The following is a 72,089-nucleotide window of genomic DNA, read 5'->3' as shown; positions in this document are numbered from 1 at the left end:
ATTAGACAACGGCCTACAGCAGGTGGTTAGAACACGAGGGTCCTGTGTCTCTTCCAGCCCTGTTTTGCTTCCCATTCTGCCCAAAAATTATGAACCAGATCACCATTGTCCAGTGTATGTCGTGTTGCTCAAGAACTGTGAATAGTCAGGTTTGTGAGGAAGACCCAGATTCAGATGGCTCCCCTGCGCTGCCTGCCCTGAGAACCAACATCATTACAAACAACGCAGGAGGTATCCTGAAAATCACTGCACTTTCTGAGACACCTAAGAGCATGCAATTTTTTATCTGTGTTATTTAGCAGATATCTGAGGAGTGCATGCTGAAGTGGACTGAACACTCAACACTAACACAAGCTCTTTGTCTGAACACTTGTCCTAATTTAGTTGAAAGAGATGTCAGAATAGGATTGAAAAATCTTGTGCTGCATAGAATTGGTCTTCTGTGAGACTCCATAGTCACAGATTATCACCTGGTCCAAATGCAGAAAGAAATGAAACCATGGCATTTTTTCATTTTGCTGCCTGGAAGTCATCTGACTCTTCATGCAAAGCAGAGGTTTCACACCCTTCTGTTCATACAACACCTTACACCAAATACCCAAAGATGCCCTTGCAAAGTCATGTCAGATTTCACTATGACCCCTGATTACAGCTTTTTCCCTTTCATTTTTTTCTTTTATGCATACTCTTCAGTGTGCTGAGTGGTTTAGTGAGCAAGTGCCCATGCCAGTTCAGCAGATCTCTGCCTTTCATTACACTAAAACACGGTGGCTTTCTCTATTGTCACTGCCCCAGGAAAGCAGCCCATGGTTGGAAAACCCTCTCTGAGCTGTCGTTCTGACCTTCTATCACACTTCACCTCTCAGCCTCCTTTTCTTACAAAGCAGCAGAAAAAATTCCTTTGTTTCCTCCTTCACAGTGCTGGGGCGGTGAAGTGGGGGTTGTCACACTTGAGGGTGTTAAGTGATTAAACTTTGCCTACACATTGTACCAGCGCTATGTAATTACTAAACATTGTTATTCATGTTGCTATGATCTGCAACGTAGCTTTCTTGATAATCAGGCTTCATGACTAAGGAGGACTTAAGGGAACTTAAAAGAAACAGGGAGAGGGACTTTTTACAAGGGCATGTAGTGATAGGACAGGGGGAATGGCTTCAGACTGTCAGAGGGAAGGGGATTATTCAGCATTAGGAATAAATTCTGTACTGTGAAGGTGGTGAGACAATGGAACATCACACAGAGATGTTGTGGGTTCCCTGTTCCTGGAAGCATTCAAGGCCAGGTTGGATGGGGCTCTGAGCAACCTGGTCTAGTGGAAGGTTCCCTGCCCATGCAGTTTGAACTACATGAACTTTAAAGTCTCTTCCAACCCAAACCTTCCTATGATCCTACAAATTTGCAACTGACCCTTACAAACATATTGTAACGCTGTCATTTTCCCTACTAAAAAAAAACCAAAACCAAAACCAAAACCAAACAAACAAAAAATAAATAAAAACAACCCCCCCAAAACCTCCCAAACCAATAAACAAAATAACAATCAAACCAAATAAAAATCAAAACTAAAAATCAAATCAAATAAAAAGAACTGACCCACCACTCTCCTACAGATAAGGGTATGCCTATACATCATGGAGGATTTAAGTAGCTACTCTTTCTGACCACTGGATCTCTGTGATTTAGAGGATGTTTCCAGTGATCAGTAAGGATAATGTTGTTGATACTTTGTTTTTGTTGATACTTTGTTTTATATGATGCCTTGAGAGGCTACCTATAGCAGAGGCTAGACAAGTTAAAGGAATCAAGTAGGTATTTATTAAAAGGCCTTCAAAGGATACACCTTGGGCAGTACAAGAGCCTGGCCATGGCTACACCCAAGATGGACAACGGGTCATGAGTTTTTACACTTTTATAAGTTTTGGTCCATTTACGTACTGGGGTTAATTGTCCAATTACAGCTTCAGGTTATGAAGTCCCATCCTCCCAGATTGCTCTCCTCAATTCGCTGTCGTTTACACTTTTTGGGCCTGAGGCTGCAACGGTGTCCTTGGTTCTCACGCTCGAAAAGGATTATTTTGTCTAACTAAACTGTGAAGAAACCTTGCTAACACTGTGTATGAAGTTCAGACTTATATATTAATGCAGTACAGAATCTGGAAAATATGAAAGCTAAAACTTAAGGCATCAATAAGACAAAATTTCTGGGTAGAGGGAAGTTCTGAAATGCTCAAAATTAACTGTTTTTAAATTTTCTAAACAAAATTTCAGCCCATTCCAGGGATGGGGTAAGTACATTTCTTTCTCTCTTAGGATTTTTTTATAGAGCAGCACAGAGGAAAGAAAGAGAAAACAATTTCTATTTCTGCTCCTTGTTTTTCCCATGTGGAATGTGTTTGGAGAATTGTTTACCTGGGGTGATTGCTTGATTAGATTCTGGTGAGGACTGTTTGAGCCTGATAGCCAATAAGTTCCACCTGTGTCTGGACTCTCGAGAAGAGGGTCACGAGTTGGGAGTTAGTTAGATATAGTAGTTAGAACAAGTAAGTTTGTAGTTTAAGTATCTCCTTTAAATAGTATATTAATGTTTTATAGTATAGTTTTAATAAAGAAATCATTCAACCTTCTAAACTAGAATCAAATATCATCATTTCTTCCCACTGAGTTTGCCTGCGTTACAATACAGGGACACTTTGGAGTGCTGGAAGAGAGAGTTGGAAAACTAGTTTGTACAATCTGAAATATGACAAAAGGAAGGTCTTTGGCCTCCATTACATACTCCTGTATGCATGCAAATGCAGACAGGAAAAAGCATATTATTGATCCCTCTTTCCTCTCAAAAATTTCTCACACACATCAGCTGTTGAATCTTCTGAAGAAAGGAAAGGAAGAAGAAACTAACACTTGATGGTGTTAGACATCTAGAGAGACAGACATCTAAATAGATAATGAGCTGATGGATACAATTCAGATTAGAGCGTAAGTTCAAAATCATTAAAATCTTGGTATGTTGACTCACACAAGACACGTGTTTCATACTTTCCTTCACTTTTTAATTTGGTAAACCCATGCAGGAATTCCCCACCAAACACTAATGATTCCTTTCTGAATTAGCAACAGGAAATAACTACCCCTCATGGTGTGAGTACTCATCTATCCTGTAAGTAAGAGTTTAAGCTTTTGCTTTGACCAAGAAGAAGAGGATAGCCAGGAATAGCTGTGCTGGGCTGGCCTTTCTCACACAATATGGTGGACTTTATGGAAATTCTTAACTGTATCACTATTGGCTCTGTATTGTCTAAGCACTCCAGTAATATAAATATTCAGGACACGTGTTAAAATAATTTTCTGGAGATGATAACAAATATTTTTCTGAGAACATCTGTCCTCGTTGATAGCTGTTCATGTCCCTGTTTCTAAAATCAGCATAATTCTGTCTTTTCGTTTTCTTTTCCTTTAAAGACTGTTGAACTGACATATATGAGGAATTCTGAGCCTGGAAGGAGAGACCTAAAATGCACGTTTTCTCATTGCTAATTCTGCATGGACTGCAATATGCAGTGGCGATCAGAGTTTTCTTCTTGTTTCTTGCACAATATTTCAAGTTGGTATAAACTGGTATTCCAGCTTTCCAAAAAAACACAGTCTGAATATATGAATGATTTAGGAACTATAAGGTACTCATGAGAGCTAACCATGAGAAAGTCAGGTGAAATTCCAAAGTACTCTTTTTCTTGTATTAAAATATGGAAAGAATTGTGGCAATGTAGCAGACAGCGATGGACAAACGTGGTGTACATTTTTACTCTGTATTCCTACTGTCTGGGATTTTTCCACATATCCAAATTCTGATTGAAATACATTGCCTATAAAATAGAATCAAATTCTAAATCTCATTCAATTTTCGTTTCAGTCCATATCAATGGAAAAGCAGCAAAACTGGTGGCACAGCAGCAGTCTAAATGGTGGCTTGTGTAAAACCTCCTGTGCTACAACCATGGAGTGTCTACAGATTTTTCTATATGAAATCTTCTGTTTTCACCCTCTCTTCTTCATTCTTCCAAGAGGAATAAAACATTTGAAAGTTTTCTGTTTTCAGCACCATAATATCCTTTGGAGATACTTCCCATTATGAGCATTATATCATGTGTATTACAGGATTTCTTTCCACTTTAAAGCACCAGCTTCCTGTTTTACATGATTTCATGAATCTTGGGATATATTTTAGAGTTTTGGGGTTGGGATTTTTTTTTCCAATCACTTTTTAGTCAGTATGGTTGCAGGGAAAGGACAGAAAACATGAACTTCTAAAAGCAGAATAAAGCAAATAGGAAAATATATTATTTAAAGACAATTCTTTCAAAGTCTTTTCCTAATATTTTTTAAATACTTTTGCCTAGGCCTTTTAGACACTAGCACCAACATTCACATAGTTGATTTTTAATGTTAGGCAGGCAATGGTGTCTATCCCATGCTAACAGTGCAACATACTGATTTCAGATAAGGCATTTTGTGCCTTGGTGGATGTGAAGCATTCTACAAAATAAAGATATATTTTATTAAATTAGTTCTCCCCAAAGTGATTTTCCAAGGTTTTTTAATTCTTCTGCTCCTTCCAGCTTGGGATATTCTATGATTCTGTGATGCTCTAATAGCCCTGCTCTTCATAAGACCAGCATGCTAATATTATGATAACATTCTCCACAAGTACTTCCATTAGTTTCAAGGTAATATTTTAATTCACTTTGAGAGAGCTAATTCATGGAGAAAACAATTCCACCATAATTTGGCCTGTGTTCTGTGGTTCTGACTTTCTGATATTTCCTGTAAATATAAATGTATACATCTACTGTTGCTGTACGGTACTGACAGAAAAAATATTATGTTTTGCTCACAGTGTCTTTCCCCAATTCCCAGTAAATGGATTCATGTTTTTCTCTATACTTCAACCCTCCATACAGAGACCTCTGCTATTTTCTGTCCGTTATTCAGTTTCATTTTCATAGGATCAGATCCACCTTCAAAAGAAGCAAAAAATCTACCAGAACTTCTACATCAAAGTGTCTGTGATAATAGCCTAAGGGTCTTTTTCAGAAGGACAATGTCATTTTTAAAGATAGAAGACCAAAGGATGCTAGTCTGGAACCAGTTGTTGGTTTCTGTATGTGCTATGTCAATCCATTCAGGGATCTCCATTAAAAACCATTTTGTGAAACCTCACAAAATAGCATGGACTAGACTGAAAATTCATTGCAGATTGATAACAACCTAATATTTTTCATACATTCTTAATACCATATCAAAATGGGACTTTTCAGACTATCAACCTGTCAGTGAGCCAGTCCTGCTCGTCTACCTCTCATTATACTTATAGAATTTTCTCCACATATTAGGGTTTTTTCCTTCTCCTTACACTGATTTTCTCTGCTGCTTACTTTTATTTGCATTGGAGCTTTTTCATCTAATTTTTAATGAGGAATTCAAGTCCATGTGAGTTTTCATTGTACAGTTGCATTTGTTTCCATAGTGTAAGTACTTTATCTTACAGATATATTTACTGTTAGTAATTAATACATATAAATTTGGAAGTACACGGTGGTGAAAGACATCCTGCTTTGATTTCTTATTGAATATTCTAAGCTGAAATGTCAGCATTTGGGGGGAAAAAATCTGGTCATTTTCTCATTATCGCTTACACAATAATTGCTAATTATCACGTATGTGCATGGAAACACAAGTGTGTAGGTGTGGGCACATGTTGGAGATTAAGTCAATGATCTGTTTTAAACATCAGTAAGAAAATATCCATTAAATGTTTCAAACCAGCCTCGAGAGTGGACATTTTCTGTCATAATCATTTGGAAACCTCCACAGGACGTTTCTTAGAAGAAATCTACTACGTGGTGCAATCTTTTCCTCTAAAACAATCCAGGAGACAGTTTGGTGGGGATTCCCCTCACCTGACAATCTCTTTAGTGCCATTCATAATTGTGTGACTAAGCAAGCTAGTCATCTTTACTTACAGAGAAAAAGCAAATCAGTACACAGATTTGGTCCTACCTGTTTCTGTCCAGCCTCCAGGACACATATGAGAATGCCAAAGTCAAACTTACAAGAAATTCATCCACAGATAACATTTTACTTAGAATTGGACTTCTTGAGAGGAGTTTACTTGCAATCATTTTTCAGTTAGATTCAGAATTTAAAGTGAAAGGAGAAATATTCAAGACCTTTGCTTTTTAGTAGTTAAAAAATGAAGAAGGTGCTTCACACCCTAAGTACATTTCCTCTTCATCTCCACAGGAAGTAAGGCTGCCTATAGAAGAGCTACTGTGGGTCGAGAGTAGATGCACTTCACTTTAAAGCTGCTCATCTTCCTTTTTCAAAGGCCTGAACTAACAACTATGAACTGCTCTGAATGAACATATTCTAGTCCTCTTTAGTAAATGAAAAGACTGAATTAGTTAGTAATAAATACTTTTTGATAAAAATGAAACACAAGAAACTGAAATCTGTTGTTTTTTTTAAAGAGACTATTAATTTTAAGACCCCAAACTGAAATAAAACAATGTTTTAAAAATACAATAAAATAAACAAATATTGCTCTTTCTTTCCCCACAAATTGCAACAAAAATGTTCTTTTCAAGAAGAACAAAATACAGTTTCAAGTAGCATACTTTTAAGTAATCAAAATGTGGCAGGTTGACTTGTTAATCTTTTCCTAAGGAAATGAAACTTGTACAGTTTTTTAGCTGCTGTCGGTTCCTTCCTTGTCAGTAGCTTTTGAGCAGTAAGCAGTTTAACTTCTGATTTTGAGAGATTCAAAAGCCTCACAGCTAATTTAACTCTTGCCACCAGCTCCTTCACTGAATTTGACAGCTAAACAACAACAAGATTGGTCTACTAATGATGGACCATGTGTTGGTATTTTAAAGTGCCTATATGAGTTAGTTACCATAAGGAGGGAAATACCTTTCCTAGCACTGCTGTTTAGTTATTGTGAAAGAATATTAATTTCACCAATTATGCAAGAGTTATTAATTATTTAGGAAAGTATTCATTTTATTAATATCCCTATTAATATCTAGGAAAGTCTATATGGCAATTATGAAAAACTTCCAAAACCTATGAAAAAGAGTAGTGAAAGGAGCCTTCTCCTGCCACTTAAATTGATCGTTCTGTTTTGTAATATGTCCAGGGCCCTGGGCTCTCATTTTATCCTTTTTCAGTACCTCTGTTTTTGCCACACTAGTCTATTCTCTGCATATCTGTGCAGCAAAATTGAAGGGGAAACTGTAGCATATTGCCACAACAGCAAGGGTGGGTTTATTTTAATCTAGCTAGTGTAGATATCAGTAGCAGAGAAGCTATGTTACTCTAGACTTTAACTGTGGTGCTCTACCCTTGCCTCAGCGCTCACAAGCAAAGTACAACAGTCCTTTCACAGCTTTGCAAAAGTACACAGACAAGTTGAATATTAATTGCAGAGAGCTCAGAATTCAAGCACACCAACTCTGATTTCCATCATCATACTTGAACTGCTCTGCCCTTTCCATAAGAGAATTTTCTTCTGGAAAACCATCAATTCTGGTTCAATAGCTGCAAAAAAAAAAAAAAAAAAAAAGGAAAAAAAAAAAAAAGAAAAAAAAAAGAAAAAAAAAAAGCCCAAAGATGTTTTAGACTGACTTTTTTTTTTTTTTTTTTTTCTGCTCATATAAGGCAAAATGGCATATCAGTGAGATCCTCTGTGTTTGTGTGCCAGTTGTTCTATGTATGGGAACTTAAAACCAATCTCCGGATCACCACTCACTTCACTTTGGCTTGCATTTGGGAGCATTTTGGGAGCCAGTAAAATTTAGTTCCTTTCAGATAAAATAAAACTGGGAAGTGTTTTCAGAAACTCTCTTGATGTTGTCCAGTTGTTAACAGGAGCTCAGGACACAGGACCAGGCTAGAGGTAGTTCAAAATAAGCTCATAACAAGCACAGTGTGGAAGTTGGGTCCTATAGTTTGTAACCTACTAATCTGCTCCTATAATATTGCTCCTTTTGCTACTGAAGACATAAGTTATCTTGCAACAAATTCTGATCTTACCTGAAATGGTTAAGCACTGAAGAGGAATGGTCTAAGCAATGGGAAGCATGACATTAAAATGTTCTTTGTACTAGACCCTGAACCAGAATAATCAGATACAGTAGACAGATAAGTGTATAGCAATAAATATTTGTGGAAGAAGTAATTAAGTATTTCAAAGAAGTAATGGGTCTTCTCAGGTCTTCTCATATATGGATACACATGGAAATGCATTAAAATATCCCTCTATTTTATGGCATTGCAGCTTGAATTGCACTTAAAAGAGCCTGTGGTGGAATGTATCAGTTCCTCGTCTGGTTCCAAGGAAGTTTGTGGGAACTGTGTGTCTAGGAGTCAATGATAATTAAGTGTTGCTCAGTTGAAGGAATGGATTCACTTTGTTTTTTCAGTCATCCCAAACCAGAAGGTTATGCTTTGCTGATATTCACAGATTTAGGATGTGTGGGTCTTTTTGACAGGTTAGTACTACTGCAAAAGGTATCATTACAGTAGATGCTCATTCTCTGGACAAGAATGGATGTTGTCACCTGGGTTGTTACTTTTCAGTTAAACAATTATATTTTCATTTCAAAAATAAACCTTTTGTTCTAACTAACATTTCCAAAAGAAACATTAGTTAAAGGAACTAATCAGTGGGCCAGAAGGTAAACATGAAGCAAGACGCCTTTCTGCAAGTCATAAGTGCAAAATTATTCTGACTCTGCCTCAAAAGTTAACAAAAAAAAAAAAAAAAAAAAAAAAAAAAAAAAAAAAAACAGGACTGTAAGTCTGCTGTTGAGGACCTGGAAGTGCTGGTGGATGGCTGAATTGAAGTGGATTTCACCTTTGCAGCTGCGAAAGCAAACGGTGTCCTGGGCTGCATCAGCAGAACTGCAGAACTGTAGCCAGTGGCCTCCAATCTGAGGAGAGGGTTGAAGATCTCTACTTATGAAGAAAAGCAGAAGGAATTTGATTTTTTTTCAGCCATAAAACAAGAAGGTTCAGGGGTATCTAATTGCAGTTTTCCACTACCCAAAAGACAGTTAAAAAGAAAGTGGAGGTACTCTTTTCACACAGGGCATAGTGAAGGGACACTGTGCAACAGGCTCAAGTTGTTTCAGCATGAGTAACATATGTCAGAGTGAGTTGCCCAAAGAAGGGGTAGAACCTATCTTCAAGTATTCAGTACTGGGCTTGACAGGATCTTAAATAATTAACCTACAGTGGCACTCACAAAAGATGATTGGAGGAGGAGAACAACTCCATGATGCCATTGCTCATCACAGGAACCATCAAGGCAATGCTGCAATGGAAATGGACACTGTGAAGGTTAACTGGGAGAGGTGTTTCCAGAAGACTGAGGGGAGCAATGCCAATGTACATTTGTGGGTTAATCCTGTCCTATATAGATTAGATCAAACTAGAAATGATCCAGAAAACAAACAGAGAGCTGCTGTTTTATAAAAGAAGACTAGAAAAGTTGGTATTGTTCTGCTTTAGAAAAACAAAAGCTGAAAAGACCCAGCTGTTATTTGAACTACATTATAGCAAAACAGCAAATTCAGTTAGTCCTGTAGGCTAACAGAGTAAACTGACTCTAAACACAATGTCTATAAACTGTCCCTGAGTAAACTCAGACCAGAAAATGAAAGACTTCTGGCAATCGGAATGTGAAACTCTGCAACAGCCTTCCTAAAAAAGAAACAGAGATGGGTTCATAGGTTAAAACATTTCAGAGGACTTCATTTCACTCCTGTGCTCAGTATCTGGAGGATGTAAATTATGAGATACTTAGAGATTCCATTTACAGTCTTAAAAGTGGTCATTTATACCAGTTGGCCTGCTCAGTATCTGTCTTACTGCTAGTTCCAGCCTAACTGAATTTCCTGATTTAGCACTGAAGAGTACAACTTTGCTGTGCTTTCTCCCATCTAACTGAGGAAACATGGAGTTTCTTATGAAGTCATTTCTGTAGATGAATTGCAATTGGCTGATTTTTTTTATCTTCCCTCTCGTTGATGGGATCAAAGTAATATCTTTAATGTCTTGTATCAGAGGGCAAATTTTCATATAACTTTTCTTTAAATTCTTTGCAATATTCCAAAGTTTCAAAGAAAGGAAATGCTGGAGCAGACTCAGAAAATCAATAGTGAAAACCACATACAAAAATTAAATCTTTCTGCTTCCTTTCAGTAGTTCTCATGCACGGACAAGTTGAGCACATATATTCACTCTTTTTGCCATGCTACAACACATGCAGTTTGTAACAATTCGTAAATCTTTTTACACTCCTAAGTGAAACCCTCATTCTAGAGTTTAGGCTGAGGAAGTACTCTTTAATAGATTGCCACTAGATTAGTATGGCCTCTTCCCTTCCTTCTATAAAACCTCCCTAATGAGTCGCTTTTCTTTTCTCTATATAGAGGAATATGCACCAGGATCTTGGTTCAAAAGGTCTGATATTAGATTGTGCTGAACTTATCTATCAGCTGAGTGCAGTTCGTATCAGTCAGATATTTGCCACAATCACCCTTTGGTATCAGCAGGCTTTTTTAGGGGCACAGGTCATGTAAGCTCAGTTTGCTGGTCTTGAAGAGGCCAAACCACTGACTCAAATTGAAGCTCTGCATCTGACGCTGCAACCCCTTTTTGTATCCTTCTGCAAGTCTGCAATTTTCTCCAAACTTTAAATTTCTCCTTCTGCACTGCAGTTTTGCTCTTGCATCTTGGGATTCACATCTGTGACCCTCGTGTATTGCTGTACGTGAAGCACTCTTTCCCCTACAGCGGGTAGAAAAACAGGTTGTCTTTTCCACTGACAGCCTGTGGTTTCTCATTCACAAAAAATTTTTTCCTCACATCTAGGAGGCTCACTTGTAAATAGCTTTATCAAGTGACTAATTTAAGGCACCTGCGGTTTATCTCTGCAGGCTTTCTTCATCACTTGGAAATTGCTACTGGTTATTCCTTAGTCACTATACAGGAACAGAGAAAACATTTAGACTGACATGACAAAGTCTGCCTAGGAGACGTCAGTGGGTTCTTCACGCGTGGTTAGGGACAATGAGCTGGGCTGGCACAAACCACTTCGTCTTTCATGCGGGGAGGGAAAAATCAGAAAATAATGGATGATGCTTTATCAATGATCGACATGGGCTACAGGCTTCACCTACAGCAACGAAACCACCAGGGTGTATTCTGCTGTTAACAACTGCTCATTGACTCTTTAGAAGAAACAAGCAAACAAAAGACCCCCCTGCACCATGGCTACTTCAAGGAAGTTACTTCCTTCTCATCAGCTCGTTTGAAAGCACAGCCAAAACAACTTGAATAATCATCAATATCAGAAAGTGGAAGGAAAAGCCTCCATTGGTTAATAATGACAAGTGATGTATGCCATTAACCCCAAACTCTACTATTATGTCAAGAGTGCTAAAGCCTTTTTAAGGTCTTACATAGAAGAAAAATAAGATTTTATTAAATATGAAGAAACATAATTGATCAAAGGGCTGTTTGAAAAGCAAAACCAAACCTGTTCACACCTCAATATCTTAGTATCTATAGTATCTACAATATCTATGTGTGCCTTAATATCTATATATAACCTCATTCATAATTTCTGTTTAAGTTTCATTCTTTTCTCTGCAACTCCATCTGCTAGAAACTTTACATCCAGCTTTCTTTAAGTTGTTGTTTTTTTTTTTATGTGCAAAATACAGCAACATGCTGAAACATATGGATAAGACCCAAACACCCCAGGCTCCTCTGTTCACCCATCATCACTCCTCTTCTACACCCTTCCTCTTCAAGTTGCCTCTACATCTACTACACCCTCTTCCACTAAACAGAATTAAATTTGTATTTTCTCAGGTTTCTATCTCTGACGATTCAAAAATCAGGGAATGGTAATCAGATAGCTGATATTACTTAAATATTCTAGCTTAACATGTTTTTCTGCTCTTTGCCAGTTTGCTGAAGCAGAAAACCTACCAGAAGCCAACAAAACTCTAAAAAGAGCATTATAACCTGGGATGAGAAGGTGAGGCACTCTGGGGATATCCAGAGACAATGGCCAAGGAGCAGGGAGATCTGCACGACCTTTTTATGGGCCACACATTATTAACATCCCTGGCAGTGCCTATGCTGCAAGAAGAGGAGCCAGGAGCCAGGTCAGGAGTCAGCTGGTTTCCATCTCCAATGCTTTCGACCAAAAACCTCAATATAAATTGAGAGGGACCTGCAACCTTCAGAAATAATTTACCAGAAGTGAAACATCTGTGACTTCTCATCTGCCTTAATTCTGTTTCAAAATTCTTTCAACCCTTTCGTCTCCCAGGACTCAACACTTGCCTGCAATTTGTCATTCACCTCACACAAACATTTTGTGACCAGGCAGTTCTCATAGGTTTCCTTTCAACTATGGAAAACTTCTTCAGCTGTGGCTTCATTCAGCTCTGTAATACCTTACCCAACTAGAAATTATGCAATGGCCCTTCAAAGTCAGCCTTCCATCACTTCTATCAGAGATTTTTCAAGATCCAACTGTATAAAGCCCTGAGCAGCCTGGTTTGATCTCCTGGTGTGCCCTGCTTTGAGCAGGAGGTTGGGCCAGAAGTCTCCAGAGTCCTGTGACAGCCTCATTTATCCTGTGGACCCTGTGGCTTTATGATTATTGATGCCTTTCTTCATCCCACTCCATCCAAAGAACTGAAAAAGAACATTATCCATAATATTTTGCAATTCAAACTTTCTTCTGACATATTTCACTTTATTCCACTATAATCTCCACCCTCAATTGATGGTATTACTGTGGCTCCCTTTTCCCTCTGGCAATCAGTGCTCCTTTAGAGCAATAAACCTACCAGCTGCCTTTACGTTTCCAAATCACTCTTCTACTGAAGCCAACAGAATAGGAATGTCAGCCAGTGTTTACACGGATTTTTCAATGAAAACAGATTTGAGTGAGACCATTCTTCACAGCTCAGCAGCTCCTGGCAGTATTTAGGAGGGGGTAGCCCCAGGGCACTCATTATTTGCAACATGAAGAAGACTGTCTAAAGATGGGAGAAGCTGTAAGGTGACCACTGCATCTGTACAGGGGCTGCTGTATCCCTCCCATTCCTGTACAGCACTGCCTGCCCAGGCACCCCTTCTCTTGGCAGCCCTACAACTCCTGAGAGGAAGATGACTTGACTTAAGTATCTGGGCTCATTGGCTACTGGGGGTTATTTGGAGAGCATCTCATTATTCACTAGGCCAAAAGTTCAAACATTTCACCTTTAGCCACATATCTTTGCAGTGAAGAGTCTGCTATTACAGTCCCTAGAAATCAGTGTATGTTGTGGGTACAAAGAAACTGTGACCAAATAGCCAAATCCAACACAGGTTGCATCATTGTCCAAATGTCATCCTTAGTTCCATGTTTCAGGAAACAGTCTTCTAATCTAATCTTCTAATCCTTCTAATACTCTCCAAGGGAAACTGTCCCAGCATTTGCCAGGACTTGTTTAGATTGGAGATTAGGAAATATTCTTCTCTGAAAGCACTGTCAAGTTACAACCAAGAAAGGCTGTCAGGCACTGGAGCAGTCTGCCCAGGGAAGTGGTTGAGTCACCATCCCTGGAGATAGGAAAAAGACCTGTGGATCTGGCACTTGGGGACATGGTTTTATGGTGGACTTGCCAGTACTGAGTTAATGGCTGGATGATTTGAATGATCTTTTCCAACCTGAACAATTCTATGATGTTATAATTCCATGATTCTGTGACTACATTATAGCACCAGGGCTGCAGCTGAGATCAGGAATTTGCTGTAGATGGTTGGGCCTACAGCAGAAATTATTTATTAAGTGAAAACCTCTGCTCTGAAGATTTTGTACTTCAGAGACAAAAAAAAACCACTTCAGGGAAACCAGAAAATTGTACATGATTTTGTATGTGATGGAAATTGTCTTCGCTGACTGTTGCTGTACTATTTACATAACACCAAAACTGCATGTGTAGCTGCTACTTTCCACTAGATCAGTGTTTTTCAAGGAGTTTTGATCTAGTGACAGTTTTAATGCACAGCCACATATTTTTCATTCTTGCTTTTGCAGTAACAGTCATAAAATACCTTTTTTTTTCCCACGTAATAAGTCACTGCTACAAAAAGACCAAAACACTGTGATAAGCCATGCTAAGCAACAGTGACATCAATTAACACTACATGGGAAATAATTTCCTTCTGAGGATTTCTGCACGCTAAATTAACTTGAACAAATAATTGACAGACAGTTTTTCCATTTGTGAAAGGAGAACAGTACCTTAATAAAGGAAATTATCCATAGTCACATAAGAATTCTATAGTAAAACTAGAGACTGAATTCATAATCAATCAGTTTGTTGCTATATGCCCATCATTCTTACCCTGCATTTTTCATTTCAATTCTACATTTGTGGCAATTAAATTTAAATAATTCAATCTTTTTAACCCAACTGCATATCTCAGTTTCCACTTAAGAGAACTACTTATTAAATGTGCTCTAACGCTTTTTCCATCAACTGAAGTCAGCAGTTAACTGAGACTAACGTGAGTCTTGTTTTCTAAGAGTGACACCTAGAGTCTCATCTGTAAAATTAAAATGTACTCCTTGACTTGTCTGGTTTTAAAAGGTAATAAGCTTTTGTCCATACTTATTACTTTGAATTGACAGTTGAATATATTTAATACCAATTATTTTGCTATGTTTCTGTGAAGACTTAAAGCAATATTTGTTCTTAGGTAGCCTGCATATGGCATGTATCACTTACCATAACACTTCTTGATTAGGTAATGTTCTTTATTTTGCAGATGCTGTATTTTGGCTTTCATCCAGGAGTGTTTAATTGGTTTGCAAATGTGATTTTCACTACTGTATGAAGGGATGCATCATTCCCAGAGGTACTTTCATTTTATAGACAAGGCAACTAAGAATCCGCAAAGTGTCCCAAGCCATATGGAAAATGAGGGTTGAAATACACAAATCTTAAATTTTTATGCCATAAAATAGCTTGATTTCCTTGTCAGGTGAACGGAGGCTGAGCTTTGCTGCAGTCTGACCTCAAACCCTGCTGTGAGATGTCTGCTGGCTGCCCATACCCACTGCAGAGCTGACCCCAGGAATGCAGTATGGCAGGGAATGTGTTACTTGCCCTTTCTAGAGGTCATGTGTCTCTTCATGCATCACCCACTGACTGGATGTGCAAAATTTCCACAAGAGAAGTCTTTGGCAACATGAATCACCTGAAACCATTGCCCATGGATCTTCGCAGCTAAAGGTGGCAGTTTTTCTGTTTGCAGCTGTCACTGGCTCCCTTCTGAGGCAGAGAAGCAGCAGTCCCTCTAACTCCCACAGACATAGGGCTCCCAGATCCCAGCTCCCTACCAGTGGCAAGTACTAGACACTTATGTCTGACGAAGGAGAGGCCATGCCCATGGTCAATTTTCTATTCCATACACCAGAGTTTGGACAAAAAACACTGAAACTGAAAGCAAACTTGAATTTCAAAAATTAATGGGTGTGAAAAAATCCATGAAAAGGGATATTGTGTTAATTAAAAGTTAAATTACATACTCAAAAAAGACCATGACATCAAATTTTCCACTGTCCCTCTAATTAACCATTTTGTCTTCAACTGGAAAAAAAAATGCATTTTTCATACCAACTCCCTTCCATTAGACATTTGCCAGAAGAGAAACTAGCTCAGGCTCATCAGTGTCATCACACTAATGGTTTCAAATGCTCCTGACATAGTAGAACTATGAGATTGGAAGATTTGCAGAATCTCAGCCCCATGGAACTGCCAAACATACAGATTGGGAATATGTTCATTGCTTAAATATTTTCTCCTGGTTAATATTTAAAAATGTGAGAAAACTAGAACTGCATCTTCATTCTGTGCTATATGAAAGACATATTGGAAACCACTACCATCAACTTCCATAAACTTCTCACAAGTCATTTTGCAATTCCAGTGAAAGCAATCCATTTATTGTGTTTTCTGAGTGTCTGATCTCATGTTGATCATGTGATATCTAAAGCTCATGCATGAGTCTGAAAAAAAGCTTTTACATTAATTGTGTATTTTTATTAGGGATCAATTTTTACCTTAAATTAATAATAAAGATGAGCAGTACATAATTATTTTTCTTATTTACATGTAGAATGGCTTGTGTATACAGTTATATATCTACAAACACAAGCCCCAAAAGAAATATAGCTTAGGGGAAGGATTTTCCAAGGTGATCCTCGTTTCTTTGAACTGTATTCACACAGGGTGGCATAAGCCATGGCAAGATCATGCCCACAGCACGTGGGACGTTGTGTCTGATCCACAGGGTAGCAGATTCCTGGTGGTGCGGCGCCTTTGGGGGCTGCCTGCAAGGCAGCAGGCAGGCAGGATGGGAAGCACAACAGGGTGCTCTAGCTGCTCCAGAGGCAGAACAGGCAAAGCTGCTGTGCCAGGTTAACCATGAAAGCTTATGAAAACCCCTCTTTATGCCGCTTGTGTTACAGAGGGTCTCTTTCCATGGGAGGGAGTTACTGCCAGTCACATTGATCATCCAGCTCTCAGTTCATTTTCAGGCCTTTTGCTTACAGAAGCAGCACACTTCTGTCTGTCTGTCACCTCCTCATTCTTCATATGATGGTTTGTATGTAGGCCTGAATCCAGGGAAGGAGAATGTCCAGTTCATGGATGGCCTTGTAGATTCCCCGATCTCCAAGCTGTTGAGAAGATAAAAGCATTAGAAAAGAAACTAGCTACAGCCCTTGAACAGTGCAGTGGGGAGCCAGCACCTCCTGTTCTTACCTTAAGAAACATTTTCTTTAACTTTTTGACAGCAGAAGTTAACCTTGTGGATGGAGAACATGGAAGCTGAAGGATGAAAAAAACCCAAATGCTGATATAAAGACACAGTGATGAGGAAGAGTCCAGCCCACAGTGTGGCACTGTAGGGCTACCAGTAAAATGATCTCAGCAACACTTCAATATCTCCCAATACTTCAAATGTGTTCTTTTACCTGCATTCTTCCTGCCAATTTGAGTTCACAACACCCAAAATTGGCACTATGAGTAGCTCTATGTTTTCCTATTAAACGTTTTCCATTTATCTCAGGAATCTTTACATAAATTGCAGTTACAGCTTTTGTACATTGTACCCTAGCTCTAAGATTCAAGGTCCTTTAGCTCTGAACCCTCAGAATCTCTGAATCTGAGAGAAGGCAAGGGTAAGGGCCAAAGACCATTGCAAAGTACAGGGAGCAAATTTGCACATTTCTGCAAGCCCTCCAAATATGTCTATAAAGCTAATTTATGTTTTTCTCTGTTTCCCTGCCTATTTCTCTACTGTTTGACTAATTAGAGTCTGGAGGGCTTAGTTGTCTATCTCTGGCCACTCAGCATTGGCCACCCAAAGCTGTTCCAGATGGGTTTTTATAGTTGCCAGACTAAGCTTTCCGAGCAACATGGCCTGCTGATCCTCGGCTACCTGGACTGTCAAAAATACATTCTGTCAGAGAAAAAGAAAGGCAACACTTTATGTTTTCCAATCTACAAACAAGGACAACATGTTTGAAAAGAAAAAAAGCAAAGGTCGTCAACTCAACACATGGAAGGAAATAACTCCTCTGAAATGATAGATTAGTCCTTTTCTATCTCACATGCAGTACTTCAAAAAGGAGCACAAACATTTTCAGGTTACCTTTTGTGCTTCCCAAAGTCACCTCATACGATGAAAGTGGGAAAAAAGTAAATCTTTAAAAAACATTAAAAGACAACTTTTTTAAATAAAAGTAAATTTTAAAAAATCTTCCAACCAGGGCAGTTCTTTCTGGAGCTGTTTGTTTGTTTGTTTGTTTGTTTGTTTTTAATTATCTCCATCTTGTACGATACAGATTTCCACAAAATATCATTTGGTAGCAGAACTGACCTTAAATGAGTATCTTTGCTTTAGTGGTGATACACATTAAAAACTTATCTTCCTGTATATACTGCAAGTAATTAAATTAGCTGGCCAGTGAGTTAGAGTATTGAAAACATTTCTCTAACTCAGCTTGAGGTCTACAAACTCTGCCTAAAATGATAGAGAAATACTAAAGGCTCTGCAGGGAATATATTGTCCTTCTGCACTCAATTCAAATATGACAAAACACTTCTGCAATGCACTACTGATGTAGGAACATAAATCCTACCTCAGAAGCAACTTCACACTGTTCTCAGCAATGCTGACCAGGACACTCAAGCAAGTAATGAGGTCAGTGGTGCTGCAGGTCGGTGCTCCAAGTATCCAAGGGAAAATGTCTGCTCCCTTTACCTTGCAGTCATAGTCTAAATGAAGAAGCCTGACTTTATGGCAGAAAATCAGTTTAGAGATTTTCAAACTTACATATTTCTAAAAAACTGAACTTGGGCCTCTATATCATTAAAAAATATTAATGCTTCCCTTGTTTGGACAAAACCAAGAACTGGCAGGGTGAGAATCATAATATTGTAGTATAAGTCTTTGGAAGTGGTTGAGCGGCAAATATTGTTTGCCTCTAGTTGGCTGAATTACAGCCCAAGATTGTGAAAGAATAGAAGGTGAATCTATCTATAAAGGTGTCACTGTTTCCATTGGTTGTACAGAGAATTTCATTCTTGAAAGGCAAAAAATTAATTACATAATACGTTGTCATGGTGAAATCCCTTCTGATAAACATCTTATAGCTCAACTAGGTAATAACAACTAAAGAGCTATGTACATGAATGAATGAGTGCTAATTTATTGAGGAATAATATACGAAAAAATCTCAAGTACACTTTTAGCAAAGGATCCATTACTTTTACTCTATTCATAATTTATTTCACATGGTTTTGTGTTGCTAGGTTTGAACTAATACAAACATTTCAAAAAATATTAGTTTCCAGAAAGGAAGTGTCTCCTAGAAAATCATGGCAAGCCATCATTTCAAAGAGCTGTTGTTTTTCTACTAGCGGGGACAGTCTTATCTTTCTTATCAGTACTTTTTAAGACAGAAAAAGGTAAGTTGTTATGTTTAGACTTCTCTTAGGTAAAACACAAGCACTAATTATGAAAAAGAATGCAGGAACTCTGAGAAACCTGCAGTGTTCTGACCTATAAGTCTGCAAAGAGATCTCTGAAGCTGGGTTTTTTTTGCATTGCAAATGTTTTTGTGCGTGTAGAACCACTGTCCTTTTCTTTCGTGCTACCATGCAGTTCAGACTTTAGCCAAAGTTTCAATTAATTTAATTCATTAATTCATTGACTTGCCATCTTCCTCTCACTTTTAAAATCACAATAGAGATTTGCCTTGATATCCATGGCTATATTTCACCCTAGGTCAGGCTCCACTTTCTGGGACACTGCTATTTGTGAGGACTTCAGGTTTAGGGGAGGAAAAAAAGATATCCATAGGATATTTAATTTCAAGACACACCTAATCACTATTCGTTTGCCCTTAAAAATTATGTGAGAAATGACCAACAAATGACAGCATCATCTTAGTGTCTCCCTGGTATGTTAGTAAGTATATTTGCACAGGAAAATATAAAGGCTCTAACTGCTGTCCAGTTGTTATTTAGGCAGAGTTGGTAAAAGTGCCTCTTCTCTGGGGCACCTGGAGACATTTTGCCAGTGTCAGCATCACTCTCTGACAACCTGCTCTGACTGTGAGCACAGGTAATACATAGGAAGTGCTCCCACGTGTTTCATTATTGTGGTCCCTGCTTACTCATGAGACACCACGAGTTCTTTCAAAGTTCAATATGGAGGAGCAGAGATGACATGTGAGTAAAGATTACACACCTGTGGAGGGTATGTTGTTGAAGAAGGAAAGCATTACCACTGTTACATCACAGAAACTTGAGGAGCCACATTTCCCCCTGTGATCACCCTGTTTCTTTGCAGCTTTACTGATGAGAGGGCAGCACAAGGTGACATCATCAGTAGGGAAGTGGCTTGGCTTCATGGGATCTCCACCACCTTGCACACTCCCCACAAGATCACTCTGGGAGGGAATGAACAGTGTTAAACTTCCCTGGGCCCAGTGGAGACGCCCCTGTGAAGTTGGGTCCCCTGTGGCGTGGGTCACACCATGACTCTGAATCACCCTCTGCCTCTCCATCTGCTGGAAAACTGAGATGGAGCACTTCCCTAACTTTTCAGACAGACAAAGTTAGCTAAGCTCTCAGGAATATACTCACACAGGCATCCATGTTTGCTTGCAGGACCTGGAAGGCACTAATAAAGTACAACTTGTCACTTCCTACCTCAAGACGACTGAAGACATTTTTCACATAGAAGGAGAGGAGCTGATCTCGAACACTGCAGTTTGTCTGAAAACAAATCAAGTAATGATTTGCCAAATGAACATCCTACAAGTCAACTTTGACCTAAAATTTCAGCCTCATAAAACTTACATGTTTAGAAAGTGTGCAATCAATAAAATGATTTTTATGAATTTTAGTATCTGATTTACCTGCTTCCTTTTGTTTTAAACAGCTCAATCTGCCTCTGTGGTTTCTGAAGAAAAGGCAGGAGGGTGCTGTGCTGGCAGGCACAGGAGTATTGGTAAGACCAATCATGGTCTTACAGAAAAGAAGTGACAGCAACCAATGTACTTAACACACAAAGAGTAAATGGAAGATAAACTGGGGAGTTAAGCCAGGCCATTTAGGTCAAATTGTAGGAGTCATTGTATGTGCCATTTTTCCACTCCTCCACATCACTATCCCATGCCATTTGATATTCTGTAGGGCATCCAACCCATCCCCAACTGCTGCTCCAGAAAAGACCAGTCATCTTGTCAACTCTGTGTTGTATCTGCTTGACCTGTGGGTTCTCTTGGACACTTAAAGGTATTTCAAATGACTATATGCCTATTTTTAGGCAATGGAATGAAGTGTCAGGTGAGAGATTCCTGTCAGGAAGCTAATGCAGCTGCAGATGACACCACTCAAATGTGGATATCTGTGTGTAGGTGCCACAGACAAGCGAGGAGCCTTCGCTCCTAAGGTAATTGGTGAAATCCAAGGAGCATCAAAGGCCAATAGGTCTATACTTAAGGATAAACCAGTTAAGTTGGTCTTGCTGACAAGACCTCTGCATGAAGAAAACTAAAATATCTCACGCACTTACAGTCACTTACAATTAGACACCCCAAGGTTTGTTTCTCACTCCCATGCTGAATTGCACTGGGAACTCTGATGGCCCTCTTCCAGTGCACCTGCAGAGGTCTAAACTCAAAGCAGCTCCTTGGGTGTCTCAACTCTTTGCAGCATCCTTGGGCTATCCATGGTACTGCACACCCTCAGCAGAAGGTGCCTCAGCTGCGGGACAGTGGCTGTGGCTCTGGCCTTCCTGTCAGGGCTGCTGCCTGAAAGCATTCCTGGAAGGCTCACATGCAGCCAGGGCTCACAGGAGGAGTGCTACGACAAGCACACTCCTCCCAAAAATCCAAAAAACACCCTCACCCCAACTTCCCTGGCAGAGCATGACTTCAGCTGCCTACAAAGAAGTGCCTCCAGGCAGGCTCTCCAAATTCACCTCTTTCTTCCCATACCATGATCAATTGTCCCTTCATGTCCCAGGGGAATATCCCTTTCTTGAGACAGAAATACCACTCTTCCTCTAAGCAGAGAACTTCATTAAGCATGTGGCTTTCATAAATGTCTTTTTCCCAATTAAACACAAGTGATTTTTGCTTCAGTTGCCATTGCTTTTGATCACATATTCCTGTTTCTATTGACCAAAGGAAAGTCAAAGTAAGAAAATGGAAAACCGGTAATAAAAATCTTACCATAAACAGCATTTTTGTAGTCTTTTTAAGCAGCCTCGTGGTCTTGATAAGGTCCTTCTGTAAAATATAATATGATAGTATTAATTAACCCAAGCAGAGGAAGGGAGACAGTTTCAAGTCTGGTTTGTACAAAACTTAGTAACATAATATTAATCTTCATCATCTTCTTCAGTTGTAGAGTAAATCTGTTTTCCAGTCCTAGCCTAGCTGCAAAGTTCTTTCATGGAAAACTCACCCAGCCTCTGTAGGCATCTTCTATGCATCATTTTTTCCCACCTTTACAAAAGAAGTAGCTGCATTACCCTGTCTCTCAGGACTGTAGAGATCATTCAACTTATTAAAGTTTCCAGCAGCTCAGTAACTAAACGAATAAAGAAGCATCTGTAAATAAAATAAACTTTTTCAATTAGTGGGATCAACTTACAGGAACAGAAGATTTTAAACTAGTTGCCTTGATATACAGGTTCTCTGTCACCTGGGAGAGGAGTCCTTTTCGGCAGGTATGTTTTCCTGTAGGTGACTTTTTGCCTTCCACAGCAAAAAGGCAAAGCAGAAATAAAAAATGCCCAGATCTGAAAATAGAACATCCTTTCATCTTTGCTCCCAAATCTTCGAGCCTCTACAGTCACAGCAGTATGTGTGATGCAGCCAGACTGGTAAGATGACAGAGGTTAACCTAATTTTGTTAACCCTCAAAGTAGCTTCTTCCCCGAGATGCTCATGTAGATAACCTATTGCTCATGTGGTGGCTGATCGGTATTTTTGCTGTGCTTTTTTATAGGTCTTGCTCCACTTTCAACAAATTCGACCACAATCATCTGTGACGTTTTTCTAAACGATATCTCCATATTTACTGGCAACAGGGTCAAGGTTTCCAAGAAAGAAGAATTTCCCTATCATATGAGAAGTCTTCTTTCATTTAAGTGGTGGTCAAGTGAGGAAAAGGTAGTTGAGCGTTAGTTTAGTTTCGCAACAAAGTATGCCAAATGTGTTTTGGGGTTTTTTAAATTTTTCCACAAAACCTTATGGCAGCACTTTTCTGAAAGGTAATGCCCAGAAAGGAAAAAAAAAAAAAAAAAAAAAAAAAAAACCAAAAAACTTTCCTAATTTACCCTGAAAAGGATTAGAAAATCTGTTATCTGTAAGGAAGCTGGACTGCATGGTGTTTAGAACTTCCTTGTTCCGTTTTTGAGAAGGGTATTTTTTCCAGGGTATAGCAGCTACTAGCAAAGGTGTTTGCTGCCTGTTTTAAATTCAGTAGTAACTTTTGCCAGGGCAGACTTTGCCCCAGTAGGAGCAGTAGACTGCTTAGTGTGAAAGGGAGGGCTCTGTGGAAGGACCAGGACATCCTTGGCTATCAAATCACTTTAAAAGCCCACTGAGAGTTGCAGGCACTGGGAAATAATGTGCAATACCCCAGCATATCCATCATGGAGGTGGTAAAACAGTAGAATCAGATGATCACTCTTCCACAAAGGTGGTCAGAGATTGGGCAATCTCTGTCTCTGGCCTGTTTCCAACACAGCCAAATGCTGCAGGTTTCTTAGGTACCACTCCAGACAGGCAAGAACATGATTCCAAGGATAGACTTGGAAATCATGAAGTAACACCAGCCATGTAAGGCTGTTAAGCCAAGAATGGTTTTAAGTCAAATGTCAAAATCCTGGGTGAGACAACTGGCTGAGGTGTGTGCAAGAAGCAGAAGAAAGCAGATTTTGGTCTAGAACAAATTTTCCTTGATACCACTTTTGTTGGATATAAAAGGAAGCCCTTGAAATATTCACAAAGGACAGGCATTTGACTTGTTTAATGTTTCAAAAGCAACATAGAATACTTTAAACAGATCAGAGAAAGTGATTTAAACTGCAGCTCAAATGACTCAAAGGGACCATAATCTCTTAGATCGAGCAGCAGAGCTGTTTGTCCCTCTATGGTGCCACAAGTGTGCCTGTGACCAGGACATGTGTCAGCTATGGGAAGAAGAAAGGTGAGACAAGCTGGGTAATTAATTCATTCCAGCCTCAACCCCACTGACCTTTTACACAGACAAGCATGCATGCAGCCTACAGGCCAAGCAGGGTTCTTCGAGCAACCTACCCATAACAGCTCTGGGAAATGCATTTTTCCACAGAACCATCTACACACCACAGTAGCTTAACCAGCACTGAAGTGCTGATGGGGTGTGGGGACAAAAACAACCAACAAGGGGAGGAGATCTTAGACTTTTGAAAGTGGAGATGATGATGGTCTGAGGCTTTATATGTATTTTAGTGCTCATGTGAACTGTGGTCTGTTTTTAAACACTCTAAATGCTGGTCAGGCTTGCCAGATGAGGTGCACTGAACCTCAGCACACATGACATGTGGACACCAGATTAGCCTCCTATTGCTAGTTTGCTCCTAGAAGACGATCTTGGCTGAAAGCAATACAGTCAGAATGCAAAACTGCCTTGGTATGGTACTCCTTGGTCAACAGTTTCACTCTAAATTGAATAAATGGGTCATGTAGCCAGTCTGTAGTGGCTTTTCATAAGAAAATCAATAATTTTCAACATCTCTGAAACTTCTAATGTTGCTGGAAAACCCTTGAGCCCACAAGTTTCATTTTGTCTCTTCTGTGAACTTCTATCACCGTACTTACAGGGCTGTAAGTGACACCTTTTCATTGGGCTCTAGACACCTCTGGATGGGAATCAGTAAATGTCTTACTGAATTGGCTAACTTTTCAGGTGGGTGGTGTAAAAGGATGCAGGTGGATGCAAGTGCAAGGTAGTCATACTTTAAAAAAAATAAATAAAAATAAAATAGGGCTTTCCTATCACTCCTTTCATAAAAGAATGATATTTGCCATTTAATAACCAATCCTATAAAATCAATTACACTTCCTCAATTTTCTGGGTCTTGTGTAGCACTTTGTACACTGCACTCAGACATAACTATAGTATAAATAATATAGAATACCAAAGAACCAGTATTACTCAATATTTTAAAATTATACAAAGCAGAAGAAAAAACAAATTCAGGCACCAGCCTTTTTAGCAATGAAGTCAGAAAATACTTGCAAAGCTTTGTATGGGCAGTGGAACTGATGTATCCAGAGATAGTCTGAGGACAAAAAAGCACACCACAAAGCAGGTTGGTTTCCATGAGTAGCCTGGAAACCAGAGAAGTTCAAGGACCCTGCCCTAGAGGAAATGGGCTCTCTCTCTAATGGAAAGTTAGATGTACACTATCAGCAAATACTTCAGGAACAATGCAATTCTGATAACACAAGTGAAGTTCATGTGCTACATCTATATAGAATGTATAAAGCTTATGAGCATGACAATGAACAAGAAAGAAAATAACTATTTAAAAAGTGTAAGAAAAACCACCAGAGTAGTCAGCTTATTAGATAAGAAAATCTTGCCTGATTTACTCTGTGTAGGGACTAAGTTTCAAAGCAAGCTATGTATGACCTATGCTCCATGTGAGTGCATGAAAACAACAGCCTGATGAATATCCTTTCTTCTCTGCCTTATTGTGAGCCACAGAATTGTCTTGATCTACATGAGCTTATTAGATATTATTAACATTAAATTCTCTTGATCTGTGGAGAACAAACACATACAGCTAGCACAGCTGCAAAATTCTGTTAGTCCATTTAAGGTATCCATCATATGCACTGGTTGTTTTGCAGCTTGAAGGGCTTTTTGATCTCCATCCACAAAAAGCCTTATCTAGTTTCTTATTTAGGAATCTTACTTACTTAGGAATCTTCTCACTTTTCACAATTTCTGTTTATTTCATTTCCTGTTAGAATTAAATGTCATGTACTTCCTATGAACATTACTCATATTTGCTTAACTGCTGCTAATGTTATGCTTTCTCTTAGGACTATATTTTTTTTTTTTGTTTCCTTATCCTGTTTGATTCACCTTGGTCTTCCGAAAAATAAGAGGTCTTCATGAAGACGTGCAGTTCTTGTCCTCAGAAACATGATTTGATGAACAACAAAGAAGTTTACAGAGATTTTACAAAAACTGAGGGTGACAACACTACTGTTAGGACATAAAAAATTGAGATACCCTAGTATATCCCTTGGAGAGAGTAGTTTGGAGAAGAGAAGCTCCTAGCATTCAATACTGAGTGCAATTTTCTAAAAATGGTTGTAATGAGCACATAGGTAAGCCCTGAATACCCATCAGAGTTAAAGTTTCTTGTGACTTTCTATTAGAATAGTAAACCTTAGAGCTGTTACAGATTTTTCAGAAAAGGTACCTACATTACCCATGCAAACTCAGCACATAGGCACCCAGTGACCCACTACCAGTAGCCTCACTAGTCATAAACACCAGGGGAACAACAGAATAGCACAAACAGATGGTACCAGCAGCTACAGCTTACATATTATACACACTTTAGTTAGGAAAAATAAACCCACATAAATTAAATAAGAACAGTGCAAAGAAAATGAAAATTACTGGATGTCCAGGACTGGATGACAGCCTGGTGTTTTTCCCATCCTTACACACAGAATCCTTACATTTGTTCACCCACTTTTCATGGTGCCTGTCTGGGTGCCCCTCAACTGCCTTTGCCAAAGAGCAACAAAGATTTAGGTCAGAAGTGACCTCAGGAAGTCATCTTGTCCAACACTCCTGTTCAAGAACGGCCACCTACAGCTGCTTGCTTGGGACTGTGTCTAGTCAGGTTTTGAATATCTCTGAAGATAAGACTTCACAACCTCTCTTGTCAACCTGTGTGAATTTTTGGTCACAGTAGAAAACTGTTTTATGTTCAGGTGGAATTCAGGGATTTAAATTTTTTCCTGTCTTGTCCTGTCAGTAGCCACCACTGAGAGGAGCCTGGCTCTCTTTGCTTCCTCTTTTTGGGCATTTGTGCACATTGGTGAGATCTCCTTGATTCTTCCCCAAGCTGAATAGTCCCAACTCTCTCTGCCTCTCCTCAGACAAAAGATGCTTCAGTCCTTAATTATCTCTGTGACACTTCATCACCAGTTCCACAAATCCAATTCTCTCAGTTTTTCACTCCATGCCTTACACAAACCTCATAAAAATTTTAAGGCATTAAGTAAAGCAGAAATCAGATTCAAACCCAGATGAAGAAGATAAACTAAACCAAATCAACCCAAAACAAAACAAAAAATCCCCAAACATAATTACATTTTCCCTGCATTTGCACTCCTTTTCACTTTATGTATAACAACTTCTGAGTAAGCTTCAAATTTAAATTGCTATAAAACATTATGTCAGTCCTCTGTTATTCTCAGGACTGGTTCAAATGGTGGATCTCCCTGTGCTACTGGCCTGCTTTGGTGTTTCAGTTTGGTGACAGATGGCTGACAATTATCTGTCAAACTAGTTTTACTTCAGATATTTGATTGGAAGGTTCAGTACATTCCGTTTTTTCAGAGACAGATTACAGAGTATACTTGGCATCCATTTTGAAACCACCAAGTTACTAGAACTAAAATTTTGCATTTGTGCACAGAAATAGACAACAAATAAAAAAATACTTCTCTAAGCAGCAGCAGCTTTTATGGGCAACTGCTTCAGAAGAATGCTCAGTGCTATCTGAGTAACTCAAGATACCTCTCAAATGTCCAGTTATGTAGTTAAAAATTAGTAATCACTTCCTGGCTGGACAAGGAGTTGAATTTTATATAAAACCTTTATGTATATAGCCTTTACTAGTCACACTCACATAGTCTTGCATTTGAGAATAGAGATTATGAAAAAAAGAGATATGAAAAAATGTTTGAGCATCGTTCCCATCAACCAGTCAAGAGACCCCATTTAGCAACAGTGATTCAATCCCCAAACATTTGTTTGCCACCACAAAACTCACACTAGGAAATCCCTGCACAGCAGTATTTCTGCAGAGTGTAGAGATGTGCTTGGCAATAATACCTCCGTCTTCCCATGTGGGCATGTGGCTATTCCACATTCTTTGTTTCCTCTTGCGACATACAGGAGTGTTCAAAAGTCTGTGACCTGCTTTCTCTTGTAATGTCGTCATGGCATTAATAAAAGGTTGTACTAAAATTACAAAAGTAAAAAGCCAACCTCGTGGAAACTTGGGTCTGATTCTGGGGGAGGAGGATGTCCACTGCTGCTAGGCTGGTACAAGTGTGTCAGTTTGCATGGCACAACTCTTATCCTGGACAGCTTGTCCTCCTTCTACTTTTGTGCACCAATTTTTCAGTTTTCTCTCTCCCCATGATCTTTTTTACCTTCATTTTCACTCCTTTTTTCAATTTTTTTTAAAAGTTCTTTTTCCCCTCTGTTCTCTTAACTCAGGACATTCCTGAGTGTCTTGGCAATGCCAGCACAGGCTCCCATACAGCTCTATGAGTTACACCACCTGGGAGCTGGGCTGGAAGACTGGCAGTGAATCTCTCAGCTTATATGTCCATGATAATGCCAGACAATAAATTGAACCACAATATGAAAAATAACTTTTTTTTTTTGCAAGAATAGTCCTTCATAAAAATAAATTAAAAAAAAAAAAAAAACTTTATATAGGAAATATTTGCTTGCAGTGTGAATATTTGCACTTCAGTAAAGAAGTGAAGTCATCCATTTGGTTTGGAGCTAAAGTTTTTCTGTTTACTGAAAGCTGAATCCTAGCTTTAGCCAGGCAATTTTGAACAAGAAAACCTCCTGCACAGGAAAATGTAAAAAACTTGCCATGTCATCTCTCAGGTCAACTCCCTCACAAGTGAAATTTGTTCCAAAATCCTGGCCACTATTGGGCTCTGTTGGACTCTCCTGCAGGATGTCTGCCACCTTGACTCTCCAGTGTAGGACCAGAGAACAAAACTAGAGAAGCAACAGTGCAACAAGCAACAAAGTGATTTCCCTGAGGGATTTTCTGTTTGGGAGTGCTGTTCTCCCTCCAGTGAACTTAAACCTACTGGCAATAAATGTGCTTCCCTCTGTTGTCTTTCCCTCAGAAGCATCCTTGATGCCTTCAGTCAGAGGATGCTGCTAGGGAACCATCTCCCCAGCACCTTCTTGTCTTCAGACTTTCCACTTCCCACTGTGCATCTTCCTTCTTTGTGAAGTGGTGCTTTCAATTAACCTCATCGTAGAGGCACTTTTGGGGGAAATTTAACTTATTTAATTATCAGATATGGTCACATCTGACACTTTTTTACTAGAAAATATATAGAAGCCAAATGATGATTTATTTATGAGAAGTTCCAAAGCATGTAAAATCCCATAGCACAGGTCATTAGAGAAGTACCTGATGGTGCTGTAAAAGAAGAGTTTATTTTGGCAGGATTTATAAAATAGAGATTGCATTGTAAAGACTCCTAGAAGTTATAGAAAAATAAAATATCTCAAAATATTGAAAGAACGAAAAATGCTACAGATGTCAAAATATCCATTGAAATTTTCACTTTAGATCAGGAAACTTTTGATGATTTTTCCAATTAAAACAACTGAAAAACTTTATTTTAGAAACCTAAGAAAAATGTAGAATACTGGTTATATCTAGCTTTGGATAACTTGCTTGTTTGGAGTTTCACTTTTTTGCCTATTTTCAGGGTCTACTTTTTACTTAATGTGTAGCACAATATGTAAACACATGCACAACGCTTTAAATTACAGAAATGTTTAAACAGATACCTTCTTTAAGAGTTTCTTGAACAAAATAGAAATATTTCATCTCTTAATATTTGTAGATTTAGTAGAGCTTTCAGAGAATCCTTATATGCAATGTTACAGTTACAGACCTCAGCACTGACTTTGCAAACTCCCATACATCCAATTAATATTGTAACTGTGACAGAAGTTTAAATCATCTAATACACTTGCAGGAATGAAGCAAAACTAACCAGTAAGTTCTGAGTGTTCTCCATATGAAAATAGCTCCTTTTAATTTTTAAGCTATGGTTTGCAGAGAACAACAAATGGACACCTTTTTTGTTTTGGTTTTTTTTTTTACAATTTAATATCAGTACTGGACTTACCAATTTTTGAGTTTCCAGGAGAAAATCACTCTTATGTAGAAAAGCAGAAAAACATTTCAAAAATCCAATTAAAAAGATCATGCAAACTTAATAAAATCTTCAAAGCTACTATTTGCTACAAAGAATAAAAACAAAAAAAATCATTTGCCATATTTTTTCTGATAATTTGTATTACTTAGATCATCAGAAAGAGGTTAACTCTATAGCTCACTGTGCAGGTTGGAAAAATGACATGGCAGCCTTGATTTTAATTACTTTTTTTCCATCTCTAAAAATATTCAGTACTTGTACCCACTTGTGAAGAAGCTTTTATCAGTTCCAAATACACATAGGTTGTGAAAGGTTTCCTCACATTTCCAGGTTTAGGTTAGAGTATCTGAAACCAAATTTTTACACATGAGAATTCTTTTTCTTGAAAAAAAAAGGCATTTTTGTACCAGATTTCGCTTTGTTTAGCTCAGCACCTCCATAAAAACCACATTTGTTGCCTTGATCTTCAGACAACATGATTCAAAACTCTCAGACAAGCCTTTCAAAGTATTCTAGGTCTGAAATATTTGCCCAAACTTCTGAACATATAAAAGTTTATTTTTATTAATCTGTCACATTGGAAAAGTAAACATTTTATTTATCACAACATCATAATATTTTATTTATTTGCTATTTATATAGCAAGGAACAGGAGGTAATTTATCAATCTCTCTTATCTCGGTTCTGATAATGAGGTTACGGTATAAGCCTAAGGCTGCCAGCCAAAACTTCATACTGCAGGTCTAAGAAATTCTCTGGTTTACTCTTCAGCAGTGTAGAAAAAAATGAGTTGCTCCTGTCTTCCTATTTTCAGAGAAACCTCACATATTCACCTGCCCTAAAAAACATTCTATCTTATTTATTCATTTTCGTCATCACTCGGTTACCAACAGAAAGTGAAGTCCATAACTGCAAGTACCAATGGAAAACAGTTAGGAACTGAAAACTGAAATCTAACACAGTTATGTTCTTACTGCTAAAAGCTTTCCAAAGTAAAATAGCACAGAAAAAGCTTCTTGATTCTGGTTCCTTCACTTGCCCTAAGCTTTACCCATGAGCAGCATAACACCCTGAAGTCCATTTGTATGGCCCAGCCACAGCCCCGAGGCTGGGTGTCTGCGTCTGTGCCCATCACATGGCGCTGATGGGGGCACCAGGCTCTCCTTGCCTGCCCCCGCTGCTGCTGACAGGGCAAGGCACGGGCTCTGCGAGTGCCCGTGGGCAGCAGCTCAGCTTTGCTAGCTGGTTTTCTGGCACCAAAGTTAGGGCAGATGATTCATATACTACTATCAAAATGAGGAGAATATGTGGTGTTTTAGCAATTTGCAGGATCAGAGTCTTGGTCACTGATTTGTTTTGAGTTCCCAGAAATCCATGTCGTGTAAGAACTGAATCATTGGCAGATATTAAAATGAGGGCGCAATGACCACACTGAGAAGCTCCCTGTTTTGGAGGCCAAGATGCTTTCCTAAACTGAATTGAACCTCTATTACATAGAGGAGAAATTAACACAGTGTTGATGTTCACCTTAATGACTATAAACTAATTTTTTTTTTTTTTTTTTTTTTTTTTTTGCCAAATGCTGTCCATGACAAACAAGCACACTTTCTTTTTGAGCTGTCAGAGTAAAAATAAGCTCCAGAGTTGATAATCCCCAATTCTGGTAATATTTACCTTAAATCTCAGTTACACCATTTATTTATTTGTTGACAACATAAGAAAAAGAGAGAATCTGGAATTTCTTCCCCTATTCAACACTGTCAGGACTCACACTACAAAGGATAACTACTGAAGGAGAAAAGCTGGTCAAACCAGACAGACACTTTACAAATGTTTTTGGTAAGAAGTAAGACATGGTCTGGGTATTTTTAGACCAACAATAAATATAAGGTCACTGCAAACACAAGCAGCATCTAAACTTTATTTTGGAACCTCTGCTTCTGAAACAAGTGTTAATACACTAGATTTTCATGACAAAGCCTTTTATCAGAACAGTCCAATTCATCACTTCCATTATCTGTGTTGAAACCTTTCTTTTTATTTTTTTTTTTTTTTTTTTTTTTGTAATATAATTAACCCTATAAATACACAAACGACAAGTGTGATCTTACACACTTTGAAGTCAATAGGAGCTTACTTTCTACCTTTTCTGGAGCAGGACCAGATACAGGATGAACTGATCTTTGGGGAGCTCTTATATCACAAGGGCTAATCAGAAAGTCAATCATCATGATTGCACAGCTTTTAGACTTTACCACAGATGCATGATTGTTCCATTCTTTTCCCTTCTTAAGGAATATCATCACTATTCTTTAAATGTCCAGTAGAAGTCAGAAATATTTCTTTCGGAAAAAAAATGTAGAATAAATAGAACTTTAAATTGGTGCTATTTTGTAGTGTTTGGAAAACAGCATCACTTTGCATTCAGTCATTTGAAACTAGGGCTACAATTTCCAGGGGAAAAGCCTTACTGGTTCTTGAAGAAATAACCACAAACAGTTTCAAGTAAGCTAGTTAAAGACATATTAATGAGTCTGCTTTTTTCAAAATATTTTTATCCATGCTGCCCATAGCTGAAGAGAAAATATTTTTAGTTTAGAAGATAGCCCTTTTTTTTTTTTTTAATTGAACTTGGATAAGAAAAATGGCCAGATCCTGGAAATATTAAATGCTGTGCTTTAATCCTTCATACTGAAAAAATACTAGAATCCTTCATGTCGCACTACGGCACAAAATAACTCACACACTCACACTAAGATCAAAAGAGCAAAGTAACAAAAGGAAGTAACTTTTATTTCTGACCTCGCAATATATAGAATTCCAAAAGTGACAGTGGATTGGAGGATGAAATCCTCCTCTCCAACCACACTGGTCAAGCTAACAGTCTATTAATTTTCTCCTCCCACAAAGAATGCAGAACAATCATTATTTACATGAAGAGTGTGTGAGAACTCCAGTAGAAATATGTAAACATCAGAAGGCATAGAAAACCTTTAAAGAAACTTTAAAACTTTTAAAAAAACAGGGCAACACCTTCATACTGGAGAAATATTTGCATTTAGGTCCCATGAGCTAGTTTGCTGAGGATAAATGGTTCTCCTCAATATAATTTTTACTTTAATTTCTCCTTAGGGAAGGAAAGATGTAAGAATCTTTTCTTTTCAAACCATTCATCACTGAATTCCAAATTAAACTATAGAAATTGGCATATGTGTATGTGGCTAGGGATTTGTAATATAAAGGTTAACAGAGAGAGTGATTTCCTAGACTTGAGAAGAAATCTTTTCACTTGCATTGCTGTTTAGCACTTTTGTTAGTGGTGAAGTTCATACAGTTAAATCTGATAATGTCTGCAGCTTTGTGTTAACCGTGAAAAAGGTGTCACAAATGGATACATGCTATGAATCATATGTAGCCCCAGAAGTGCTACCAGCCTTAGCATAGTCTGTATTTAGTTACCTCACCCAAATTTGACTTCATTAGAAACATTCTTGAATGGCATAGAATCCTGGTCTGGATCCCCTGAGAAGTTGCATTACTTTCCATCTGAAATATGTTATTTTATGTAACTTTTTTTTTTTTTTTGGGTAGTGGCCTGCCAATAATACTCAGGGTCCCACAGAACTGCATTGTAGGTTTTTCCTTCTTTCTATGGTCATTACCTTGACTGAAACGTTTGTCAGGCATTTACTGCTGCTCACTGCAGTCCATACCTCCTTCAGAGCAGCTAATTGTGTAGCTAACTGTGCTTAAAAGCACAAGTTGACATAATCACATGCCACTGATTTATGAACAGGATAGCTTCAACATTTTGCATTGCCTAGAATATACTTCCAGCAGCAAATTGGAAATATCAACCCTGTATTATTCTAGGTCACTCGGGGAGTATATATTCATACATTGAATATGTAAATCTCTTAAATGAGTAACACTCCAGGCATTGTATTTAAGACATGTTTCTTAAGCTGTCACCAATACTTACTCAGCAGGATGTGGAAACTTCTGTTCATGCTTTGGGTTCTTCTCTTTTCACAATATGACATTTCAGAGGCAGTTTTATAAATGTTTTACAATTATCTGTGTAGGAAAAAAGTGCCTGTTCTGGTCACCTAATGTGTAAGAGAAGGAGAGGAAGAGTCAATGAAACACAAATTTGACAGTAGAGTTGTCTGTGAATTTTTGCCCAGGAAGAGGTCCTGCAGCCCCTATAGTGGAGGTGTCCTCAATGTGGAGCAGGTGCTTTCCCTAAGGTTGCTAGTCGAGGATCTCTGGGAATTGCAAAGAGGCCGTGACTTGGAGGCAGAAAATGGAAAGGAAAATAGGGCAACGGGAATTAGAATTGCATGAATAATGGAGTTTCTCTTTGGTGACCCAACCAGAAAATTAAACCAAAATAATTCATTTTGTGTAGGCCCAATGCACTTGTCCAACTCAAAATGAAACAGCTCATTTTGCTTTCAAATTTCTTTTCAAACTTTGAAAGAAATGCACATAAAACCAAAACACTAACTATTCAGAAAATGTCACAACAAAATATTTCAGCAAGATTTTCCTTTTTTGAGCTGGAACTATTAACTGAATTAAAACCCAGTTTGCCTGACTGAAACTACTTTTTTGTTTTCTTTTGGTCAGTAATTGTTTGTCCGAGATATTTCCTCCTGTTTAAAGGAAACCTCCTTTGACTTCTACTTCCTTTGTTTGTTCAAAACTGACCATCACAACCATCCTTCACACATCCTCAAGTCACACATACCGTGCAAGAAAACCTGAGAAGGAAATTCTACAAAGTTTGCTGTGTGGCATTTCCAGGGCTCCAGCTCATGAGGTTTCTGTGGTTGAGTCTTCCAGCTGATGGTTTTTAGGGTTGGAGAAGTTAATAATAAGTCAACTTCATTTTTACACTTTTGCAGACAAACGGATTTTAATCTGGGTTTAGCCCCAGTGTGGAAAACTTGAGAGACTGATCTGACATTTCTGGGTAGCGCAACTCAGTTAGGACAGTGTAGAAGAGACCTAAAGGAAGTAGAAGAGGGAAATAAGTTATTTATCCATTTGTGAAGCGATTTTATCAACAAGGAACAGCATGTATATGGCTCATGGTCTGGTCTTTATCATTAAGGAACAAAACAGGTACTTTAAGGGTAAAGTAATGTTATCCTGCCAAAAGCCACAATCTTTATAAATTTCTAATGCAGACTGGAGAAATGACACCTGTACAATTCCTCTTATCCTCCACTGACTATAAAGGGAGACAGACGTAGTCCAAGGAAAGACTGTGTATGTCAAAGGTCAGTGAAGTGAACTATTTATTTGGTGTTTAAACTCCCTTCCTTTGCTGTCAGTTCTCACAAGTTTGAGTGATAAGAGAAAGGATGCTGGCCAATAGGTCTTGACAACATAATTCCTTATCCCAGAAGAAAGGAAATATATATCCAACTGAGTATACAATAAAGGTTAAATCCCTGCAAAATCATGGGATCCTGGCTGCCTGTCATTAATGGGTCACTTCTGCCTTGACTGTGAACAGGCATGTAAATCATGTCTTGTAATATGAAAATGAAAGTGTGGGGGAAAGTAAACCATGTTGAATACCTGTCAATACCTGTTGAATACCTGTCAATTAATTTTGACAGGTAACAGGCATCCATCACCCAAATGGATCATATGCCCGTTTAATATGTGATTTCCCACAATAAAGTGTTGCGATTTCAGTTCACATAAACTGTGTTCAAAATAGGCATGGATGGATACTTTTAAATCCATCTTTAATTTGCTCTGGTTCAGGAGGAACATTTTTTAAATGTGGACAGGATACTTGTTGCCCTGATGAATGAATGGTAAGGCCTTGCTCAAGAAGACTTCAGCAATTGCTGGAATCTGCTATTACATATTTCTTCTGGCTTTCTGATTATTGGGATGCTTTTCACCCCTTTGGTCCAGTCACCAATTTCCCTGGTTACACCAGAGCAACTCTTTTGTCTTTCCCAGAGGTTTTGCTGAAGGACATGACATGATAATCACAGATTAAACAGTGCTTCAGGGACTTGGGGGGGTTTTCTGCCTTGGAATTTGTGTTGAGAATAGGCACCAAGCATTCTCTTCTGAAGGACTCTCAGATCCCTGATGCTGCAGAACACCATTTGTGGTCAGTATGCTATGGATGGGCAGTGGGAATGCAGAGTTTTCATTAGCAGCTGCTGCCTGTTTGTCTCCATGTCATCTGACCCATGGGGACATCTTAGGACTTTCCAACAGGAGCTATTCAAGGGGGGATCTTGTCTCTGCGTGTTTCGAGGCAGAACCAGTGAACCAAACCAATGACTTTCAGGAGTGATGCTATTTTTCCCACCACCATAAGAAAGGTTAACTGACATGCTCCCCACTAAGCCCCAGCCTGTGTGAAATTTCAGGCTTATGGTGAAGAAGCATAGCCTCAGGCAGAGCTTGCATCCTTTCTGGGCACAAGAATACAGCTACTAGTCCAGCAGCTTCACAGGTGCTATGTGAGTCATCTCCCTTGTGTTTGGAGAAAAGACAAAAGCTCTGCAAATGGCAATATTTGAGGACCAAAATATTTATTATAATAAATTAAAGTGCAAGCATTTATAAAACATTCCATCTGCATATAAATATCACACAGCAGTGTTAATTTCTGGTAAAGCTTCATAAATACATTTCCTTGGATATTTTTCAATTAATTCATATAAATAAAATTATTGTATAATTATTACCTTAAAATAAGTTACCATTAAATACAAATTCCACAGCATACTGAGCACAAAATTAAATACAAATTACAAAAATTATTTCTGATATAGTCTGAAATACCAACTTTTCAGGCAAAGGTCAGAAGAGGGCAATATATATGCAAGAGAGATTTCCAATTAGGAGGCTCAAAACATCCTGGGTAAAACATCTCATCAAAACATCACTGCCTTAAACAAAGCTGATTCATATGCGTCAAATTTCAGTGTATAAAAGATAGAAATGGCTGCCTCATTCCTGTGGAGATGAGGAGGACAGAACAGTGCTTTTGTAAATAATTAATGCCTGTGTTGCAATTGAGAGGCAATGTCCTGGAGTTTTCATTTTCAAAGAAGGCAGCAATATGCATCCTATCTCTGCCCACTTAGTTTGCTAGTTTTGACACAAGTGAAAAATATACTGCATCTGAGGGGAATGGACATAGTTGCAGCTAATCAATTTGAGTTATTGCAAGAGATCTGCAGAGACATCTCTTCAAGCCTGATCCAGAATTTTTTCAGTTTTTCTTCTTGTTCCCTCCCTTCTTTGGGGCATCAGTACAGGCATTTTCCATGTAGTCAAACAGTAAATCCAGCTCTCCAATGGCTTTAGTCTTTCCATTTTCTCCCAACTAGAAAAGAGCAAAATGCAAATCTTAGCAACTAGTTATTTTTTTGGAAAACGGAAATTAGGATTGTCACAGAAACTGAATCAATAATTTACTTTCCTAATTCTCTTACACAGTTCTATTAGTGTCATATCATAAGATGTAAGCTAGTTCATTCAAATCTAGACTAGCATATAAGTTTCCCAAGACCTAATTTTTGAAGGTTTAAATTTCCATAACATGTGCAGAGAGCAAACAGGACAAGTGAGGGAGGGTTAGAAGGGGAAATATCATTAATCTCCTATTTAAATGCCCTTGTAGGCTTCACATCCTAAATAATCTTGAGTTTGTTTTGTAATTAGGTCAGCTTTAATCTAACTAAAGGACTGGGATTTGAAACTGCTCTTTCTAAATGTTTGGGGAGAATGTACCTGTTCCATTTTGTTCTTCATTTGTTCCAGGTTCTTTTCAATGTGGTCTCTCTTTCCTGAGAATTGCTAAAAGAAAGGAAACATCCAGATGTAAGATGGACAGCTATATGCAACAATGTACTTTTATTTTTCTTTTTCACACCTTTCTATTAACTCTGACTTTCATATCTTTGATTTGAGGTTTCCTTTCATATCACTGCTTTTTGTCACTGCTTGTAGCATTCTGAGATTTAGGAGCGGCAATGAGAGTCAGAGGGAAAGAAAGCCAGTGTTACTCACACAACCGCTCAGCTCTGAGGTCAGAGATGCCAAGAACTGTGCCACCTCCTCAACATAAGGGTACTGGTTCTTGACTTCAGTGAGGAGAACATCTTTTACTATGAGCTCCACAACCCTCTTCATCATGTAGCAGCGGTTGTTTTCCTATGTATGAAAGTAAGAGGTCATGTTAAATCAAGGCAAGATAATAAGTGCTGCAGAGGGATGCAAAGAGCAGATTCCTCATGTGAGGCTTACCCTGATGTTAACAAAGAGCTGCTGCCCAATCAGTCTGTTGTCCGTGTCCTTGTCTGAGGCACTGGCCTGAGAGGAAAAAAGGAAGTGTCAGGTGATGGTAGGAACCTTACTTAAAAATTAATAATAAACCCAAAAGTTTTCATCAGCAATGAAAGTGCAGGTGAAATGAGGGAATGGACACCACAGTCTGTTACAGGTAGATAAGTCTGGACATCATTCCCCTCAGCTGGGTGAGATTCAATGTCAGTATCACAGAAAAATAAATAAGCTGAGGTCTGAATTCGTATTCCCCACTTAAAAGTCAGAATTCGTCGTGGTTATGGTGACTAAACCAGATACTGCAGGTGGCCGACCTCACAGTGGCCCACAGTGCTGCTGGGAGGGGCTCAATGGTCTGCACCCAGGGAGACCCACCCATGGCAAAAGCAGCCAAGAAACCTGCCCTAGCAGAGCACTGTAGGACACCTGATCATCTGCTTGGCTGTGACTGGAGTCATGTACAGGCCCAGCTCCAAACGGCCTGAGCAAACTGAGAAATTTAATGTCATATTTCACAATTTATCCACTTTGGCAACAGCTGCTTGAAAAGAAGCAGCTGTGCTGTTCCAGGGGCTGCCTTTCCCTTGGGGAGTAGCAGGAGGAGAGGCAGCAGCTTTCCCTAGCTACAAAGCCAGCAGGCAATAGATCTGCTCCACACACCCAAACTCTGCCTTAACTGCAAATCCATCTTTTTTTTTTTTTTTTTTTTTTTTTTTTCTGGAGAAAGGCAGGGGAAAGAGGGAGGAATGCCAAAGGCTAGAAGTCACAGCATCAACAGAGGAGAAGGTCCTCAGATCCCACTATGAAGAACACATGGATGACTGTACCGTTTTAGCCAAGGTGTAGGTGCGATTCCTGATGTAGGGCTGCTGGAAGTTGATCTTCCTGAGCCTGCAGGCATGATGAGCAGTGGAAGCCCCTTTCAGAGGCAGAGAGCTGGTGAGAAGAAGGGGGAGACAGCAACAGCAGCAGAAGAAAACCCATCCTGGGAAGCTCTTGGACAAGGTGTGCAGGGAGGCCATGGCTCAGAGTCTGAAACCGTCTGTCCCAGCAGGCTGCAGACGCAGGGCTCAGCACTGATGTGAGAGAAGGCAGCATTAGCACCAAGGAGAGTGGGTGAAGCAAAGTGAGAGCAGCACAAAGGCTGCAAGCCTTACCTTTGCTGTGATTCTTGACGTGCTCTGCAGGAGGTGAGCTGCACCTTATATAGAGCCACCAACATCTCTCTCAGCTTTTTTTTTTGGGGGGTACTGGTGGTGAAATAAAAATGACATCAGCAAGTCTCTTACTTTCCAGTATCCTCTTCTGAGAACTACCTAACCACTTCAAAACCCACAAATACAACTTCAAGGCCATCATAAACTTTAGTTTCCTATAAAAAAAAAACCCAACTATTAATGTGGGGCAAAGCAGGGGCTTTTACCAAGGTAGGAATCCTGAATTCCTTTTGCATAAAAATATTTGAGAATTGTATGAGTTTGTGCCTCCTGTCCTAATTATAATGCACTTACTTGATTGACAATTTGATGGCAGAAAACCATCACATTTTCTGTGGTACAAGACTGGTTTCACTGCTGCTGATTGGTGCACACAAGTGATCAGAGACTGTATCAGAACCAAAGCACTGACCACCTGGGGCTCCTACCCTGAAAATACCCTTTCCCACACCATGGCCCACTGAAGTCACTGGCCATCTGCACATCACTGTGCAATCCTCTCTGAGAGATGAGAAACTGTGTAGGACCAACACTGCATTTATCACATGCCTGATTTCCAAATTCCCTTTTTCAAAAATACTATCTGTATTTAAGTCTGTAATCAGGTATAATGACCAGAGCCGTATCAATCCAGGTGATTTCCATGCTCCTAAGGCTCTTCTGCTAACATGCAGGCAGTGCTGCACCTTCAGTCTGAAATACCATGCAGTGTTCCAAACAGGACACTGAACTCTTTAGATGGTAATTTGCAACCCATCTGTAGACAGTAATGCATGAGAACACAGAACTGGTACAAATGTAAACTCCTGGTTTTCTAACACCCACAAGGTACACAGGTGACAAACAGGAGAAAAGAGATCTGGAAAACCAAGGCTGCAGCTCTTCCTCTACTATCAACCTAACCTCATGGTCTGAAATGCCCAGATCTTTTTCTTACACCTGAAAGGAATCAGTTAAAAGCTGAGTGGAACGAGGTTTATTCTTTAGCCTCCTCCGATGCATCTGCAGCATGAATTTATCCCTCCATGTCTCAGTCCTGCCTCAGTTGCCCGTAGACACCTGCTACATCAGTGCTGCACAGATCTGTGCCCTTGAGGCTGCTCCCTGGAGCCATCATCACCACCTCCTTTTCCATTCCCCTCTCAGGTACCCATTCCCCTGAACAGCCTCCAACAGCATCTTGACTGCAGCAGGCAGCAGAAACTGAGTCTGGACCCAGGATGTCAACAGTCTAGTTCACATCCAAATGTACCACAAGGCTATTAAAGAATATATTTCTAAACTCTTTTCCACATATATTTCAAGGTAACAGTTCCTGTCCCTTGTCCCCTGGGTGTTACCTCTCCACCCCTTTGGTCACTCACTCATCAGACACAGATCCAGCTTGCCTGACCTCTTTTTGTGGCTCCAATCCCATGGAAAGGGTACATGACCTAATCAGGTGCTGTGCCACACCCATCATTGAAAACACTTTGAGGAGCACACCTCATCCCTCGCCCTGATGGATATTTAAACAAAATCAGGTAGATTTATGAGGAATTAGATGCTGAATCTTTCTTCTGTCCCTTCCTATGCAGTAATTACAGGATCTCTTCTGTCTTCCTGCTCTTTTATTTCAAACCATACACTGGGGCATACCTATTTTCATAGAAAACCTTAAGTTAGCGTCCCATCTGTGTTGTTTGCCATCTTAGCCATGCTACTTTTTGGTTTTGCCATCATGTCCTCTTTCTGAGGCGGTTTCAGTTGTTTAGTTTACCTTGCTATTTTCCAGACACTGAGATGCTGAAACGCATATTTCAAGTTCATTAATTCATGTTTTGCAAATTCTGTTTTTATGACATTCCTAAAGCTTTTGCATTATTTATCCTTTTGTTAGCAGCTGTGAGTTACAAATATCTTTCATCCCTCTAGCTTACTCTGAGTATGGTCGAGCCCAAAAGCAAACAGCCAAGATGTTACCGGACACTAACACAGCAGCCTTTACATTTCCCATGTTCATCAGATCATTCCTGGCCTCTTCTCAGGACTATTGGTCCTGGACGTAGCACAGAGCTATGGTGTAGCCACAGTCATGGCTGCAGTGATTCCTTGTAATACGTCAATAGGATTTCTTTGGAAGTGGAGATATGCCTCCCATTCCCAGGGTCTTGGATTTCTATTATGAGATTGCATTGAACAAAGACCTGTCACAGCTCACCACACCCCAGATGGGAGATAAACACCCAGCAATACATCCCACAAAAAGATGGAGCTGAAAACTTGTGCTAGTGCTGGATCTTACTCCAGTCCCCAGCTGAAGTCCAGAAGAGACAGCTGAAGTCCAGAAGATACTTCAGCTCTGTATTTTCTGCTACATTTGAGGAAGGGTTTATTTTTATTCTTGTTTGAGGAGGAAATACAAAGGACTTTTCAAAAACAAGGTCTTCTTGAACCATCACTGAGGGTGAACTTCAGGGAAATTGCTTGTTTAGATCCCCCTTCCCAAATGGGCTACCCTGAACTGCACAGCAGATCAGTGGAAGGAAAGCTGCCTCTCATTTAAAATGTGGTACTCTGAATGAAACCATCACTGGAGGGTCTTTTTTTGTGGAGAAAGAGTAAACCGGACAAAATGCATCTGAAAAATGAGGGGGAAGTAATTTCCCTTTCTTATTTCACAATTTTTAATAGGTTTAATAATATTTAATGCTAGTAGCACTGTTTAAAATATGGAATTCTTACATAAAATATATGCTCTCTGCTTTCATTTTAATTAAAACCTACCAAAGACATTTAATCTTCTATAAAGTACTCTCTGTGTTTTTTTCAAGTATAATTAATAAAGGAAATTATTTCAAAATTGTTCACAGGTCATTTTATCTCCCTGGTACCACCCCAAGAGTTAAGTGTCTATCATTTAACTCAGTTATAACCTTCTGAAGTCTAATTACATGGAACTTCCTTAATTCATTAAGAAACCATAGTGGTAAATATTCTCGACAATGACTTGTTGACCCATTTTGAAGGCAGAGGATTTTTTGAGGAGGACTGGAACTCTGCATCACATCTGCTTCTAAAGCCACAGACATTTCCTTCTGACTTTGAATGAGGTCACAGGTGAGCAACCAACACTGTACTTTGATGTTCAGCTGCTGTGTATCAGCAGCAACATACTATCATGCAGGAATTCTCTTGGGCTTTAGTACATTTTCAACAAGCCAAGATTATACTGCATTATTGGAAATGTCAGGACTGGCCACTGGGCTAGAAATACTGTCAAGAGATGGCATGTGAAAAAGTGAGTATGTGTACTGTGCTCTTGGATCTTTTATTTGGCAATGAGATTCTCCCCCCTTAAACCCTTGTATGAACGGGCCATAGGTCATGTAACACCTAAAACTGAACACTCAATCTCAGGTTTCAGGTGACACTCATCCCCTCATTTTGCTCCAGCTCATTTGTGAAGCAGTCAGTTGTAAGGCCCATTTTATCTCAGTTCTTTTCTGCAATTGTCCAGACTTTCAAACTTCCAAAGATTAAAGTAGACTATAAAATTGTTTCAGCTCAAGCTCCAGTAAACTAATTTTAGTCAGCTCTCTGCCCAGCAATGAAAACCTCAGTAATGGAAATTAATTCTTCCTTACAAAACTTGAAAATAAGCTTTTCTGTAATCCAGTCATTCCTTATGGAAACATCCTAGTACACAGGCAAGTGTCTTCTGGGCACAATCATTAGGAATGGCAGCAGGGATTCAATTTCTACAGAGGAAATGGTACCAATACAGAGACTGGGAGAGGACATGTAGCATTTGACCGTTACATTTTTGCTTGGGTTTTCTGTGGATTTTTCTTGGGGTTTTGTTTGGGTTTTTTTGGTGTGGGTTTTTTTTGGGTTTTTTTTGTTTGTTTGTTTGTTTGTTTTGTTTTTTTTTTTTTTTGGTGATAGGTTTAATGTTACATAACAAATCATGAGTCCTTTGGAAGAAGAGTGAATAGCATTAATAAAATTGCTTATCCTGGGAATATTAGGTGATTGAAAAAGGCTCTGGAGACAGCTCTCAGTACAGCTGACTCAGGGCTTTTGCTGAGGTTGTACGATTTCCTACCTTCCCTGGCTGTAACACCTTTGTAACACAGAGTAACACATTTCCTCTGACAGTAACACTTCAGCTTTTATATCTGATCTTTCATCAAAGATCTTTGTCTCTGACCTTCACTTGGTTTTGTTACATAATTTTTGGGTCTCCTAAGCATAAGATGGTATCAGAAAGCTGATACTTCATATCATAAAGCATCGAAGAGGAAGGGAACTCATTACCTCAATTTTAAATTACATTCTGGAGGGAAAAAAAAACCCAAATAAACAACAAAACCAACAAAACAAAAACCACAGCCATACACACACACACAAAAAAAAACAAAAAACAAACCCAACCAAAACAAACAAACACACAAAAAAACCCTTTCTGTTTTAAATAACTTTATTCTCAAAAACATCCATATAGTGGGAAATACAAGAGGAAGCAAACCAGAGATACGTTGAGACAACACTATATTACTGCTACCAGTGTTCTTAGTGTGTTAATACCATGTTATTACCAGGACCACTGAGGTAGTAACTTCTACAGCAGTCTCAAAATGATTGATTAATTAATACAAAAACAACAAAAAAAAAACCCCACCCTGTGTCAGTGCAACTGCAATAGATGCTAGTCCAGTGATCTTGCTTCTTCAGAAAACTCCTGCCAACATCAGTAAAACATAAAGAAGTTTTAATAAGACTTATCAACAGCAGTCAACACTCCGTTCACAAAGAGGGGAAAAAAGAGAATTGAGACCACGTCAGTGCACACAGCCTCACAGCACCAAAGGCACCACTATTAACCCTTCCACCAGATGGCAACTCTTTTAATACAGCGCGTAAAGTCCCACACGTATTATACAACTATCACTTTATATAGTGACCTACATGTGTCCAACTATGTCTTGTGAACAGTCAGATCAGGTGAACTGAAACTTCTGAGCTTCCTGTTAATGTGTGGTGTGGTTGCACAGCCATGACTCAGTAACATGATGAAGTGGAATTAATGACATAGGGTAGCTCAAAGAAAACCACTCTAAATGGGAACAGAATTTTGCAAACTGGCTTATAATTCAACATCCAGTAATAAACAGTTACTCAGGTTAAGAAATAGTCCCAGCACCTTGGTTGACCAAGTACTAGAAGTTTTATCATGTAACAGAGTAATTATATTAATCCATTTTGAAGGGAAGGAACGCTTTTTAAGGTGAAGTACTTGTGCCCAGACACCAGCACTTCCACTGAGACTCTGAGCCCAGCATCTCCTGAGAGTGAGCCCCTGGCAGCTCAGTTATTCACTATAACAGAGCCATTAGAGAAGGTGATAGCTCTCATGTCACTAACAGCAGCTTTCTAACTTGTGTCCATCCCTAGGAAGCCAACAGCTCCTGCCCCAGCCCTTCCCCAGACCAGGATTATGCTATTGCCCATCTCCCAAGAGAGTTCTGTGAGTCAGTGAGTTTCCTCTTGGAGTAGAACCATTGTCAAGAATGTGAGGCTCATGGGGCCAGAAAAAATAGCTACAGCATAGGAATTATGACGTTGTTTTCCTGAGTTATCTGTTTTTAGCCACGTGTCGTGTAAGCTAACATACTCAAACAGGCTGGAGCCAGCTTCCCACTGGAAACACAAATAATCATTCCTCACGAGAGCACCATTCTGGCAACTCACAGGCCCATTCTAGCTGGGGGAGCACTGAGCCTCAGCAGTTTCCCTAGTGCACACAGACAACCTTGCAAGACCTGGGCACCCAGTTGTCCAGAACAGGGTTCATCTGCAGATTACGTTTATGTGTCACAACAACCCAGTAACCAGAAAGGGGCCTAGAAAGGGAGAAATCCAGAAGTACATGCTTTCTGGATCCTGCCAGCCATTCCTATTCTAATTCACAACCTAAAGTAGTTGCTTTGGAGACATCCCAGCACATGACAGTATGTCATGTCTACAAAGACACCTTGAGTTTTAGAAAAAATGATACATGTATATATACATATGTACACACAATTGTGATTTAATCACAGTCAGAACTAAGCCCCACTCATACACTCACCCACTTCCCACTGGAATGGGATGGGGAAGAGAATCAGAAGAGCAAAAGTAAGAAAACCTGTGGGTTGAGATAAAGACAGTTTAATAGGTAAAGCAAAATCCACACATGAGTAAAGCAAAATGAGGAATTCATTCACCAGTTCCCATGGGCAGGCAGGTGTCCAGCCCCAGGAAAGCAGGGCTCCATCAGGCATAGTGATTACTTGGGAAGGAAAACACCATCACTCGGAATGTCTCCCCACTTCCTTCCTCTTCCGCAGCTTTATATGCTGAGCGTGATACCACATGGTGTGAGATATCCCCTGGGTCAGTTGGTGTCAGCCGTCCAGGTTGTGTCCCCTCCCAATTTCTGGTGCACCCCCAGCTTACATGTTAATGGAGTAGGGTGAGGAGTGGAAAAGGTCTCGATCCTGTGCCCAGCAATAAAGAAAACACTTCTGTATCATCAACATTATCTTCAGCACAATTTCAAAACAGATCCCCATACTAGCTACTACATAAAAAAATAACTCTGTATATGTATACATATACAGACAGTACGTGTATATCAGATTTAAACACAGTTAAAAGGAAAAACTCTGAGGTTCACTTGAAACCTTCACAAGTTTACCTTAGTTACCTTGCCATAAGGTTACCTGACATAAATATAATGTCAGTCACATTTACAAAGCTGATATGCTTTACTAGAAAACATTATCATGACCTCTGAAGAAAGTGGGGAGTAAGAAGCTCAAGTTGTCCTTTGCCCCTTCCACTGAAGAACCATCTACACTAAGCAAGATCTGCTGCCCCAGCTCTACCACCCAACTCTCCCTGCAAAGAGCAAGCTCTTGGCATGTGAATGCTCTTGCTCTTACACTTTTAACAGAGCCCCACGAATGCAACGAGTGATCCAACAGAAGCTGTGAAAGCTGTATATAAACCACGCCTCGCTTGCTTTCCCAAAGGACAGTCTTCACACCAATCTCGTGCAGTTCTCAGTCCTCCACCCTAACACAACACCACACAGAACCAAGTGCCATCCTTCAGCTTCCCAGGCACAGCACATTTGACATGCCAAGTTCAGGCTTCCTCAGTCACTCCACGAGCTTCTCTAGGACACAGCCTGTGAAAAAGAATTCTCACAAGGTCAGCTTACATCCCACACAGATGAAGTGTGGAAATACTAGTAAATTTAGGAAGTTCATTAACATTTTTACATGGAACTCCAGATGTCCTTCAACACAGTAGAAAAATTGAATCAAAAAGCAAACCAAAACTTGGATTTTCATGAAACCAGAGTTCTTCCCTTACCTACCATCCACTGACTGCTCTTCAGGTTTTGCTTTTGGTGTGACGACTGCTATTGTGATTAACACTTTCCCACTGGGTTCCAGTGCACAGAAAACCAAAGAAATTACTGCATACCTAAAAGTTAACTACAGCTCCACCATGCTATTCTCTCTTCCCCAGACTCCAGTCTGGTCTGAATAATTGCTGAATAGAATCAGGACATTAATTTTAGGCCACTGACAATTAAAATAACTGTTCAGCTTGTTTTCTTTATCACACAATTGTGTGCATCTAGGTAAAGAAACCATTTTTCTTCAGGTTACAGTAAAAATTGGTCAACAAGGTCACAGCAAAGCTTCCACTTGCATCAAATAGTGATGGGGCTCTTTGCTGACAAATTTTACCACATGGTTAAGAATTGCTGTGACACCAGATCATTCCGTGTCAGCTCAGCCTTGCAGAACAGGAAGATGGATTAATCAACATGGCATCATGCAAATAAGCACACAGTAAATTGGTCAAAGAAGCTGTGCTTCCTACACCATCTTCAAGTACCACAGATTTGCTCACTGAGTATTACGGATTTGGAAATCCCTTTTTCTTCCACTGTTACCTGCCACAGAGCAATGACACCAGAAATCAGATAAGGAAAATGTATTAGTACCTGGGCTCCAAGAATTTTTGAGGGGAGGAGAAAGCTGGTGGCTGGTAAATAATTTCATTTTCTTTCACCCTACTGCAACACACACTGGGTTTTGGGCTGTGGCCCTTGAGTGCAGAGGGAATTCCAGCTACCTGTAAGACATTGGTGAAACCATACCTGTTTTGGAAGGTTGCTACTCACCACATAGGAATCCATCAGCAATTCAGTAGATGTGGCTCTATTAACCCAAAAAAGGCTGAAAACCCACTACACAACATGCTCATAGTGATTAAAGTAACACTAGAAGACTACTTACTGAGTTTCCCCTCACAATGGTTCACTCCGAGTCACTTACCACAGGAGCTCTTACATGTCAATCTGATTCTTCTTGAAAGTTCTGTAGCAATCATCCCACCTTTGCAATGCTGTTTGTCCCAGAATGCTGTACCCACCTCTGTCATGTTCCCACAGGTTGCTGTGACCCACGTCACTCCCCTGTTGTCTGTCCCTATTGGGCGAGGGGGATTTCCACCCCTGTCCGCCCGCCCCCTATTTAACCCAATGCTTTCATTGTCCATTTGCCATTTTGCCTCGCGCTGACCTGGGGACAGTCGCTCAAGCCATTGCTGCGACCACGCGGGAAATAAAAGTTCTCAGGCCCGCAGAGCAAAGTGTGCCTTCTCTCGTCCCTTTGCTTCCTCTCAGCGTAAGGCTATGAAAGCTGTGTACCCACGCCAGAGCGCTCTGCACTAGCAGGGAGGCAAACGCCTTAGCCCTGGAGCGTCCGTGCATGTGGCAGCTGTGCTCTCACAAAGGGCAGCGCTAGCTGGGCTTCCCAGCCACCTGAGGCCACAGCAAACAAAAGCGGCGTCACTCCATATACCTGAGAGCATTGTCCAAACACTTCTTGGACTCAGACAGGTTTGGTGCTGTGACCACTGCCCTGGGAAGCCTTTTCCAGTGCCCAACCACCTCTGGGTGAAGAACCTTTTACAATATCCAACCTAAACCTCCCCTGATACAACCTTGGGCCATTCCCTTGGGTCCTGTTGCTGGGCACCACATTGAAGAGATCAGTGTCTGCCCCTCCTCTTCACCTCACAAGGAAGTTGCAGACTGCAATGAGGTCTTCCCTCACCTCCCTTGACCAGTTGGTGACAAGTTGGGAACAGCAGCTGAAGACATTCAACACTTACTGACTGGGTCAGTTATTAATGTGCTGGTTTTGTAAATCTTGACCTTAATTTGACAAGCTCAAAAGGTTGTTTATTCCTGAGATACATCTCCTATTGGCAACTGCCTTCCTCCTTATTTTTCTGAAGTTTCCTTGACAGAAAACAATACACATTCAGTGCACAGCACACACTTGTAATTATTAATAAAGGGTGCACTTTTGAACATTTTTCCATGTTCAGCTTGCTTGAAAGAGCAACGGGAAATATGTTTGAAGGCTGGTCTGAAATATTTAGAAAAACCAAAATCCCTCTTGAAGAAGATAAACAATAGCAGAGAACTGGCACAAAGAATTTTACATCTGCTTTGAAGACCACAGAACACACTTCAGAAGCTTTGCACTAGCATAACTCAAAACCATTTCCCTTTGAAAACTTCTGTCCAGAAGTAATTCAATTAGAACATTTCAGGCAAATATTAAGTTGTTTAGATGGGTAATAATGTCCACTGATGTGTGAGACACCATGAGCTTTCATTCTAACACCTAAATTGGTGTGTACCCCTACGCAACAAAAATGTCTCCCTCCTTTACCATACCTACCCTCTCCCTGGCAGAAATCAATACTGCACCATACTGCACACATCTAACAAACTCAGAGCTACCTAAGATGTACCAGACTCACCTGTACCAGTACAGACAACACTATAAGCAAAACTGGCACATATGGTGTTATAGTATCTATGACTTACAGGCCTCAAAATCAGACCTGCAAAAAAAACTCTTGACAGAGCTGTCAGCCAGGAAAAACAGGCAAACATAGAAAAACAAAGAAAGAGAACACAGTTCATAAAAGTCAGTTAACAGGTATCACAGAGAAATAACAGATGATGAGAGGTCTTGGCCAGGAAAACAAGGAGAACACGTTGATATGAATAATGTAGATAGGTACCACAAAATTAATGCACCCACATCACAGTAACATACCACACTGAACAAAAATATTTTAGCCCTTAGGTTTTCCACTACAAAACTATCATTTTAGAGGAAAATCAGAAATTTTCATAAACACTGTTACATATTTTCCCTTTCAGTAGAAATTTTATGACCAATTATAACTTACACATTAAGTGTACACCACAGAACAATCCCAGAAGCCCTTGAGATAAAATAAAATACCTGGATTTGTTTCAAACAAGTCCATTGGTAGGAAGCTACTGTAACATACAATTTCTGGAAGAAGCAAACACCCTTTTCTAACATGATCAGTACTGGACAGCACAAATTCACTCACTCTTTAACAAAATCATTTGTTGGGGACTGACCCTTTGGGCATTGCAGCCTTTCCAGGCTTTCCCAATCTGCTTCAAGTCACCATTTAAAATACCTGTAGCCACTTGTGATTTCTAGTGTCAACACACCTAGCTTCAATAAATTACTCTTTCTGAAGATCAGCTCTGAGTAACATCTTGTCTTTCTTAAGTCCACAGATATTCAAGCTGAACAGGTGAAACAGAGAACTAAACAGAGAAATGCCAATATAATAGGCTCTGCCAACATATCCAGTGTAACTTAAATAGAAACAAAGCAAACAACAGTTTTTATTTTCAGTAATATGCATACATAATTACATACAAAATCAAAATGCAATCAAGTGTGTACGAATTTCAAATTGTTCTTGTACAAAATTTTCAAATTAGGTTGTATTAAAACCTGAAGCCAAACTGAGAACTAAACTGCTTGCTAGCCACCTATTTCCTCTACTTCATTTTAACTTGTCTGCATCACTTGGAAAGATAAAATGAGCTGTCAGCATAAATCACAAACACTTTTCACTGTAACAATCATAATGCTATCAGTCTCTCCAAAACAGGAAACTCAGATAAGAGGTAATTAAAATATAAAAGTCAAGAAAAAAATCATTCGAGTTTACTTAGAAAGATCACTAGTCCTAAATACCTGAGTTTGAAGTGGAGCTGGGGAACACCACTGGTTAAGGTGGCTGAATTCGCTTTTTCTAGAGAAGATGAAATTAACACTAACACGTGTCTTAGTCTACAAGACAAGCATTCATATCAATATAGCTGACAAGCTGCAGTACTGTACACTCTGAACTTTGACAGTCATCCTGGCCAAAAACCTGTGGACAATGAACAAACCATAATGCTTCACTTTTCTTAAACTCCTGTTTGTTCTACAGTTAATGACACTCTATGTTAGTGTCATTAAGACATTCGAATTTTTTGGTAAAAGGTTAAAAGCAGTAAGTAGTAAATGTAGTAACTCTTTGTTACAGCACTGTGTTATGCTAAAAATTCATACAGTAACATAAACACATATACCATAGCTGCCCTTAAGATAACTTGATAAAATAAAGCAACTGAGATATTTGGTGAACAATAGTGTTGCCCCCAAATACTGTTCCAGATCATACTGCACAACTGCAGAATACCTTGAAAAGTCACACACAGGTTCCATAAAAAAAAATATCTCAGTGTCAAAAGGTGGCACAGCACTGTAAAAAAAGTAAAGCCTTACAAGGCTGTTGTAACATAGTGGATTAAGACCTAACTCTCAGACATAAAGAACATTAATTTTCAACATCATCAGTTTCAATACTTGACTTTCAATTGGGATGGCAAGTCCTAAAACTTGGGCCTTATCAATGGTAAGTGAAAAGATGCTGTGTGAAACCTACAATCACAATTTTTTAAAATGTACACTACAAGCTATACAAAATACATCATTTTACAGAATAGTTTCTGTACAACAGGAAGGAGAGACTATGCCTTGCCCCAGAATTCCTTCCTCTTCTGAGCTCGTTCCAGTATCTGAGACGCAAGAGAACTAGATGCTGCCGAGCGAGCAGAAATCTCAGAAAACCTGTCATCTGTGGGGAAAGCAAGAAGGGAAAACGTAAATAGGAAGATTAAACATACATATTCAAATACAGCTGACATTTTTTGAATATTTTTATGCCCTCTTTCACAATGGATGCTAAAACAGTACCACAGTACACTTCGATTCAATTACTTAGCAACTGACATGCTGGAGAAGAACCTCACAAGGAAGCCTCTAGTATGTCAGGTAAGTTTAAGAGAGTTACGTGCCCATCTCTCGCAAAACTCCAGAATGAAACCCCTGTGTTCACCTGGGAAATGCCCAATTCTCCAAGTCACCTTGATCTTTACTCTCCTGTGTCAGAAGACCTCAGGCATTGTTGCTCTGCCACTGAAATCTATATAGATTAGACTCCGGTAAGGACATATTCTTGAAAGCAACCCACTGCTTCAAGCAAAGCAGACAGCCTTAGAATAATATGACTCAGAAACCATGTTGCCAAGAGGAGACCTTCTGTGCCAAATCCAGCTAGTGTGCCAAAAGCGGCTAAAAGGAACGTGTCCTCTGAAGAAAACAGAAGTTTACCACAAAAACAAGAAGAAGCAGGCTTCAGAAATATACTTTTGAAGGGTCTTCCTTTTGAATACAGGGTCCATTTCACACACAGTAAAACTCCTGAAACTAATCAGTCTTGATGTTGCTTGCCTGATAAAGCACATTTTAATTCTTCAACAGCATTATTAAAATGTTGCTACAGGTCTGTCAAGATGCTCTCTATGAAAAATGACCTTAATTACATGCATTCTCCTGCAATGGATTAGAAAGAACTGTATCACTAGCTACCAGAGTCCTCACCAACAAAAAAAAAAAAACAGGAAAAAATTCCTCAATCCAAACAGCACCAGTATTCTGTCAGTGTCTGAATTAACTTTATAGCAGAGCTTCTAAATTCTTAAAATACAGAGTTCCTAATAACCTGTAACAGAATCACACACACTATGTATAATAACTATATCCCCACGTACAAGAAAACTGAACTGCACTTCTGCAAACTGACATGTCACTTGAATAACTCCCAGGTTTGTACCTGAACAAAAATAGGCATAAAAAATATCTGTGAGCTGGCCCATTTCACCTGTTTCTGCAAGTTCATACATTACCATTCAGCTCACAGGGAAAAATAAAAAAGAAACAGCAGCTACAGCATTTAATCTGTGGGCAGCAATCTGTGTGCTGCAAGCTGCAGAGTACTACAGGATTTTGCATGTTTTATGCAGTTGCACAGAAGCTTGGCTGAGCCATCTGCACCACTCACATATTTTGCAGCCAACTGCAATGAGTAAAACAGAGAATCAGCCTGAACCTTGGTTAAAACCCAAGGAGAAAGAAGCGCCAAGGGGTACAAAAATAAGCTTTTGGTGGTATAACTATAAATAAACTGCAATCAGATTCAGATATAAACCTGCTCTGCCATACTCTGAGTTGAACCAAACACAGGTGATTGCAACTAGCACAGCACCACACCAGGCTCAACCTCAGACACCACACTAAGAAGAAGCGTATGACAGATACAGTGCCTTTGGTTGACTCATGCTACTGAAAGAGTTTATTTGTGTCTGCCCACAAAAAGGCCAAGAAGATGCAGCTGTGCAATGGCTGCTCTCGTAGATTAACTTTAAAATAAACATTAAAAAAAAAGCCCAAAACAGTAATCAGAATAGGACCATGCCATAAACACCCCTAACACACTGAGCAGAGGACAAGTGGGAAAATTAAAGTCAGAGGGATCATTTTATGTTGCATATCTGGGGCTAAAGTCTCACATGCAAAACCTTTATCCTGAAGTTTGTGGTACCTTTAAAGTTGCAACCAAAGTTACTCCAGCTGCAATTTGGGCTGTGTTGCAGCTTCCTTTGGTTGCTATCAACACAAAGGCTTAAAAATGTGTGGGCAGGAAACAATTTAAGGTATGGAACCAACCAACCTAGGGTAACCATATTGAGAGCCACAATGGTCTGTTAATTTTCAGCCACATTTAATGGTTTATTCATATTACCCTAAACCTTCATATTCCTACTTCAGATTACTAGGTTGAACATATTCAAATTATTTTGATAAAAATATGCTGTAGCTATTCAGGGAAACACATAAACCAGTATTACTTACTGCATTTAGAAACATCTCACATTCATGCAAAAGTTAAAATTTATTTAGGCTACATACATGATTTACAGTAATACTCTGGGACAAGAAATACCTTCATCATTACAGTTTCTTTTCTGAAGGGGCAATTGGAAAGTTCTCACTTTTGGATTGCCAAGATTCCCTAGGACAAAAAGTCAAAAGGCACAGTTTTGAATAATTTCAAAACAGACCAAGGATAATATTTCATTTTAGAACATCTAAAAATGTTGTAACAAGAGTCTTATAAATAGTACACATGAAAATTCTACCAGACTCTTTTACCCTAAGATGAGGTAAAAGAATCTTGCTCCTCTGCTTTCTTCTCAAGACACCATTCTTTGGTACATGCTACAAGTCACTTTATGAACTGCACTCAAGGTGCAGAACTAGAAACCAGCACAAATTCTAACCTTTCTGAGGAAATTCTCTGCATTTCACCTTCCCGCTTAACTTGACAACTGCTTGTTCTGTTCTAGAATGGAAATACTACTTTTTAGCTAATCTCCTCTAATCAAAGGACCAAGAACTGTGGGACCTGAAGCGGCTATGGAAAATCTTACTGAAATAGAGACTAAGGGGACAGGAAGTCTTTATCAAATTTACATCCCCAGTACCCTTAAACATTGTTGAAAACTTTTGAAATGCTTCGGTACAAAATCCGTCCTCAGCCAAGAAAATGTTTTCCTCAATATCCAATAAACCTTCTAGAGACAGTTTTCTAGTTTCCTTATCCTGCAGAAATAATTTTAAGGAGCTTACCTCTCAGAAATCCACAACTCTTTCAAAATAATACTACATCAAAAAGGTCCCACTTACACACTGTAGTTGTCAACTGCAGCTGGAAGAGTGTCACACCATCCAGGTTGCAGCTTAAATATTAAAATTTAGAGCTGTTCATGCTAAACCAAATTATTCTCATTAGTAGTATTTATTGGAATTAATAAAGCAAAATCAGACAACAAACTGATCACTGTAATACAGTGATATCAGCGGAATCTGAAACTAAGGTGGATGTTGTGCACATTTCCTCAGCAAGACTAACCAGCCATATAGTTTAAAAGCTTTTGTTTATAAACAGCACATTGTTTGTAGATACTGTAAGGCGGCAAGCTCAGCACCTCTTGGCCTGAGCACTGCATAGTAGGTAGTCATTTATACCCCGCATCACTCTAACACAGTAATAAACAAAACCCACCATTATGCTGGAATTCTGGATCCTTAAGAGTCCCTTGAATACGATGAGAGGGACTCCAGCAAGGCATAGAGCGGCTTTCTGATGACTTTGACTGCTCTTGATGGGTGGAAGCAAGAGGAACTTGTTCATCAGCAACCCTGTTAGGAGGCCACTGATCCTGCCTAAGTGGCAGAGGATCCACAGTTCCCAGCCCAGCAGGTGCAGAGTTAAAGAGTGAAGTGGCTTCCATTTTCACATCAGGCTACAAACATAATAGAAAGAAAAAAAGGAAGGATCAAAAAAAGCACAAAACCACAACATCTCATATACAGCCTCCAAGTACAGACCCTCGCATATGCAGCAAATGTTGACTTTACACTGTTATACTTCTCATGCAAGTACTAAAAGAAAAAGTTTTCCAAGCTTGTGAGTGCAAAGAAAATCTGCTCCTAATAAAAAGTATTTAACATGGACTGAAAGTAATCTAATCAGGTCAAACCAAGAGCTTATTTTCTAAAACTGTGATTTTTTAGATTTTATAACAGCATAACCAACTTCTCATGCAACTGTCTGCTTCTGTTACAGAACTTACTACAGAGGATGTATGCAGTTAAATGGAGCTCTCTTTGTAGAACATGGCGCAAGCAGAACTTGACAAGAAACTATCAAAATTTTGAGGATAACAACTCCCAGATGTTTCTATTTTTCTTTTAGTAACTACCAAAGCTGCAAAGTAGAAGCAGCACAAAAGTAAAGGAAAGGAAAAGTTAAACTATTATGGCACATTAACCTACCTTTTAAATAAGCACCCAGCCTCTCCCTCTTGAATTTCTTCCAGCTCAAGCAATCTGGAGTTGTGCCCTATATCAATGGCTACAATAACATTAAGGGGAAATTCTAAAGGCAACCTTTTTATTTTTCTGTAAATGGATCCTGTGCATTTAGCCAAAGAAGCCAAACTGAAACACATCTAATCTCACTCCAGTTGTCTCAACTCCTTTGACACCCCAAAAAAACCTAAGTATTCAGACGTGGCTTTTTTAGTCACAGATACTGACAATTTTAAGACAGCAACTAAAAACTCAAGAAAGAGATTTCTTAAATAAATTGTTCATTATTACTTAAAAAGAACATTCCTAAAATTCATAATGGCAAGTCTGTTTTTTGTTTTTCTTCCTCACCTGGAAGGACCTTTTTTTTGTAGGGTTTGTTGCTAAGTTTTGCTTTCTCTGAGGTGAAGATGAAGACTTGAATTTAGAAGCAGACGCTAGAACAGTACCTCCTATTGTATTGGAAAAAATGAAAAATGCCTTATTACATTAAATAACCTAATAAATTAATTCAATTATGTATTTTTTCTTTAGTTCTTGAAATACTGCTTTGCATTTGCAAGTCTTTTTACCAACAGGTGCAGTAGAGCAATCATGAGTCCTTGGGGTTCCTGCAAGAGATCTCAGCTTCGGAGTAGTGTGCCTGCTGCCTCTCCTTGAGGATACAGAAGAATCTGACACAGCTGCAGAAGTGTTCAATACTAAGGCATTCTCACTGAAAAAAATGAGTAATGTTTAAAGGATTAGCTAAGGATGGACTCAGGAGTCTTGCACTCAAGCTTTGTTTCCAATCCATTCCTACAATGAAGCCTAAGGCAAGATAGTTAAGGCCTTAGCACCTCAACAGCCTGTAGCTAATACATTTGTTTGCCAAGGGGAGTCCTGGATTCCAGCCCTTAAGCCTCAATTTCTGTATTTTGAACAGTCTCAAGCTATAAATCCAGGCTCCCTTTGTCCTGAAAAACCCTGAGCATACTGCTGCACAATACAGAGGCTCAACAAGAGAGCTGGAAAACTCTGAACCCAGAAAAACTTTGAAAGTGGTTGCTGCCTTAGAGGTGGGAGTGTGGGGTTGACATTCTTCAGTCAACGGAGTAGAAACGAAGCCAAATAACCCAAATTTCTGTAACTCTAGTTTATTAAATGTACATCATAATATGATGTAAATATATATATATATATATATCTTACATTATATAGGTATATATAATATACATCAGCACTACCACTACAGTCCTCTGCCTCAAGGTGCATTTCAAAAGGAGGTGGCAGCATATCCACAATGTGGAGAAATCTGATTCTATCAGTTCGTGAAAGACACATCTAGGCAAAGAATTCCTCATTTCTAGCTCTCAAGAAGGTGTAACATGTAAGCATTAAGCTGCTCTGCATGGCTGAGTCCAGTGCACATCCCAGAACACAGAGAAACCCACTGCAAGATGACAGAAAATTGACAATGTCTATCAGAGACATCTCTGGAACTAGACTACCTCTAGAATTAAACAGAAACTTAGAAAGGTTTCTAGATGACGGTTTTGAAAGCCAGCATTTAATATCTGTTCAAGTCTAACATCTCAGTATTTTTCTTTTGTTTGAATACATGGTACTATTCCATATGGAGACAATTACAATTTCTTACTTTTCATTAGTGTTGCAACACCAAAGATAAGATGCAATAAGGAATATAAAATGTATAGCTGACATGGTTACAAGGGTCAAAGCTATTCAGAATTAAATGTCTATCAAACTAAAAAATCATTCTACAAAAAAAGGTAGGCAAAACTTACACAGTAAAAAGCCAGAGACTTCTGAAACTAGATACAATTTGGATCTCTTAAATGTCAAATACTATACTATGCACATACTGAGCTGATCTCCCAAAATTTGTATACCCCTCCACATTCTTCCCACCTGTGCTTAGTAACATAATCACCGGTGGATATTAGTTATTTTTTTCCTCTAAGTCCTTAATCTTTGTCCAGGATTTTTTTTAAAGAAAAATAGATGCCTAAGTATAATATTAGCATGTATCCTGTCCTATCAAATTCTACACTGTCAACTTGAAGTAAATCATGAGCTTTAATTTTCACTAAACTTGGCAGCTGTTCTAAGAGGCCCATACTGCATATTTCATCATTCTGGAGAAAAACATTAGAATCATTCACGAGTCTACAAACTTCTGTCTTGCAAGTTAGAAATCTAGTATTTTTAATGATAGGTCCACCTCTGTTAACCAGCTCAGTGTCTTAAACCTTCTCATACTGTTCAAAATAGAAGTACTACCATATCAATTTACACTTTCTTAAATACAAAAACTATTTAACCTACAAACATGTATATATATATATATATATATATATATATATATATATATATACATCAAAAAAACATTCCGTTTTACCCTTCAGTTTTCTTATCTTCTTTAGCATCCTTTTTTTTTTGTTCTAATTGCTGGGCCATGACTGCAGCCTGTTCATCTGACTTTTCTTCCTCCTTCTCTTCTGTTGAATGTTCATTTTCCCTTTCTTCAGTACCTTCTTGTTTGTCCCAAACTAAACGTCTTTTGACTGGAACAGTTAAAGCATCTGACATGTCTTTCTTTGTGTTGTCCTGATGAGCTTGTTCTCTGGAGTCAGGTTGCTGTAGCACATAAGGGCTTGCTGCAGCCTCTTTTTCAGAAACACTGGGTAAGAAAGATTGTATTATTACAGATTTGCACAATATACATGTGTCTATACAGAACACACTCATCCAGTTCAGTTCTTTGCAAGAAGAACAGCTCAGACATTAAAAACTAGTATGGTTGACATGATGAATGGTTAAATTGCCACTGCAGTTTTATCTGATGCTTAAGCACATCCCATTTGCAAACTAGATTTTATGAAGACTCTTTCTATATTACCCTTTCCAAAAATCCAACATAAATTAGGGCTGTATTTTCAATTTCAACAGCAAATTAGATTATGAGAAGTGCTCAAAAACCAACTATTTCCATACAAATCTACATGCAGCATTTTGCTCATTTTCAAAGCTGCAGAGTAACAGGGAAGAACGACAATCTTACCCAGCAAGATCTAGTGCTCTGATGTTGTTGCTGATTCCTTCTTCTGAACTGGAAGTTGAGGACACATCCCAAAGACTGTTATTATCAGACAGGATCTGATTGAAATGGTATCGGGAGAAGTGTGTTCCCTCTACTCGTTGCCTATAAGCCTTTGCTCTTTCTCGAAGCTCTCTCACCTACACATCAAGGTTTCATAAGTTTCACAGCTGTTTAAACTTCACTATTAGGCTACTATAAATATTTGCATTAGCTACTGGCAGCTAGAAGAGAAAAGCAAGTCATAATACATAATACAGGGCCAGCCATAGCACAAACATTGCATTGCATGCCACAGTACATGTAAGAAGAGGAAAGCAAATATAATATATTCAGTAAGCGTGTTTGAGCCATGAAGCCAAAGCAAAATTGGCAATTATTCATTCCATAAGCACAAAAACTTATGCAGTAACTAGGAATGAGTTTAGTGCTGGATTCTAGTTTTTCCATCAGCGCTCAAACACAGTGCTCCAAACACTGAAAGAGGAACTTGGATGCAACCAACCTCCATATACCACATGGAATTTAGGTTGTTTTGAGATGCCTAAAGAGAAGAATACAGAGTCATTTTTAAATTTCTTATTTTTCCTCTCAACACTCAAGAGTGATATTATTATTATCATCTTTGTAACTTTACTTCAGTCTAAGTAAGAAATTAAATACTAAAAACCTGTCAACATAGCTCTATGCTGCCTCCCTGAGATTCAATAAAAAGCTCTCAAACAAGTACAGTCAGCACTGGCATTCCACCAGTTTTTTGCCAAGCTTGAGGAAATCAATTTAGCTTTCTAAACATCAACGCTCAAAAATACATTCCCCACTAATTTATGATAAATTCAAATCAACACATCTATGTGTAGGTGTAATACTGAGTTTGTATGCTGCAAACACTGCAATTGTCTCTAGCTACATAAACATTAGTGAAAAGTTAAGATTAATACAAGAACTCTGGGTGCTACTGTATGCAAGACATAGTACCAAAGTTATTCCTTCTAGGCTATCAGTAACTGCAGGAATGAGATACAAAACTGTTCAGGTGTCAATTTTACTCCAAAACAATAAAAGTGATAACCCCCCTCTTCAAACATTATACACCACCATTTTAACAGTTAAGACCATTTAAACATTTGCTGTCTTGTGTCCTTCACCCAAACACAATTAAAGTGCAGGGAGAAAAAGCAAAACCAATAAGTTTATGTTTCAATTATTAAAAACAATTTTGTGATATCGTGTGAATTCTGACTTACTAAAAAATGGTCCACAGGCAATAAGTATTTTGCCAAAGAGCAGGAAAGTAATACTGACATTTCCTCTACCACACTTTCATAGATTTTCTTTTTTATTCTTCCTTCATGATAGATTTCACATCATTTCTCCTGTAAGGAACAGAGTTAGTGGGCTAAACTCAGCTAATCCCACTAAAGTAAGTGGATGCAGCAGATGGATATCCAGCTAACATCCCATAACTTGACCCACTAAACTTCCAAAGAATAGCCCATTAAAAAGATATGCTTGTCATTTTCAAAGGAGAATTTGAAGTTTGATGTGCAAGCTATTTACTGGATTACTCAGTTTAACAAGAAGAATAAAAAATTAATTATGATAGCCAGAACAGAAGGAATGTAAATCCAGAGTAACAGGGTACTGCAGGGGGAGGAAGAATACTGAGTCTCCCGTGAATTGTGAAGAAGTACAAAGGACAACCATTTCCTTCAGCAACTCAGCAGGCAGCATTAACTCAGCAGGACACAGGCCCTAGGGAGTCCTAATGCAATTACGAATTGCCCACATTAATTTTTCAAAAGCATAATTAGAAAAGACTTTTTTTTGTTCAACTGCTGAAAAGCATCCTTAATAATAAATTGCAGAGAAGCAGCCTACAAGTAATCACTATGGCTACGGTCACACAAGGATTCCATTTTGGTATCTGCCTGTTTGGACTCAGAACTTCAGAAAGTCTGCTTTGGACAGAAAGTCACCCACATGCCAAGTAGCTTCTTTCTAGTTTCCTGCAATTCCCTTTTCAGCAAGAAAATCTCTGTGGAAAAGTCTGATGCACTCCAAACATATCTCGACAGTGTGGGAAATCCTTGATTTTTCATACGCTCTAATTAAATGCCACATGTAAAGTTTAACATCCATCCTTCACTTGCAGTCTCCTCATTCTTTCACTGTACTGCACTGACTCCTCCCAGCTGACTGTGCCACAAACACATTATATCCCAAGGCCCACCCTTTAGCTGCCTACCAGTCAATTGCTCTTGAAGCTGAGCACTGCTCCTTATTGGTTTGAATGTTTCATGATGCAGCTTCAACAAATTAAAGTATTATATGCCAGAAAAATGACATAATATTTTACAGAAACATTCAGTATACCACTTATGCTGCATGCAATAGTTCATAACATTTTGCAATCTTAGTTACTTAGTTATACGCATATATCAATGCATATAAAAATTAAAATACTGCTTCTTTTCAGCCCTCTAATGTCCTCTTGAGGCTGTTTAGAAAGAATGGATTGTCTCATGCATTCATACACAAATTCTGATTATGAATCATCTCATACTTTAATATACTTTAAATATTGAGATCTACTCCTCATTGTGCATTTTGTACGTATTCTGAAATTCTTTCTTTTCGCTAAAAGGAAAATTACTTGCTAGATTAAATCTAGCAAGAAAACACAGAACTGAAGTACCAGACTACTCCTGCAATTCTCCTTATTTTCAAAGAGAACCTGTATTATCAAAACCCATCACCCTAGAACCATTTCCTCCAGTTCTACCTTCCACATCACCATGGTCCAAATTGATGAGGAAACTCACATTTCCAAGTATTTTCCACACACAGGTGCCCCACAAAGGCTCCCTCTATCAGCTGGGAGAAGACTAAGTCAATTCAGTGAAATCAGACTTGCAGAGCTAGCTCTAGCAGTTTCTTAGCACACTATTAATGGTTTTGATTTCTTTGACTAACTCGGGAATCACACTTAATAATGCTAAGAAATGCTGTGATCTTGAAGCTACTCAGCATTTTCACAGTTCTGTCAAATGACTCCATATACAGTATAATATGGATAGCAGCTTCTGAATAAAGTACAAGAAAATACACAGACTGAAACTTACAAGAAAAATTCTCTATTTTATGTTGTGTATGACAGAATTCAGTGGACTGCTTTGAATGGATTCATGCACGGTAAGCTACTGAACTGAGCCTGACCATAAAGCCAACCTAGGTTGATACATATGTTGTCCTTTTTGTTTTTATTCCCTTGGAATCCCCTATCACTGAGCCCTGTATTTTGAACACTTCTATGTTACAACTGGGCTTCAGATTTTCTAAGAATACTCACCTGGTTGTGAGCTTTACTCTTAATACGAGACCAAACTCCATCTTTGTAGAAATACTGGGCTGGAGACAAAAATTTTGACCTATATTCAGTGTTCATCTTCCTAAGAAATCAAGAATGAGGAGAAAAAAAAGAGTAAAGTTTGATATCTTAAAGAGAATACTCTTTAAGAACACTTTTAAAGTTACTCAACAAGCATAAATATACCTGCACCTGAACGCCAATGAGACACAAAAAACATGCACAAACAACAACTCAAACCAACACAACTAGGAAAGCTGTGAAAAATACTTATTCACAGTTGGCAGTCCTTCAAGTACTTACTCCTACTGTTTTTTCCTTGCAACACTTCCACCAGAAGCTTTTGCTCTGACAGCCAGAACAAAATACACACATCAGCCTCAATTACTTCAATGCAAAGTGTGGGACCTTGATTTAAGTCACCGATGAAGGTACATTTAAGTAAAAATGCATGGTTTGGCATTAATGTGTCTGAGACATTTCCTTCTATGAACTCCATTTTAGATGCACTCTGCATATGGGTGGGGTGAGCTGCTGGGGCTAGAAACATCTGACTGCCAGAACACTGGTCAGTATAATTCATCCTAGTGGCTTTGATCTTCAAAAGGCCTCAGTACTTGAAAAGATGGGTTCATGTTTCCCTTCTGCCACACACATACAAACACAGAAAAATTAATATCATATAACCTATAGCAGGCAGTAAGTAGTACTTCGAGTCCTTAAGCACTGAACTGTGGATGTATCAGCTTAAATCTAAAGATATTTTTGGATTTAATCATGCTTCAGAACATTACCAACTTAATTTTTACATATTTTTATATATTCAGCACAGGGTGGAAAAGCCCTATTTTTCAATCCTTCTTCAGAAATTGGTCATAAAAGACTGAAGTCAGAGAATAAAATGAACCTTGTAAACAATATGAAGGTCGAAAAACCCTTTATATTCAAAATTTCTCTCAGTATGTCCTTTTCTTTAAAACTGAGAGAAATCCTTCACTTTTGGTTGCAAAACCAATGGGTTAGCACAAGAAACACAATACTGCTGAACCTGAATCCCAGTCATTCTGCAAAAAGCAAAAGCAGGCCATACATTGCAACACAGCTCGCATACAAGTAACAATCCTGTCTGCATATTGAGAACTTGCACATTTTTACAGCTATTTGCCGAGTGACTTTTAAGAGAATTTTGTCTTGTGCTACTACACTGAAGGCATAAGAGGCAGAAATTTGCCCTTATATGAAAAGAGACGCAGCAAATGATCAAGAATTTTGCACATTACTCACTGCAAAACTGAGTCAATCTACTGCAAAAAGTATGAAAACCAAGTAGTCAAAGGTTTTAGCTATACTGTATCTACTCACTTTTCCATAAACCAATTTCATTTCATAGAATTTTGGGTGATCATTTTGTAATCAACTCCCAATATCCACCAGCATTTAAGCAGGTAAGTCTTCCCTCCCATCTTCAATTTAATGCCTTAACACTGCTACAAGGAATGAAAGCAATTGCTGGGCATACATTAAGCAGAAACACAGGAGAGATGGAATAATCTATGCATTTGAAATGTCTACTTCCTGGCTTTTATTGTTCTTGACATATCTCAGATGTATATGAAATGGAAATAAGAGTTCAATTCTTGCAATGTAGGCATGTGGCAGAAATAAAAAGATACTTTGATAGCACTCAATAACATACAATTTCACCTCATTTCTATGTTTGCCAGATTACTCTAACCAGGACAGATTTCTTTCCTTTACCTTGTGTGTTTGCTTTTGTTACTCAGGCACACAAAGCTTTACAGATCAGAATAAGCAGACATCAAGTAAAATCACCACAGTTTTAAGGTGTGGACACAGTAGATAAAGTAGTTTGAAAGGTGACTACAACTTCCAAAGCACCTGTGGAAAGTTTAGCAGCAGCACTGCACTGATTCTATTTCATTCATGTTGTATTCATTACTACTACTGTTACTGAATCACAAGGTTCAACTGAATGGGAGTGTTTACAAAGCTTCCACTTCCACTGCCCAGAGGGGAGGATGGAAATAAACATCAGGTTTAGATATACCCACAAGCAGCTCAATCTCAGCACTGCAAGGAGCATTTGCCCCTGCAACTGCAGCACGGTGTGGTTAAAGGTCCGCAGTCCATCATCCTAAATACTGGGCTGCTGTACGCCTACCCACTAGTCTAGGTTTTCCTATTTTATACATACCCACGACTTGTATGTAAAGTGAGGGGCTTTGGACTGATATGTTGCTTATTATTTTGTTTAGGATGTTTCTGTTCTGATTTCCCTTGTTTTGTTGCATCTTCTGCTGGTTTTTGAAACGGTTCTTCCCTCTTACTCTAAGGCAAAGATAATTTTAAAAATACCACATTAGCTAACAATCTGAAAACCCTCTTATTTCTTTTGACATCAAGCACTTGCAAACAGTTAATCTTCTTGTTAGCTGTTTTGAATATTTAATACAAAATACTTAATATTTTGAATATTTAATACAATATACCACATTCTTTTGCTAACATAAAAATAAACTAGCAAAATGCCAAAGTTAAGATTGAGTGCAACACTCTAGCTAGATGATCTATTGTGACCACTTTACAGAACTAATTCCACATGAAACGCAGATATAAAATATGATAGCTACACATTCTAACCTGAGTCCAAAAGGCAAATTTTAAAATATTTATTTTGTTTTATATATATATAAATGCTTAGATTGATTTGTTTGGGTTTGGCACCAAAGATTTCTTTTTCCTGATTATTTCATTATTTCAGAAATGCAATGCATAACTTCTGATTCTGCTAGAGATCTTCAAAGATATTGTTCAAATTCAACGTAAAAAAATAAAAAAGCCCACCAAAATCCCCCAGAACTTTTTCAAGATACTCATCAGAGACGAGGTATTGGTATAAACAACAAGTTTTTAGGCATTTTCACAAAAATTCCCTTCTCATGACTCCTCTTACTTCATTTCTTAGCTGTTCTTGAAAAATGACCTGAAATTCCAGTATTAAAACTAAATAAATGCTTCCTGAAAGCTTCAGGCTTTTCGAGCTTTTTTCATATCTACTACGAGGCAAAAGGGGACATAAAATTTCTCATCCCCAGGTGGGATTTTAAAAACTGGGCAGATCTGAGTTTTAAATGATAAAATCTCCAAGCCAACAATCCCCTCAGAAGTATCAATGGCTTAGTTTAAGCCAAGGCACTGCATGTTAAGTACACCTTTAGCTCATCAGTGGTCCTAATGAACACCTTGTCTCACAACGGCGCTTTCTGTTCTACCAGCAACAGAGATGGGTGGTGAGGAGACCCCAGATTAACTGGGGGCACCACACAGCTGGTACAACCCAGGCCAGAAGATTCCCAAAAAAACAGAATGACAGCTTTTTGGAACAGGTCATAAGGCAGCTGACTCAGAAAGGCAAAAAAAAGGAAGATGTATGCCCAGTCATAGCAAAGTCAGGTGACATGAAAAGAGTACAGAGATACTGCTTGCCACTGTGGGGAGAAAATTCACTATCTCTGATTTACGACATTCAAAAAGTTCCAGACCTCCCATCTAGCCCTACTGCACACCAAGACACAACACTGGTACCAGAGTATAAATTAAAGATTTAGATTACAGAAACTATCCTAATTACTAAAAAAAGAGCATCAATTGGGAACAACAGCAAAAAAATAAAATCACTTCAAAACTCAGAAACTTAAAACGTTAAACTGAAAAAAATGCTCTACAGAGGACCCACTACAGAGCCCCTAAAAGAACAGAGCTGTACAGAATTATTTTCCATCTTTTACAGTAAAACCACTACTGAATCCAGTGTCATTAGCAACACTAATAATTTCAACCTAAACCCACCCCCATACAGAATAGATCAAAACTGCAGAACTACTGATAAAGCTTTTCTTTCTGAGAAGTATTTACTTGTTAACACACCAGAAATTCTTTCTCTTCTGTAACACCTCTCTCTTGTGGACTCTTAACGGGAGGAGACCCCTTGGAATTTCTCTCATATGCAGTTTCAGAAGTAATGGCAGGAGGTTTAACTGGAGGTATAGATTTCTTTGTGTTGCAAATCAGCTACATGGGAGGAAGAAAACAAAACAGAGAAAAAAAGTGTGATTTGTTTACCTTAAGGCTAAATTTTCAAAATCTGTGAACTTATTCACACAAATACACTCACATATGAGCAGAGAGAGAGTCATCTGTACAAATACAGCATGTGTAGACTAATGAACTTCTAGGAGAAATTAAAGAGAAATTTAAATACATTTAAAAGTGACCAAGTCAGACACAGTTAAACCTGTGATGAAACACTCTTCTTACTAAAATTTACTATCGGAGGTTTTGTTTGTTTGTTTAGTTTATTTTTTGTTCACCTTCAGAGCTGTATGTAGGATCATGTTTTTTTTAAAGGCATGCCATAAAACTTCCATATGAGTCCTCAGTACATGTCCTTCTCATAAGTAACAGAAAACTGCAAGGAGTTTTAGAGGTGGATGCTTAGAGCTTGGGCAAATTAAAATCCAATCCTTTTCAACTACCACAGTATTATAAATCCAGGTAGAGAATTTGCCTAATATGTGGTCATAGGATTCCAAATTTCACAACCTTGCCATATTTGAGAAGCGTGTATTTTCCATAGATTTGCTATGAGAATTTAGGTCTGAATTATAACCTAACTTGGATAACTTTGATATTTTCACAGAATCAATTCAAGGGAAATGGATTGTCAGTATTGAGGTATATTTACAATCACATCATATTCTCAGTGAACAATAAAAATTTGTTAATATGTATAATTTTATCATTAAATTTTCCCTAGGTTCTACTTATCCACGGATGTGTAATGCCTACAGACTTATTCTCACTGCTTCTTCTTCTTCTGTGTAAGCTGTAAAAAAAAAAAGTCTTCTTCTGAAAAAAGCACAGTGCTTACAAGCATTAATAATGAAATTATCAAACTGATTGCACACAGAATCAAATGGAATTTGACTTTTTCCATAAGGTGACTTCCTGGAAACTGCCTCTTCCTCAAAAGCTCCTTTGACTTCTCTATATCATGTATTTCAGTAAGTTTTCATTGGATAACGGGCTGCTGGGAAACATATCCTGCAGTAAATCTACTTGCTTGGTACTCCAACAGAAAAAGACAGGATAGGATTATCTTAGTTATCAACATTTATTGCCTCTGAAAGACTTTACTGAAGAAAGAGAAAACAAATGCAGAAGTGCCTGCTTTACACTGTAGAATGACCAAAAGACTGAGTCTCCTAAGTCCTGATCCCAGTAACAGTTAATTGAAAACACAAAGCAGTCTCACACTCAGTTACTCTATGTGGTCTCACCAGAAAAAGCAGCATTCTCAACCCTACAAAGCCCAAAAGCTCATGAGATGCATTAAAATGTCACAAGAGTATCTTAAAATCAGAAAACTCCACTTTTAACTATAAGCTGCTCTCACGAAAGAATAAAACACTAGAGAGACACACTTTAGGGCTTAGAAGTGTAGGTGCACAGAGATGGAGACTGAGAATAAGAAACTGGTGCAACACAGATAAATTAATGCAAACAGAAGAACAGAACCCTGTTAGAAAGAACAAAATATAAGGCCTAAGGAGAACAAATACTTAGGCCTGACCACAATAAAGAATCACATGGAAACAAATCCAATTATGCTACACTTTTGTATAGTGAGAGAGAGAAAAAAAAAAAAGTAACAACATTAAAGTTCGTCGATCTCCACCAAAAGAGCAAAAAAAGGAAATATTTTTGAAAGGAAAACTTTGCTGATATGTAAAAGAAAGTATTAATTTGCTTTTTGGATTCTATAATGTTACCTGTTCAGCTGCAAGTATTGGTGACTTTTCATGAGGACTCTTCCAGACAAACTGGCTTTGATATTCAGAATTTCTGGGGATATTTACATCTGCTTTCCTCTGAAGGGCTCTGTGAAACTGACAATGGAAAAAAAAAAAAAGAAAAAAAATACGATTGTTCCCTTTCCTGCATATTTTGCAACTTAAACATCTTTCAATACACACTTTCAAAACAACGGTTTGGGTTTTGGTTTAAAGAACAAAATGAATGAAAAGTACATTTTCTCATTATAGTCAACTATCCCAAAAATCTATATATTATTGGCTAAATCCTTGTTTAATTGAAATCAGCAGTGATGACACATTCCAAAGATGCAAATGAAGAGCAAATTCTACTGAATTAAGAAATCTACGATTCTCCCAACAAAGAAGCTACAAGAGTATCAAAATATAAAACCAAGGAAAGAGAGAAACAGTTGGACGAGAGAGTCTGAGCATGGGTATGAAATTACTGTTAGTAATTTTTAGACTGGTCAATTAAAAAAAAAAAACTATTCCCTTACCCCATTACCCATTTTTTCTGATTCCTTTTTTGGAGATGAAAATGCTTCATTTTGATTTGGTGGAGCTTCTGAGGGTGATTTCTTCATGTTGTTCTCTGCAAGGGCAAGAGCTATTTCACCACCAGAATCTACCACATGTGACTGAACTTTGGAGGGGAGTCTGGGTCCTTCTGGTGTTTCAAGTCTTTCCTGATTCCCATTATCATTGTTGTGGTCAGTGTGCAACTCTGCAGCTTCAGTCTCCAGCGGGTCATTCAAATCACAATCTCCTGTCCATTCAAGGGACTTTGAAATCTGCGGATTATGGTAAGGTACCCTTCTCTTGGAAATGAATTTTGGTTCTCTCGTGATTCCTGAGAAAAAGCCGTATTAGATTTAACAGGAACATTCACTGAAGACATAATATCACTCTATAACAACAATAAACTGAAAGTTTATCACACAACCTATTACTAGAAAGCTTGGAGCAGCGACAGACTATGAAATATGGGCATGGCTGTGAAATTCTGTGTTCTTTCCTACCTGCAAATGACTTTCCTTTCCACTAAAGGGACAGGAACATGGTGGTCCAGAACCATGTTGGATTAAACCCTATAAAGCAGAAATGTCCACAGGACAATCCTGTGCAAATTGATTCTGGGAGCTGAACAACAACTAACACAGCCAGTGGAAAGAACATGGTTAACCCTATTGTCAGTAGTCAGTTCTTAATTACAAGGCCATAATTTAGAACACTTATTATTGTAGGAATAAATGCATTGTACTCTAATTACACAGACTGCAGTTGCAGTGAACTACACCTATTTTTTTTTTACCCTGCCTTGTGCCACTACAATAATTACTATTTTTTACTACTCTTTTTCAGAGCACTGCAGTTGTCATGACTCTTTACCTTAACCCTCTTCCTCAGCTCCCTATAGGCCTTTCAATCCAAGTGCTATTTCCTTTTCCTGCTGCTTTCTATTCCCACATTTCCCTGTCATGATAATGTCTACAATCCCTAAATCCTACACTACAGTATCACAAGGTTTTCGCTATAGTGCCTGACCTTCTCTTTCAGTTAGCTGTACCTGTTCGGACCATAACAATTTTACCTTATCAAACTCTGCCCCGAGTTAGCCTCCTCTTAAAAATGGAATTTTATTTACTATTTCCATACATCACAGATAAACCAATCCCACCCTCAACACACCTATATGGGTTAACACTGCACCTGCGTTTCATGTTTGGGTCTTAGTTTATGCTGCATGTCAGAAACTCCTTTTTATAAGGTTTATATAAATAGCACTAATTGAAAATAAAGTTTCAGTAGCCATAAAGAATATGGAGCTCAAAACCACAATCTGTCTAAATGATGACCAAGACTATGGTTTTAATTTAATTTCAAAGTGCACAAACTGTAAACACCACCAGTTCACTGTGGCCATGCACTCATCACAGCGAAGCTTTCCAGGCCTTGGCTGCAACCAAGAGCACAGTTTCCAGGGGCACTTACCAAACTGATCCGACCGAAGTCCTGCCCACAAGGATTTCTGCTGTTGGGATGGGCTACAAAACTCTGGGCTTCTCCATTTGAAGTTTCTCTTGTATTCACTCAGTCCCTACAGCAAACAGAGAGGAGTCGTGTCAGGCCACCGGTGCACATCGTGCTTCATTGCTCCTGCCGGTAACAGATCTCCGAAGGGAGGAAAATCACCAATACGCTGCTGCAGCATGAGCTAAGCTGGCAGGTTGCTCTGCATCTTCCAAACCCACCCCCGTCGGAGAACAAAAGTACTGCTGAGAAAACGTGGAAGCATTTCACGCACCAAAAAATAACGTTACATTAAAAAAAAAAAAAAAAAAACAAACAAACAAACAAAAAAAAAAAAACCCCAAGAAATAAAACAACCACATGTATCTTATGTCTTCAAGTGAATGGTTTCAAGAACAAAAACAGCCTGGACCCGCTGTCACCCGTCTTTACTGGCCGGTGCCGTAGCGCAGGGGCCTTCCCTTCCCCGCTACCACAGGACCGGCCACAGCCCCGCTCCTGCCGCCCCCTGCGCCCAGGGCCGTGCCTGGCCCGCGTGGCCCCGCTCCCGTTCGGCTCACCCCGAACCGCACGGGCATGGTGGAGCCGCGGCCAGCGCAGAGCCGGGGCCCGGGCCCCGCCGCCGGCCCTGCCCGGCCCGGCCCGGTCCGCCTCCCTCGGCTGGCCGTGCGCCTGCGCGGCGGCCGCCCAGGGCGGGCGGGGAACGCCCGGCCGTGCCGCTTCCTCCCGGCCCTGGCCTGGGGGCCATGTTGGCAGCCGGCGCCGCTCGCAGCGGTGCTGCCGGGGGCTGTTGTCTCCGCGTTGTCCACGCTAAAAGACTGATCCCCGGTAACGGTGCTGTGCGGCCGGCGCTGTGTGTCTGGGGAAGCACAACGGGGAGGCACCCGCTGTAAATGCATCGCAAGGCCTGGGGGATCTTAGGCGCCTTGGTTACAAAAAAATCACGTGTCCGCGCATGCAGCCTTACGTTGCTACAAAAATAATGTTTCCATAAAGGATAAAAACAAGTTTCTTACCCTTCTGGAGCCTCTGCGACGGCGTGTCAGCTGCCGGTCCGCCTTCGCCGCCTCACCCGACCTAACCACCCGGTCAGGAGATCCTAATCCAACTTCTTGTTCAGATCTTCCCTCGGGCGTCGCTTTTCTGACTGCCTTCCCCCTGCTAATCTCCATCCTGACTGGTTTTGACTGTATCACGGTAAAAAGAACGGAGAGGGTGGTTAAAAAAAAAAAAAAAAAATGCAGAGATGGACGTACCGCCCTAGAACGGCCGGGCGATTTGTTTACACTCCCTGTTGCCCGTGGCTGCCGACCCTCCCCGTGTTCGCTGTTCTGGGGAAAGCTGCTGGAGCGAGGGCTTTGTCCCCCTGCCTCTGCAAAGCGCCCAGCCAGGCACGGGAGGAATGTCACTGCCAGACCCACTCACTCGAGCAGAGTTTAGGTCCGCTGGGACCCTGTATAACTGGTGAGCAGCAATTTGTTACTGTCGATGTGAGACACGGGAGAGCGCCGATCTGTAACGAAACGCTTGAGAGCAAAGTAAAATGTTCTGCCATGTGAACAGCAGCGGGGGAGCCGAAGAAAGGTGCTGCACTGATAGTGTTTTCAAGTTTCGCACATCTTTATTCATGAATTTCAAGATCAAGACAACAATTTTGGTATAATTTACTTGCTGATTACACTTGAAACCACTAGGTCCACCATATAAAGTTGTTTGGTTTATTATTACAGTGATTTATTTCGTAATTTTCAATCAGGTCTAGCTCAATACATTTTCTAAAGTAGTGTGCAACAGTTGCTACAGAATGTGAAAAGCCAGCTGGCAAAAATATAGTGTTCAAAATACATATTCCAGGTTTGCCAGGAATCTTTCCTCTTTGACATGTATGGAAACTAGGCCAAACATAATTTCCATATGTTTTTACGGTGTTTTTCAATTACCAAACTACAACAATGCTTTTATAGATGGTTTGAGGCTGTCTGAATTTGGAGATGGATTTGACTCTTTAG

At 39.2% G+C, this 72,089-nt stretch overlaps 3 protein-coding genes across 7 annotated transcripts; all 3 read right to left on the bottom strand.

Moving 5' to 3' along the window:
• Nucleotides 1–16,732: 16,732 nt before the first annotated feature.
• On the bottom strand, nucleotides 16,733–22,487 carry IL26 (interleukin 26). Its single transcript, XM_053977242.1, has 5 exons — nucleotides 22,317–22,487; nucleotides 21,893–21,949; nucleotides 20,298–20,429; nucleotides 16,905–16,970; nucleotides 16,733–16,819 (listed from the first exon to the last, which is right to left on the bottom strand). Exons 1-5 carry the CDS (start codon nucleotides 22,485–22,487, stop codon nucleotides 16,733–16,735), a joined length of 513 nt encoding a protein of 170 aa, XP_053833217.1.
• A 14,676-nt stretch (nucleotides 22,488–37,163) lies between these two features.
• IL22 (interleukin 22) lies at nucleotides 37,164–39,261 on the bottom strand. Its single transcript, XM_053978301.1, has 5 exons — nucleotides 39,067–39,261; nucleotides 38,201–38,266; nucleotides 37,964–38,107; nucleotides 37,685–37,750; nucleotides 37,164–37,277 (listed from the first exon to the last, which is right to left on the bottom strand). The coding sequence occupies exons 1-5, from the start codon at nucleotides 39,259–39,261 to the stop codon at nucleotides 37,164–37,166; spliced, it is 585 nt and encodes a 194-aa protein (XP_053834276.1).
• A 10,969-nt stretch (nucleotides 39,262–50,230) lies between these two features.
• On the bottom strand, nucleotides 50,231–71,404 carry MDM1 (Mdm1 nuclear protein). 5 transcript variants are annotated; one of them, XM_053977271.1, is made up of 15 exons: nucleotides 71,097–71,404; nucleotides 70,042–70,147; nucleotides 68,547–68,899; nucleotides 68,005–68,121; nucleotides 66,101–66,244; nucleotides 64,368–64,501; nucleotides 62,135–62,234; nucleotides 59,288–59,326; nucleotides 58,747–58,922; nucleotides 58,084–58,365; nucleotides 56,255–56,397; nucleotides 56,034–56,134; nucleotides 54,874–55,114; nucleotides 53,752–53,820; nucleotides 50,231–51,543 (listed from the first exon to the last, which is right to left on the bottom strand). In XM_053977271.1, the coding sequence occupies exons 1-15, from the start codon at nucleotides 71,250–71,252 to the stop codon at nucleotides 51,437–51,439; spliced, it is 2,268 nt and encodes a 755-aa protein (XP_053833246.1). In that variant the 5' UTR covers nucleotides 71,253–71,404; the 3' UTR covers nucleotides 50,231–51,436. The 5 variants fall into 5 exon arrangements, with proteins under 5 accessions (XP_053833246.1, XP_053833245.1, XP_053833244.1 ...); XM_053977270.1 differs by lacking the exon at nucleotides 71,097–71,404 and adding an exon at nucleotides 70,641–70,717; XM_053977269.1 differs by lacking the exon at nucleotides 53,752–53,820 and having other exon boundaries at nucleotides 71,097–71,333.
• Nucleotides 71,405–72,089: the final 685 nt, after the last annotated feature.

The sequence above is a fragment of the Vidua macroura genome, chromosome 5 (genome assembly GCF_024509145.1).
Source record: "Vidua macroura isolate BioBank_ID:100142 chromosome 5, ASM2450914v1, whole genome shotgun sequence".
Classification (NCBI taxonomy): Eukaryota; Metazoa; Chordata; class Aves; order Passeriformes; family Viduidae; genus Vidua; species Vidua macroura.
The sequence above is the reverse complement of the archived record's forward strand: the minus strand, read 5'-3'. Positions and strand labels throughout refer to the sequence as shown.

Coding starts and splice junctions, on each gene's coding strand:
- IL26 (XM_053977242.1), bottom strand. CDS start 22,487: ATGAAAGGATGTTCTATTTTCAGATCTGGGCATTTTTTATTTCTGCTT. Junction 21,950..22,316: donor GTTTAAAATCTTCTGTTCCT/GTAAGTTGATCC, acceptor TATATTTTACAG/AAGGACCTTATCAAGACCAC. Junction 16,820..16,904: donor TAAAGAAAATGTTTCTTAAG/GTAAGAACAGGA, acceptor TCTTCTCAACAG/CTTGGAGATCGGGGAATCTA.
- IL22 (XM_053978301.1), bottom strand. CDS start 39,261: ATGGCCTCCCTGCACACCTTGTCCAAGAGCTTCCCAGGATGGGTTTTC. Junction 38,267..39,066: donor CCTACACCTTGGCTAAAACG/GTACAGTCATCC, acceptor TTTTCCTCTCAG/GCCAGTGCCTCAGACAAGGA. Junction 38,108..38,200: donor AGCTCTTTGTTAACATCAGG/GTAAGCCTCACA, acceptor TTTCATACATAG/GAAAACAACCGCTGCTACAT.
- MDM1 (XM_053977271.1), bottom strand. CDS start 71,252: ATGGAGATTAGCAGGGGGAAGGCAGTCAGAAAAGCGACGCCCGAGGGA. Junction 68,122..68,546: donor CAGAAAAAATGGGTAATGGG/GTAAGGGAATAG, acceptor TTCCATTGTCAG/TTTCACAGAGCCCTTCAGAG. Junction 66,245..68,004: donor CAATACTTGCAGCTGAACAG/GTAACATTATAG, acceptor CCTCCCATGTAG/CTGATTTGCAACACAAAGAA.